General features: G+C 38.7%; 1 protein-coding gene across 4 annotated transcripts; it reads left to right on the top strand.

Moving 5' to 3' along the window:
• Nucleotides 1-28902: 28902 nt before the first annotated feature.
• On the top strand, nt 28903-58742 carry pax2b (paired box 2b). Of its 4 annotated transcripts, none has more exons than XM_026178479.1 (10): nt 28903-29480; nt 31038-31215; nt 31694-31891; nt 34724-34803; nt 34895-35014; nt 43501-43676; nt 46425-46539; nt 53476-53577; nt 55497-55583; nt 56889-58742. In XM_026178479.1, the coding sequence occupies exons 1-10, from the start codon at nt 29438-29440 to the stop codon at nt 57008-57010; spliced, it is 1221 nt and encodes a 406-aa protein (XP_026034264.1). In that variant the 5' UTR covers nt 28903-29437; the 3' UTR covers nt 57011-58742. The 4 variants fall into 4 exon arrangements, with proteins under 4 accessions (XP_026034264.1, XP_026034265.1, XP_026034267.1 ...); XM_026178480.1 differs by having other exon boundaries at nt 31050-31215; XM_026178482.1 differs by having other exon boundaries at nt 56870-57015.
• Nucleotides 58743-72089: the final 13347 nt, after the last annotated feature.

The following is a 72089-nucleotide window of genomic DNA, read 5'->3' on the forward strand; positions in this document are numbered from 1 at the left end:
AATACTCGCATTTCCTGACATAATGACTACTATCATAATTGTCATTATTTAAATTGAGATGCAGATTTAATGATAATTAAATGTTTCTTATTATAGTATTACAGATGTGTAGTTGTAGTGGATAGATTTACTCTATGAGTGTTTTCATGAATTTTTTTTTTATATATATATCCATCGTACTGTACCTTTCTATCTTACAGTCTTATGCTCAGCGGGTCAGCTCAGGACCATAACAGAGTACCGTTCAATACCAGCTGGTCACACGAGAACACCTTCTTTATTTCCTATTGGAGCAGAAATATCTTTATCACATTATCTGGTGTGTCTGGCCAAGCAGAGTCCTCGGAGAGTAGAGGAGAGGGTGAAAGAGGTCATGTAGAACCAGACAGAGACACTTGCATGACACTGTGACATGTTAAGATCCCCTCCACTGAACTGTGCCTTGCACAACAACATGAAACAAGGAAATGAGCCACAAACATTTTCCTGACCACCCCCTCCTCCCCACAACTACTTAAAGGTTTACAGTCATATGCAGAAGCAACCCACAGATCTGAACAGACGGGTAACAGTAATTTCAAAACTATAAATATGAAGTTATTATCATACAAGTATCAGCTAGACTGTGTTTTCATTTTGAGGGATTTTAAATATTGTGACAAGTTAGTTGGAAATATGATTTCATGTTTTCAGCTGGCTTGATTGTTCGACTAGATAACAGCATGGTGGCCATGTGTTCATCTTGTTTAGTGCACTGAGGTGACAAGACTCCACTGGAAGGGAATTATATGTCCTCCACTGGGTCGTCTCTCCAAATGAGAGCCATTGCCCCTATTAGACAAAGGTTAATAGTCATTTGCGGAAGAAAACAGCTGATTTTATGTTTGATCCAGAACACAAACACAGCTAAAGACGGCTATACATTTATTGTCCTCCTCATGAGACCCTTTCTGTTCATGAAACCCCTAAATATTTTAATTCTGACCATGTGAAAAGAGTTTATGTTCATTTTCTCTGTGCCCTGCAGGCAGGAATCAATGACATTTGAAATAATTGTTGTTACAGGGGTAATCTCTGGAGGGAGAATGGGGCAAAACTGTAGAGAAGATTTGAGTAAATTACTGTGTCAGCTTCTATTTATTTGCAACTGGATTGCCAGAGGCAGCACTTCAAGATAGCCATTAGGAGTCAGGGCAATAAAGACAGAGCGTGTAGCCATTGTCGAAAAGTTAGCGTGTAATGCAGCAAGTTATCATCAAAGTGCTCCCTGTGGAGAGAGCAGGGCACACACTGAGGAGAATACATGTGAGGAGAACCAATTATAGCTCCTCAAATCTCTCTTTCTCAGAGGGAGAGGTCATAAATAGATTGATATAGCTGTGTACACTTGCTGTATATCTCTCCATATGGAGACTGTAGCCTATCTGTATCATTAAAGGTAACAGCCACCCTTAAACTGAGAACATGTGCTATACTTTTGGTGAGTACAGTAAAAAGCTAAAAGGGTGAACAAATTGCTAACAAAGTTCTAAATAGAAGAGCAAACACTTATGCGCGAAGGAAACGTTTTGTCACTGCAAGTATAAAAGAATAAAATACAAATTTTGCTCAGTGTACTTGTTTGCTAAAGAGAATTGAAGTACTGGAACATTTGATTTAAGTAAAACAAGCAACACTGTCGAATTATGGTGTTACTGCACTGCCATTTAAATTTTTATTAGTATCAAAATATAGTCCAAGTTACCAAATGTTATTGAGCATATTAGCCCGATTCAGAATAAACTTTACAGTGCAAAGGTAATTGTCTTAAATACCTTAAATGCTACAGAAATATATAACATGATCAGTTATTGTCATACATAAAACTTACAAAGAGTGACCACAAATAGCATAATTTATCCTCAGTACACTTTCACAGAGCTCTTTGATGTACACTGTTAAGGAGGCTGGTTCATGCATCTTCGAGATTGCGCCATAGTCCTGGAATTTCGTCTCAGTGTAAATGATCAGTACTCGCTCAGGTCTTTGTCTGGTTTTTCAGAACTTGTTCTTATGGTTGCAGCTGGTTATTATGAAGCTCTATAGGTGTGTGTTTGGCATTCCTGGAAAATTAAACAAATCTAAAACCTAGCCCATCAGTCTGTCTATTTCGTTTACACTGAGAGCAAACAAAGAAAAAACAATACGATTCCTTGTTTTTGTGTTCATACTTGGCCAATAAAGCTGATCCTAATTCTAGTAGAAACTTCCTTGAGAACATTAAGTTAAAAGTTAATTCGAAGTCATAAGGTCCAAATTTCAATTCTCCCTTTGGCTCTGACCTTTTGTGTGCAGTTTTCCTTTAACATTCCCATTTAAGTCGCTTGTTGTCTTTGTAATCACTCTGAATTTATCTTATGTAACAGCTATCTACTCTATTTCAAGCATATATTCCCAGAATATAACTATGCCTCGTGGGACATCCTAATTAAAATGCTAATTTTATGAACAATGTGAAAGCACACAATTAGCTGCAAATTAAATCACACGAAGCAGATTCAAATAACAGGCGAGCATGAACTGGTTAATCCTTTTACTCTGTCAAAATGAAACCTTCTTGACCTGTTTAACTGCATTTCTGGGGATATTAGCTGAAGTAATGGTAAAACAATGAATATTTAAGAAAGTCTTAATCCACAGAAGAGACACCTTTTTAATCCCCAGCCACTCAAATATGGTATGATAACCAGCACAGGCGGTGACTTTTAAATCTGGGACTTAAGAGAGGAGGGGGGAAGGAACAAACAATGAACAGGAAGTGCAGATGAAAAGGGAGGCTGCATTAATTAGATGACAGCGATGGGCTACGGCGGTGAAGACAAGGCAGGGAGAAAGGGGATTGAAACTGTTTGTAGGGTCTGCAAAACAAATGGCGCAGGTCCCTGCGGGAAAGAGATTATTATGGGGTCTGTGTCTGTCAAACATGTGAACACAATACAAAAAAGGAAAGGAGGTGGGAAGAGGAGGGGGCCCGAGGCAGTCCAGTAGCCTCTGAAGGCCTACGAGGACCCAGGCTCTCCCCAGCAACACTGGTCCTGCCAAAGAATGTCTGTAATCCTCAGACTGACTGAGGTGATCCCGTGGCTCTCTCTGGCAATGCAGCAGGCTTCCCTATTGTCAGTAACGCTCAAAGAGGAGAGGGAGGAAGCCAGAGAGGAGGGGGAGGCAGTGAGGCACTGGGGAGGTGGTGTCCTTTCTCAGCCTGGCCTTATGAAAGCTCCCTGCTATTGTCCAAAAGTTACAATTGCACTTTTCTGATCTTTTGTCCAGTCCTGTTGACAGTGGTTATTGACTAAACGGTTGGACATGGAAAGGATATGACCCCCACCCGTACCCTCCCTGCCTCCCTCTGTTTTTCGACTTTGGGGGGCCTCCATGAACAAGAGAAGAAGCAGGTTTGAGGTTTACATGTAGCATTAGACTTTAAAGGGGTTTGAGGCAGCTTATGTGAAAGAGGAATACAGAGATGGGCGGAGGCTTTGGCCCTTAGGAAGACAGCGGGAGACACAGTGAGCAAGAGAGAAACTTGGAAGAAAGAGAAGAAGAAGAGGAGGAGGAGGAAGAAGAAAGAACAGACTTTTCCCTCAATGTGAAGGTTTTTTTTCCCCGTTTCTCCCCTCAAACAGATGCTAAGGCAGATGGCGGTGAATTAGCAGAAAATGGGCGAAAAAAGAAATGAGACAGTATATTAGAAGTCCAGGGAGGACGGACATGATGAAATAAAGATTAAAACGCCTCTGCAGAGGGAAGGAAATCTCACCCAGGGGTTGTGGGAGGTCTGAGGTGTCATCTCGGAAACATAATGTCCAACGGCTTTGGTGATGAGCGATATGCTCTGGGCCTTGTGTTGCAAAAGACCCATCATACAGCAGCAGCGGTAGCAGCAGGACATTGTGTTTCTCACTGTGGGGCTATATAGGTGAGAAGCATCACATTAATAAAATAATGAGGATAACCGAACGATGGATCTCCAAATTCAATAAATGTAGTAGAATAGATGGATTTTTAAAAAAGCACCTATTTAACACTTTAATTGGAAAGAAACATATGCCCATCTTCATCATGTGCCTTGCAGGAACATTATTAGTTTTATTTCTATAACCTCTTTTTGGCCTTGTACTACATTCTATAAATCTATAAATAGAAAGCAGTTCACGGGTATTTCTCCAGAGTATCTATTACTTTGAGAGATTGACAGAAATAAAAATAGTGAAAGTGCAGACTAGGTTAAGACTACACAACATTACAGCCAGTAATTCTGGCTGCCTATTAGATTTATCTGTTGCAGGCTGAGGAAAAGCATGCACTTTGTCTTCAGACATGAAAACAGCATCTCAAGTGTTACAATTCCAGAGGGGGTAAAGTGGAATTGCTGTTTTTACATTTCTGTACCATTTTTTGCCCATAAGGAATATGGATAACAAATGAAATATTCAGCCACATTGTCTGATTTATCTCTTTTATTATCTGCAAATATCACCCCGGCAATTTAAAGGATAGCTCGCTTCATTCGGGCCTTTTCGCTTGGGGCCTGACAACCTATCAACTTTATACCGCATAAACAGGTCAGGATTGTATGAGCATTTCTATATGTTATAGTTTAAGGTTTTGAGCTCACAGAATTTCTAAATAGAAATTGAAAAAAGGAAAAGAAAAAAAAAGGCACGATCCTTAAGGGGATGCTACAGACCTTCTTGCCTGAGAAAGATAAATTTGCACTGTGTCCGTTTCTGAAACCAGGGAACAAAATGTTATTAATTTCAAACCAAGTGGAGACCTCCGTATCACAATTTCTCAGGCTGTAAGTAATATGACTCTCCTGGGGCGGATGATTGACTGACAGGCGCTCCAGTCCGGCTTTTTGTACAGGCTGAGTGTTTTGGAGCATCCCTACGATCCAGTTTGTCTTGGAGCTGTCAAGTGATATAATAAGCCTTAGTTCTTGCCCTCTAAATGGGCTCTGACTTCACAAAACTAATAGTGTTTGAAAACTGACCTGCATTCACACTTTAAGAAATAGGGATTAGGATAATTAGACAAAGTGGAAACATTTTATTCTGACACTTTCAGAAGAGGCTCTAGATTTCAGTAGTTTCTGTGTTCATTATAGTTATTTTATTCAGTTGGTGTTAAATGAATTGACCAGATAATTGGAAACAATCTTAGAGAATAGACCTTTAATTTCTACTGGGTCATTAATCATTTTTTCCTGCATTGTATCAATGATTGTAGACAGTTGGTATATTATTTAACCAAAATGATTTGTTTTAAGATCTGGAGACTATGAGCCCTGTTTAACAGCTCATAAAATGTGCAAATTATGAAATATACCGCAGGCCACTGTTTTTCTCCCTGCGGGCAATATTGGTGTATATATATATATATATATATATATATATATATATATATATATATATATATACCAGTATTGCCCGCAGGGAGAAAAACAGTGGCCTGAAATCTGAATATGATTAAAAAGCAGAAGAAGTGAAGCCAGTATCACATTGGATACTAGTCTTCTGGTTTTTGGTATAGACACAAGGTAGACTATTATCAGGCAAAGATACAGTACTCTGCCATTGAAAACAAAGTAAGCACAGTGCAGTCAGTAACTTATCATGAACTTGGCTGAGATCAAACGATCTGCCCCATGACCTTGACTGAAACACACTTTCTGTTCCTTCTAGGTACTCTGTCCCTCCTCTCTGCATTTCCAAACATACTGCATGGCTAAAGATAGTTATTCCACCTTGAACCGCTCTACATCACCTCCCCTGAGAATACAAGTCCCTCTTGTGAAACCTTACGCGCTACAGCATTTCTCACTTCCTGAAAGGGGAATAGAATGGCAGGGGGGGAGAATATTCAGCATGGCTCACTTTAAATCAAGATAAAAGACTGAAATAGAAAATAATGTGGGGAACAAACCCCCGGATAGCCCAAGGCTCTTAATAGAAACACATGGCTGAAGGCTGAGGTGTTGTCAGCAGCCAACACAGTGATATTCCTTTTTGATAATCTGGCCTGCCATAAAATTAGAATAGCAAATACCTCCTGACAAAGATGCATGCTCCTCCTCTATTGTGCCATCATAAAAAAAGAGGGAAAAAACTCCACTGGTGACTCTGAATGCCACAAACTTCAATTTAAATTTACAGCGCTGCAAAAAGAGAAGTGATATGCACTCAAAAATTTTAATAACCTATTAAGTTACGACTTCAATTTCATTTTATGAATATTTTCCTTGGGGAGCACAGCCATCACCAGAGAAAGATCGAAATTTAAAAAAGATAAATAGTGCCATTAATCTACAACATTTCTCTTCCATTATCCCTGAAAATGAGGAGTTATTTTTGCTCAGATCCTCACGTAATTAGCTTCTTACACTTGATTCACTAGCCAGAAAATGACCATGTTCAGAAAATTAAAAATTTGCCATTAAGTGGAATTTAACATAATACCATTTATCTTTATATATTCCTCCACTGACAGGCAGCAGCCTTGGATGTTGATCAGGCTTTTGTGTCAGAGGACTTAGCACTGTAAGAGACGCAGAGCTGTTAATGCGTGCTCAGTTAGCAGGTGAATATTGGTGATTTCAGCTGCTTTCACTCAGAATATTTATCCTACTAATGGTGCTGTCATTTGAAATTGGGAGTTGCCATTTGTGCTAAAATGAGAATAGGACTGAAACACGGTGTTATACTGTTTCACTCTATTATGAAGACAGATGTTAACATCCAGTAATGTGTCCACTTCAGTCTCAAAAGGCAAGTTGTTTCTTTTTGCTCATTTGTTTTCAGATGTTCATATTTAGATTTATATAAGGAAGTAAGTACATTTTTATTTATGAAGCACATTTAAAATCAAAGTACTCTACAATAAAATAAAAGAAATTAGATCCTAGAGCTTGATGCTACCATGTTTATAAAATAAGAACAACTTAAATGTACAACGTAATTTTTTACCTGAAGAATTAAATTGTAAAAAAGAAAGCCTTCATTAAGCTGGACATCGTTATTAAAAACAACTATATTGTGTCTGATAATGTCATTACTGGACTTTGCTTGGTTCAGCATACATATCTGAGGAGAAGTTAGCTAACACTAAGCCTCTGTGACTCTGTTGCTGTTATTTCAATTAGCCCCATAAAAGAGAAACAGTTATTGGTAAGAATCTGCTACTTGCATGAGTAATGTTTGCAGAGGAGTTCTCCTAGAAAACACATTTATGTAAGCTTACAGCTAACATGACAGTAAAAGCAATTTTAAAAGAAAAATATGAGGAATTGTTGAACACAACTGGAAAATGTTCAAATGTGTATCCAAGGTCTTGATACTTTCTTGTTTGCAAGTCTACTTTTTGGTGTCCATATAAACTCGTCTGTGGAGACTTTGCCTTTCCAGCTGCACATCCACCGCAAGCACTGGACTTCAAAGAACCAGAATGACTACTCTGCCATCATGTCTCCAACTGTGTCCAACAAAGTATAATCAAGGCTCAACTCTCTTAAGGACAAGCATGATCTAGTTAATATTATAAATATCAGTCATAGTGACTTAAGACGAGCCTGTTAGCATTTGTTATACATAAGCCTAACCACAGAAGGGAGTCAAAACACTGCCAAAAAAATATTTTTCTTTTACAGATGTTTCCATAAATGGTAAAATTAAAAAAGAAAAAAAAATACAGAAAAAAATAAATATAAAATGTATACAAAAAAGGATGCCTTCCTTCTTTTTAAAAGTACAATGTACGGTATATGTGACAGCAGTTCCAATGTCAATTGAAATCATTTATTCTAACCATTGCAGCCCCTGGATATTGTTCTAGCCCACTAGCCTTAGCTAGCCAAGCAGTGTTTACTTAGCTAATATTATCTGTTTCACCAAAGCACATAGCTCTATTCTGGTCACTCTGAGATTGACTGCTGGTGTCTTTTCTGTTAACATTTTGAATCCACAGCAATCAAAGATAACAATCCTTTGCGTAGTGAAGATTTGTGTATCACATAACTGTTTTTGACATTTGATATTTACCAAAGACAAAGTGTGCTACTACTGTTAGCTCCAAAAGCTATGCCCCCAAAAGGCGAGATCCTCAAAGGTCTGAAACAGACATTCAGAAATTCCTTCATAAATAGTGACGTAGTTGCTTTACGATGGTGATTCAACTGCAAAATGAAACACACTTAACAATCTTACTTTTAAATTGCAATATAACTAGAATACAACCAAACGGCAATCAGATTGCGGCAAGTCTACGTCACAAAGAGTCTGCTTTTATAAATTAGACAGCAATTATTTGCAATCCTTCACCAGTCAAAGCGATTGGAGTCAGTCCAAGTTTAACCATGATTTTTTGGAGGCAGGTTGCCTCCCATCCAAGCAATCTGTCCAGTTACTTTGCAAGCAATTGCTCAACACAACCTCAATGCAATTATTGGGCAACCATCAATTTTTCCTATAGTTGCAATGAGGTTGCCATCAGATTTTTACTCTAGTGTGAATAAGACATTAGTCAGCGTACAGTATACCGAGATTCAGAAAAAAATTATTTTGGAAAACTAAAAATATCATGTGGTTTGGACAAAGAGAATAATTCACTTTTCTCCTTTGAACAAATACAAAAACCCTTAAAGCCATAGAGGATTAACTAGTATAGAAATGTTCATTAAGGCTCTAAAAGTTAATGTTCATTTTAAACACCAGCAACAGATATAAATTATTTGAAAATACCAAAGCAAATCCAGTGACAATGCATTTAAAATGATGTAATCAATGACTGAAACGTGCACAGACTGATTTGAATTGGAGGTTCTGTTCTGTGCTTCTGTGTGCAGTTCTGTCATTTACTTAGTTCAACACAAAAACATGTTGGTCATCATCTCACAGCACAGCAGGCTATCCATTAAGATCTAATTGATCATCAGAAGGAATGGAAGAAAGAAATGGAGTTGATAATGGTGAGAGAAACCATTTTGTCTCACTCCCATTACAGAGCAACAGCATTCTTGTTTAGTTATTATTCTCCTGTGACTATGAAAACAAGAAGTGAGGGGCCACATGCTGCACTTCTCTATTGAAAAACTTTCCCTTCTTATGATAGACCCGCACAAATCTTGTAAACCTTTAAAAGACATTAAAAAAAATATTGTTTCAAAAATACATGAAAACAGTTGAAATCATCGCAGGAAACGACGTGAGATTCATAATAATTAAATACATGAAACTTATACCACAGCTGAATTGTGTTGCGATGTGCATGATCTCACGGTACTGAAGCAAATTAGGGATACATGTTGTACAATGAAGTCCTCACATCAAGTGGTTAATGCAGGCTCTCGTCACCCATGCCTGCTCCCCTAAAGCAAAAGCACATTACCGGTAGCTTTAAAACTAATAAACTCATTTCATAATAAAATGTGCAGCTGGGCTGGTAATAAATCATTATGGGACTTCTTGTTCCCTTGATACAGTATTGAGGCATTGACCCCAATCAAGTGCTTGCAACAAATATTTGGAATTACAGGCTGGAGTTGATTAATTTCACAAGATTCAGGGATTCTTTAAGAAGATTAACTATAAATGCCTATGAGAACAGAAAGTGGAAAAAAGATAGTGGATAAGTGGTAAAGCCATGCAATTTGATTCCCTGATGCTTTGATATACATTTTCTTTGAATTTTCTGGAATTTCTCTAAAGAATATAATTAAATATTTGAGTAAAAAAAATATTCATTTAAAATTGTGCTTCATTAGTTTTGTTTATGTGTTTTGGATTCTGGGGACTGTCATCCTGGGCAGGTTTCCACAATTTCTGTAAAGTCAAACAAGGCATGAAGTCACTGGTTTGTGATCTGATTTGGACTCTTACCTTTTGAAAATTATAGATTTTCTAGCAACAGAGACATACAGAGATATTTTAAATATCTAATGTTTAAATTATGAAGCAAAATCTTACATGTTTTCAGTGCAGATTAAGACAGATACTTAATAATAGGGAATAAAAACAGTGATTACAAGCAGACAATGACCTTTTTAAAAAGAAATTATACAAAATTATACACAAGTTTCTTATTTTTAACCTGGGTTTTCTGAACTGTCAAAATTTAATGCCTCAATTTAATGCCTTAATTTGTAAGATTGGGGAGCTCAGGCCTTAAATCAGTCTTTAATTGGTTTATTAAAACCCTTAATATTTAAAAAAAAAAAAATAGATTGAGAGACGTATTTTGTTCTTGTGAGGTACAAGCTCATATCTATCCCCGGCAAGTCAGCCATATTCATGTGAAAACTTTTTAGCGTTTATAGAGTTCTAACATCATAAATGACCCCAGACTTCATAAAGGCACTGCAAAAATATTATTAAAGCTGACATCTTTAGTATAAGAGCAGGGAAGCTGCTTATCACACAATAGGGAAGTGTGGTATTCATTCACTTGTAACAGCAAAGGAACAGAAGCGCATTCTGAGGTTGCATCAAACTCCACTACACGCATTTTTCACCAGCCCCTCCCTCTAAAACAAAACCAAGTATCCTCACATGCGAGTCACACATCTTTTCAGCTCCCTGGGGTTCTGAACAGTCTCTCTTGTCTTCAGCCAGTTTCTCTGCTCTAACCTGCAGCAGCCATCAAACCCATTAATCCATCCACCGAACACGACTATGACTGATCTGGTCGCCAAACAATAAATTTGTATCTCATTGTCGTTTGGTGTGGCTGTACACACTATCATGAAAGTATCAATGGCAGTTCCACCACCAGAGTGAAATAATAGAGTAATAAGGCAACCAGCATTTGACCTTGGAAGACAGCTAATTCATCTGCCCATCCATCTTAATTATTTCCTCTGAAATGGATACAAAAGGCAACCTGAACATTTCATCAGTTCTCACATGACAATTTCATTTTTTATGTGTTCGTAATGCCTCCATTTTTCTTATATGATGTAGCATTTCTTTGTCATGAATTCAAAGGAGTGGCCGATAAAGGCTACACCAGTGGAGATTAAATGGTTTATTGAAACTTCATGCTAGAACCAAGAAGCACAATGAACGTTGGTACATTTACCCTTAAGTAAATTTCTTTGCTTGGAAAAATCTACAGACGTCTTTCTGTCATGTCTATCATGTTTTCAAAGGCAGTATTAGACTTTAGGCAATTAGTCTAACCGGTTATAACGCTGGCAAATCAACAGAGATTTACTTTTTCATTCCTGCAGAAACATAACACTGAGCCACATTATTAAAACTTCTGATAACAGAAGGAAAAACACTGACCAGCTTGTTATGACTCAAGGTTCTCCTGGGAAAAAACTTGGGTCATGTGGACGCTACTTTGAAACATATCAATAGCAACAGCAGTTACTGATGACAGCGGCCTCACAGCAGCCTAGTCTCCCAACTGCCCTGATTCTAATTGTTGAGCATCCATGAGAAAACTTTCCATTCACTGAGGCCACATCTCACATGACCCAAAACACAAGCTACCCCAAGAGGTCCCATGTCCATGTTTTGATTGGTCTGAGCATGAGCATGCTGCCTTTTCAACATCCCCTTAATTTAACAATCAGGCTGAATATTTTCCAAGTAATTTTAAAGTTTTTGTTGTTACTAACTCAGTACAAGAAATCTGGATATATTTTCTCAGTCTACTTTATTGTTACTTTATTGTTCCATCGTCTCTATCAACACCTTGCTAGACTGATCATTTTTACTTTATTTTTAGACTTTTACGATGGATGAATGTGATGTCCTGCGTTTAACTTTACTGGGGCAATACCAACTGTCCTTCAACGCTAAACCACTCAGGAGTGAAACTGTCTGCTGTCAGCTACACAGTGCTGGTGAGCAGCATTTGGAAGCACTTGTAGCTTGTCAGTCTCATTTGATTTTTCATCAGTGGAAGTTTTTAAGCATCTGACAGATGATTCAACATGTAGGTTCAGCGATAGCTGTCAATCAGTCGAGGGCAGCATGAAATGTTGCTGTTAAAATAAAGGGAACAAAGCTTTTCTTTGGCAAGTATAAATGATTTGTGCAATATGTTCCCTCATTTGTCCATCTTATTGGACATACAGCAGGTGATTATCTGTTAGTTTTTGGGATACCAGTAACAACATATTGTACCTCTTGGTTTGACATTTGATCTGTCAGCTTGTTTGTTTTCCTCACAGTTGTAATCCTATTATTTAGGTCCATGTGATCAAGCTGCTCTTGATACTCTGATTTTCTCCCCAAGAACTGTGTTTGTAACAATGTTTTTGACACTTTCAATTAGATTTTCTGGAAGCTGCCAATTTGCGCTCAGCGGATAGAAAAATATTTGTTTGTTATCATTATTTCAGTAGGACCCATCTATTTTGCTCAACAGTTTGCTTATTTATATTCATCACACATTAATTTAAGTGTGCTTTAGCAGAGTAAAACTATAAGCAAACAGGAGTATTTCATGAGTTGGATTAGATGCATTTTTTTCAGGGGAATCTTGTATGAGTTAGACTTCATTAGTACTCAGCTAATTTTCTTGTTTGGGCTTCTTGTCCTTTGCATTTTTTCTTCCTAGGCCTTGGTAGTACTAGGTTGGAGCAAATCTCCAGATCCACCACATTCAGAATTATTTAAATCGCCTTTTTTTCCTCCTAATTTTTGGTTTGAACTTCTACAGGACATCATGAACATATCTATATGCCTAAATCTAATGTACAAACTTGCTACCAGTGTATCTCAAAGGCGCTCTTTCAATTAAGATCTGGTGACTGTGGAGGCCATATGAGTACAGTGAACTTATTGTGATAGTCAGGATGATTCTTGAGATGATTTGAGCTTTGTGAAATCGGTCAGCAACAATACTCAGGTAAGCACATTTAAATGACCCTCAACTGGTGCTAAAGATCCAAAAATATACTACCAGATTTCCCTCACATCTTTACACCACCTCTTGGACTGTTGATACATGCCTAGATGGATCCATGCTTTCATGATCCTCGCATCTGAATGTTGCAGCAGAAATTAACACTCATCAGACCAGGTGATTTTTAATTTTTTTAAACTTCTTTTGAAATACCAAACCAGCCACCCCATATACCATGTCGCTAAATCACCTTTCTTCTCCATTCTTGGTTTGAATGTCACTAGGTCATCTTTATCAGGACTGCATAATAATATCAGGACTAATAAAATGGTATTAACTGTGTGCCATAATATCAAAAGGAATCCAGAATTAGTAATTTATTTAATTTAAAGTTAATCCCATTTTTAGACTTTACAATAACAGTAAATAATAAATAAAATAAATCAACAAAAAAACATTTAAATAATAAAACTTGTGTTGTGACAGTCCTAATAGGGACACTAAAGTACAAACAAGCCTTCTGAACTGATGACATGCTTCCTGGATAGGCCTTCAAATTATGAAAATTAAATTAAATGACTAAGTTATTGTTATTAGATCAGATTTTTTTCAGGTTTCTTTTGGAAGCAGATCAAACACTAAACCAATCTGAAGTTTTCAGCTCTTTTACATTGATATTTTTAGAATATAAATTCATCTAAATTCTGAAAATCAGAAATTGCAATTCTAAGTACAAAACAAATAGAAGATACCATAAAGACCATGAAAGGGTGGATGAATCGGGTGGGCTTTGCCTGTGCACAGAAGGCTCAGATAAAACTATATTTGCTCAACAGCATGTTGATGTAAAAACAAAAAATGATGTGCATGCCACCCATACATACTGTAATAGATATTCAACTGAGAAAAAAAAGTCAGAAGTGTTGGAATGATATTGCAAAAGATAGAAAAAGCATTCCGCATTTTAGGCGCACATTATAACAGTGTTTGATATAACCCTGTCTGATGCCGGGCTTTTGGCTGCCGTGCAGATAAAGCTGCTAATAGTGAGGCAAACGAGAATGCAAAGCAGGCCATCTGATAGCACAGAGCAGAAGGTACGAAGGAGGCATGTGTCTGGGAGAGGCAGCCGAGGAGCATTTGTCAGGAGACAGTGACAAAAGGGGGTTGAAGGGGCCTTGCTCAACGCTATTCAGAGACAATTTGTAAGCCCGGCTGTTGAAGCCAGGCCAAAGACTTGTGAACAGCTGGAGCCCTGCCGTGATTGATAAATGCGGGCCTCCAAGAACTTCATTTTGATATGAATGAAGACAAAAGCGTGACAACATTCTGTGAGTGTTTAATATTACCATCATTAAGTGACGACAGTGGACAAACGTTCCGTCCTCAGCTGGGGATACACAATGCCAAAAGGGAGGTCAGTACCCTCTGCTAATTAACATTTTTATGACAAAATTCCTTTCTCTTTTCTTTTTTTTTTTTGTAGCAGATTTGTAATTAATTCAGGTTTCAAGCTGAGTGATTAAAAGGACATTTAATCTGGATTTAAAGGGGCTGATTACACCAAGGAATACTTACCAAGAAAGCCCCCCATGTTAGCCTTTTGATGGTCACTTTCGTGGCCATTTTTAAGGGTTAAACATGAATGATATAGTGTTTTCCAAAAAAAAAAGGTTTTCTTTCATATTTTCTTAAAATAAAATATTTTTGAATAGTTACAACCCTACAGATACGGAAACAATCATGTGAACATTAATCCAATTACAGTGTGTGCTGTGCTAATCATGCAATTAACAAATTTCAACATGTATTGACAACTGTAAAAGAGTTTTGCTGGTTCTCTGTCACAGGCTTTTGCAGATGTTGTGACCCATGTTCACATGGGTCACTGAGAGTGAGGGTGGCCAGCTATGATCTTTTCACTTACTGGGTTCACTGATTTTTAAACCTCTTTATCAACCGCTGATTTATATTTTACTAGATCTATAAAAGGGTATTTGATTTGGAGAGGAGTTTCCAAAAAAAATAAACTACTAAACAGGAAATTCAATGAGGTAATCCTTTTTTTCTTATTGATTATGTTTTTCTTCAAATAAGCTTTTTTCTTTTTTTATCAACATAACGCAGGATTTCTCTCAGTCTCTTCTATAGAATTGAAAGTAAACTATGCACATTCATCCCTGACCTATTTAATGGCTGAATAGTGCCAAAGACCTACACAAGAAAATTGAAAAGTTTTCCATCATTAGGTGATATATATAGCTGTGACCGAAGTCCATAAAAATTGGGAATTGTTCTATTCTAATTTAAAATTCCATTTCAGACACTCCTCACAGTGACAAAGGAGAACATCCATCCAGTAATACAGTCGAGAATTTGCTGCCAGGATTCACGATGAATGAGTGAATATTGATGAAGTTGAAAAACTCCACCGGGTCTCTGTTCCTACATCACTCCAGTGGAGGATGGGATGGGGGGAAGGGCAGGTTTCACTGGGTTTCCATGGAGTGAGACACCTTTCTCAATATTCAGAATCTCAGTGCTCAGTGCCGAGTCTCAAAAGGAGATCAATCTCACTTTGAAGCACTGGGGGCTTCATTTGTTTGTGAAGGATGTGAGGTGCTGCCTAAATGACTATGCCAATTCTTCAAAACCCACTTGCAGTTGACACCAGGTGCCTATGCATTCATTGTTTTTGGGGGGCTCAAGTTCAGAGACACATGACTGAATCCAGCCCACTTTGGAAAGACTTGCTCACAGTAAAGACTTTGACACTTGGCAGTCACATTTGTTACTTAACTGAACTCTGACATTGCAAAAGATCAGAAAAAGGAACCATAAAAACAATGAATGGGGACTAAAAAGAAATTTGGAAAAGTGCAAGAAATATACGAGCAATGAACAAGTTCAGACACCATTACTGCTGTGAGATTAGGGAGGATTTTTTTAATTCAATAAGACAATATGACAGAATCTAATTTACAGCTTGTAGGATATATTTTGAAATGAAATGAAAATATCAGAATTACTGGTAATAATACAAAAACAGATACTAAAATAATCTTGCTAAACTATATAAACTTTTAAAAATAGTGGACTATGAAAAAGACATTGTTACAACACTGAAAACCATTATATTTGTTCATGAGGTTGTGTTTTTATTTATAGCTAATTTAAATGTTTCTATGCTCTTACATGGAAAAGTAGATAATTTGTTTTCTTAATTGCATTTTTCCCCTTGCTTTCTTTTTCTTCTTCTTCTTCTTTATTTTGCAAAGACTTTTTTATTAAATAATTATGTCTTTAAGATTCAAAGCTGCATGCAGAGAAGTCAGATTTTTACAGATAATTGTTAAGTCTTTGGCTTTAAAACAGTCCTACCTTTTTCATTTGTATTTACATTGGGGCACCTGTCTATAATAACAACTCTGAGAGTAACTGAGTAGAAAGGACAAAAGGACTGTCTGTTTTTCTTTTACTGGGATAAGTAAAACTCCAGGAGCCCAGGGAGGTGTTACAAAAGTGTAAGTAGTGGGTCCAAACATAAATAAATACTCCCTCAGTCGCCTGAGCTTAACTAGCAGCGCGTCAAGCCATTCTTCTCCCAGTTTTAGCAGTTCAATGGCCCATGCGGTTTCCTCACAGTGTGTTTAGAAGAGGACCCTCCATGTCTGCTCAGTTGTGCCTGGTTTACCAACACTATTGATTGCAGGTGATGCTCTGGACAGAGTCCATCTGACCTCTGTAGGGGCTTAAATACATCATTGTCCAGAGAGGGGCCTCCTGAGACTCTGGTTATACTGTGTGTGCAGCCCTGAGCTTTACTCCCAGACACACTGATGAAGTGGCAGCAAAAAAAGTCAACAGGACAGATGGATAAGCACTTTTTTTTTACTACTTTTCCCCGCTGTGCAAAAACTATAAATATAGCTGGAGGTCAGAGAATAGCAAAGCAGTTAAGACATTGTTTAAGTTTGTCTGCTTTCAAAGCTGAAATGTGATAACTGCTACTGCCACACTGGTTTACACAAGACTGAGACGGTCTTCATTCTCTTCATCATGATCGTGCTGATCCGCTCTCTTGTTGCCTTGCTGTGAATTCTAATTGGCTTTATTAATCAGCAATCATGTTAACATTCTCCCTAATCTTTGTGGCAAGCTTTTGTTCCGTACACACCTCAGAGCCATTGATGGAAATGCAATGAGACATAGGTTTACCTGCCATGAAAGTACCTCAGCAGCAGTCATCAACACATTATGTTGAGTGAGGGGGGAAGTACACTTAGAATTAATTAGCATCAGACCTCTTGTAGCACTTCATTTCTGTAAACAAACGTTCTAATGTGGGGTAATTAATTAAATATGCCAAGCTTCCTCTCTGTTCGTGATTATCTTTCTTTCTGTTGTTCAGTTTTTAGGCATTAACTCTGGTTAGGAGTTGAAGTAGGTGGACATGTCAGTCCTCACAAAAGACTGTTTAGTCTTCTTATTGTGATTGGGAGCTTTGCTAATACAGTCAAAACATACTGCGATAACACAAGGGGCTCTAAAACATCTCCAGTATATTGATATCACACAAATTTTACTTGAAAGTGATTAAACAATGGATTTACAAATTCAAAATTTGGAAAGTGCCAGACGTTTAAGTTCAAACCAACATCATAATTGAATTAAAATTATTATTTCAACATAACTGACCTGATCCTAACCTTTAATAACACCAGAAAGCGTAAACACATGTTTTTATATTAAGTAATTCATCCATTAAGACCCTGTTTAATCATTTTAATGGTAATGGCAAATATTTTAACTTTTTTTTTTTTTGCTGAAGTTTGCTGAAACTTTGGTTGCATCACTGATTACCTCTTTAACACTGAAGAATCGTCTAATTTTTAAGCAATATACCTTATTTGCGAGCTTATTTCTCAGTGACACCTATTTCAAAACCAAGGGCCCAACTTTCTGTTTTCCTTATTTCCATTTCATATCTGTGACACACTCCCAGCTCTGCATGAGAGCTGCTCATGGATGATGATTTTTGAATCGATTTGCCATTCTCACAAACGAAAGGCACAAAAGGCTGAGCAATCAGTCCAAGGCTGGCTGCTTTTGGCCCAGAGAGAGGAGAGATACTCTGTGAGTGGAGGGCAAGCATGGCTGATCTGAATCATGAAGAATAATGTTTAGCCTGGCAGATGATTAGGGATGTTAATTTTTTTGGAGGGGGTGGGGGCAAACGGGGCTGGCACTTGGTGATGTCACTTTGGCTATCTGAACAATCTGGCAGGGCCAATCCTGGCGAAACGCTGCTCAATTTGCTGGGGCTCCTGCTCCATTTGCCTGTTAATGAGCACTGTTGTTGGAGGTACCCATGTGTACCATGTCATGAGGCTAGCAGGCAGCACCTTCACCTGACGCTCTGACCACAGAGGAAAATGGCAGGCGCTGTGACAGATGTTCTCACAGTCCTGGGGAGAGAGCCATGGGAGACCTGTACAGTCAGAGGGCCAGGATATATCGCTGGCAACAACTGCTACAACATGTGTCTGCATCAGTGTACATTCAGCATGCACTGAAAACAAGGAGTCAGCTTGATTAAAGCCATTTTTTATTTGAAACACTTGCTAATTTAGTATAGCTGTTTTTTTCTGTTTTTCCACCATGTTAGCCATGCTGTGACCACTCAGACTAATGTTGAGAACACAGACTGTGCATAAAGTGGGATGTAGCCACCATGATGTCACACACTGGTTTGTCGGAAAAGTTAGGTACCACCTTGGTCCTTTGGAATTGGACATGGCCATATTTGAGAAGATTATCAAGCTAATCACCTAAAACTAGCTAGTTATTGCTGCAGTCACACGAGCACAATGACCTTGCAGGCTAGATCCTTTGAATTTGTTCCTTCCACGACAGAAGCCAGGTTTGTGACCACTTGTAGTCAGTTGCTATCTTCAGTGTGGCTTTGATGCATCAAGATGAAATGGTTACTGTTTGCGAACAGGTTGGTTTCCATTAGGCAACATGAGCAATTGTCTTGTGATTGAAAGTGGTTTCTTAGAAATTGCTGGAGTTGCATCCTGAGTCTCAGGGCAATTAGTTGGTCACTGCAAAAACTAGCAGTCACTGAATGCAAAAAATTCAACCAATTAAGACCAATCTTTCCTAGTCCCAAGTGGGTTACCTTCTTATTATCACTTTAGTATGACTAAGCTGCAATTTGGTTGACAATGTGCTTTTACATGAAACAAGATAAACATGCTACAGATTTGAAAGGTTTACTGAAAACTAAACAGCTGACACTTTAGTGTGTCTTTGAGTACAACTGAATCCTAAAAAAGAGGAAGCTGGATCTGACTGAGAAACCAATGACCCTGCATGCCCATTGTGACATGACAAGCAAATCCTTCTTTATCAACTGGTTTAAAGGCTTAAAACAAGCAAGTTCATTAGGAAATTGGTCAAATTTGGTCAAATTAGGAACCAGGTTGTTTTCCATAAGAAAGGATGCATATTTGTGACTGATGAGATTAGAGACTACAGCCTCCTTTTATATACAGGCCGTGATTGTGGCCACTTTGAAGAGCCTGGCTCTATACTGGGACCCATTGCTGAAGGCAGCGATTGGTTTCCATTAATTTCTGTATGGCATAAAAATCAATTGGCAGACTACTGACGCTTGCATGAGTATTGTAATTCATCACTCTGAACTCTGTCAAATCAAATATAATACAGTGAGGGATTAAAAAGCAGGCTGATTGATCACAAGAGATTTGGAAATGATTTGAAATCAATCGCAAACTATATTGGACTTAAAAGGCATCCATTCTGCATGGTTTGGAAATCTCCATCTGGATCAGCAGTACTGTGAAGTGCAGTGGCAGCAAGTTGATTAAGCACTGTTCATAGGTTTCATTTTGAGGTATTCTATTGTATTGTGTCATTTTTACTATTAACCTCTACATTTACCATGTAAGTAGTCTGCTTTTTACTTTAATAAATGTACAAAACACAGAAGTGGGTTGCAAAGCTTGCATATAAAGTTTTACACTTTCAAAAGCACTAGGTGCCAGTGCTTTTCAGGCACTGGCACCTAGGCTGTGGAACTCTCTGCCGTTGTCTTTACGCTGTCTAGACTCTACTGACTCCTTTAAAAAGCAGCTGAAGACTTTTTTATACAAACGGGCTTTTAACTAATTTAATTAATTTTAACTTGTATGTCTGATCTTACTGTAAAGCACTTTGTGATTTTTATCTGTGAAATGTGCTATATAAATAAATTTTACTTACTTTCTTACTTACTTACTTACTTACAAACCAGCAACATAATGTAAATGTTCACATGTTTCAACAATTTTAAAATACAGCACTGTACACAAGTTTTGAGTCACTCCGACCACCTTTATTCTTCACTACCTGCCTTCTCTTTGTCAATTCTCTCTCAAGGTGATCCTTCAGCCAGTCTTTGAGGAAGCCAATCCATAACTGAGAGTTTTTCACTGTGTATGCTTTTCCTGCATTGGCAGTGTATTTGGGATCATTGTCGTGCTGAAAAACTAAGCCCTTGTCAGTCATGTGCTTTTATTATATGGTGGATCCAAATCTGACAATATCCTATCAATTTTGACAAGACCACCAGCACCACTGGCTGAAATGCAGCCCCAAACCATGACAATGCCTCCACCGTGTTTTACAGATGGATCACTGTTGTATCTCTACCATGTTTATTGACATGGATTTGAACCAAAAACTTCTAGCTCGGATTCATCACTCCATTAGATCTGTTGTCACTGATTCGTTATCTACTTCTTGTGTAATATGACACCCCTCAGCTTGTTCTCTCTCCCTCCTTAAGAATGGCTTCCTAACGTCTATCCTTCCACTGAGACAATTTCTGAGGAGGCTTCAGGGAACAACCGATGGATCAGCTGAAAGACCAGTTCTCTGAGATCCTGTAGAATTGCGTGTTATCTTTGGCAAGACAAATGAATGTGTTTACTGACAGGCCTTAAAAAATTAAAAAAAAAATTCTTTTGTAAGAACTGGACTGAAGATTGGTGGAAAAGCAGGCAGTGCCCCCAAAAAACGTTGAAAGACCTTCAGAAAGCCTTGAGAACTACTGCTCAAAACCACTTTAAAAAGTTGAAAAAGAGTCAGGTTGCTTGGAAGGAAAATATAAAGAAATGCAGGGTGATTCAAGACTTTTGCACAGTAATGTATACATAAAAGTATGGAATAATTCTGCATGATTGCAGAGATATGGTATGATTTACTGCATTTCAACCAATTTTCTGTAATGAATTAAATATAATGACCTTAACTTGCAAAATTGATAACTTTAAGTAAAGAATCTGAGTACTTCCTCTATACCCCAGATGACGTATAAGAGCACAGTGATGTAAACAGACTCCACAGCAACAACGAGGATTGTGGAAAAAGAGGAAGCCTCTGAAGCGAGATGAAACTTGAAGGTTGCTGTGGTTATTTATTGAAGCCTCTGAGTGAAATGTGCCAGTACATCATGCGGCTATACATTGTAACACTATTACACAGTGCATCATTAAACAGATCCATAAACCACACGGGCAACCAGACCAAATTTTAATGACAAAAGCGTTGATCTGAGATAAGTATAAATACGATGTAATTCAGCAAGGTTTCATGCCTGGTTAAGCATGTACATCTTTTGGCGGCCCACTAACTGATATTACTTCAGTGCAATATTTCAGAGCACATCAACATCCCAGTGAAATTAACTCTGATGTGTGAGCAGACCCGAGTCCAGCACTACAAACTGTCTCGTGATTATATCGAGATAGATAGAGCAAGTTGTGCACAAAACTCCCCACAGTCTGCAAGCTGTCCTGGCAAATTTAAATACACCTCTGAAAAAATGGTAGAATCATTCTCTAATGTTTACGCTGCTGGAAAATAGGTAATAGATGTGATGCCCCGAGAGTGTTTTTGGAGGCAGTTGGTTTTTCCTCTGTCTGATTACTAAATCTAGGGTTGATATACAGATGTAAATATGCTGCTTAGAAGCACCCTCCTCCCCTATCCCTCCCTCCCTCTTCTCTTCCATCTGGCAGACAATAGTTTAAAATTCTTAATCCATGAGCAACCATTGAACATTAGTGAATTGCAAATTACAGATGTTTTACTGTCTCTCCCCCTTCTTTTTTTCCTGTTTTGATCTGTGCATCCCACTGTCACTCAGTGTCGCATACGCATCCCTGGCTCCTCTGCATTCATTAGACACCCTGTGCCATCATGGCACCATATGACACTGTCATCATTTGGTAATTAAACCTTTGCTCGTTTAAATATGAAAAGCTGGCAAGGGTGTGATCATAAACAATGTTGCGCAAACCAGATTTTCCAGACTAAATGAGAATTCGAGCAGCATCACGCCAGAGGTTTTTCTTTTTCTTTTTCTGTCTTCACTTGGAGCAAAACAATAATGAAAAACAAACGCAGGAAAAGTTGTCCTCGTGCCTAACACATCCGACTGTCGCCCATTAAAATTCATGTAAACTCCTACTTTATTTAAACCACAGAAAATACATTTTAGAAATGTTTTTATAGTCATAGTCACAGATTGCAGCTCTCATCTTTCAGTCTACAAGTAAACAATAATAATAAGCCAAAAGACGACAGCAGCCAACAACATTTTGTGCATGATTACATTACAAAAAGATTTTAAAATCAGACCCCTAAATGATAACTACAGGACACAACATCATTGCTGCACTCTTTTGTCCCCTAAACACAGTTGTGTGCTTGATCATGTTGGACCAGCAGACAATAAAATCTCTTCGGTGCCTGAGGACAAGCGTCAACATCTCCCAGATTCTCATCTAAATTCACACAGGCCTCCATCACTGAAGATTTAGCCAAATGGCTGTGAAGAGGAGGAATGCCCGAACCATTACAAGCCAAACTACTGGCTTTTTATTACCGCTAAACAATCTTCCTCAGAGCCGTCCTTTAGCGTACCTCTGAGCTCAGAGCCGGTGAGAAAGTATGTGGGAGGAGGCCATTCAGTCACATTATGGCTTTCCATAGATCAAGGTCACAATTTTCATGATCATTACACCACTGAAGGTGACAGGAAGCATTTACAGAAGTGATCAGGAGCTTATGTGGGAGCTGCTCATCCGTAGATTTCTGGGGAGAGGAATATATGTGTATACACAGCTTCTCCTGCACCCACAGACACACAAACTAATCAGCAAGTCACATGGGCGCAGCTATCATTGCTCATATAATCATGATTATTACGCTGAAGATAACTAGCGAGGACAAAGACAGAGAAGGAACAGAAACAACAAGACAATGTGTGAAAAATTAAGAAAATCAAATTGTCTGAGCTGGACAAAAAATACAACCTTTTGAGTTTTAAGTCTGCCACCAGGAGGTGACTGCTATATTATGCATTCACATGCCATAGGCTAACACATGTCAGCGGCCCACTGGACAGAAGCTCTGTTTCCCATATTGCTGACATGTGATTGGAAGCTGTTGGCTGTCTGGATGGGACAGAGGCAGCTGGCGGGACACCTCCGAGCCGCCTCGGGCTGATCTCTGTTGTACACACACACACACACACACACACACACACACACACACACACACACACACACACGTAGAGGAAAAGAGAGAGGAAAAGATAGAGAGAGACGAGCTCCTGCTTCTCCCATAGTGATGAACCCTGGGCCTTATGGGAGGCTGGCTAATGTGTGCTGCCTTTATCCACTGAAAGACATGCTTGTGTGCAGCTCTGATAGTCACTGTTAGTGGTGGTTGATGATGATGAGGATACTTTTATTTTCATTCATGTAAAATGATAAAAGAGAATGCTTGGGAAATGATCATAGCTGGACATTAGTGGCAATTAACTTTTATTGAACAAACAGTAAAGATACATATGATTTCCTTTACAGTTATCCAGAACACTCCTGACTTTCATTCCTGATGCCCTTACCAGCTTTGCTGCAAAGCCTCGCCAGTCTTTGTCAAGTTAAAACCAGAGGGGCACACATTTAACTATTCATGTGGAAAGTTTGATGGGGAAGAGGAAGGATTTAGCCCTTGTTCCCAGTGCAATAAATGCAACATGGAGAATACTTTTGAAAATGACAAGATACAGTCCTATTTTTAATCCGACACTGCAGGGCATATTTAACAGTAACTTCCAAATCTGCATAATGAATGAAGAGCCAGTTCTTTATCTTTATTCCCCAATTTAGGGTCTCAAAGAATGATAGCTATAACATATAACCCTGCTAAACAATAATAATAATAATAATAATAATAATAATAATAATAATAATAATAATAATAATAATAATAATAATAATGCAATTTTTTTCTTTCATGTTTAAATGCAAATGAGATGTTAATTTTTCTTAATGATTTGCTCTACCTGAGGCATGGAAAAGCTCAGAAACTCGACTGTCTGACTGCCTTTGTGCTCAGGCTATGAAAAGTAATTTAACAAAGTATTTTCTAATCAAAGTAATGTAACCTGATCTCACTTGCATTTGGATCTTTAATACAATACAAAATGACTGGAACCACTCATTATGTGTGTGTGTGTGTGTGCGTTGAGGGGGTGGAGGGCTGCTGTTGAGGACTAATGACGGGACAGATCATCAGATGAACAGCCAACCTGAAAACACAGCAGACATGGAAAGGCTTTAATTGCAGTTAACAACAAAACGGATGAAGGTAACAGTTTTTTGTTTTTACGCTGTTTTGTTTTCTTTGTTTTGTTTTTTAAGGTCGCTGTAAGGACATTTACAGTTACAGTACGGATCCTCAGAGCAGATAAAGTTCTTCCTGTGTGGGTTTTATCTTCTGAAATATGACCCTGGCAGCTGTAAACTATGGCATTGACTTTTACGCCTATTCTTAATTTTTCATGATTTGCCATCAAAGACAGTAAGCGGTTAAATTGGCTGAAGTGAACTGACGCACTCACTCTAAGTGCGCACACAAAGCAACAACTAAAATCTGATGTGTGGGGCCTACAGAGTGGCGTCAAAATGTCGATCAAAGGCTGACAGATTATTCTTTAACAAATGTTAATGACAAAAATGTGCAATGGCTTAATTTACTTACCTGTAAATCTATTCAGAAGACGCTCAGATATCAAGTTCAACCTTATTCCTAAGTGGATAAACGATATTATTAAAGAGTAATTGATTCCAGTTAAGTGTGAATGGACTAAATTGCTGACATCCGTAAAAATCGAGGTAAAAGCCTCTTTAGATTGCTTAATTATTACTGTTTATTCTTATTGTTATGTGCAGTGTGGATTTAATATCTGCAAAGTTACATATTGCAAAAGGTTCGTTTTTTAACTTGCACTTACTATATTAACATGTTAAATATATTTTTAAAACTGATCGGTTGCATTAACAAGAGCTTAAGAACTGATTGTTTAGATTAGAATTATTTAATTATTGATATACTATAACATCACGTGAGCACCATGGGAGCTATTATAATGCCACTGTCATAAAATAAAACATTAAAAAAAATAAAACTATTTTTTTTTTCGATAAGAGACAGAGAGGACCGGACGTGTGTTTCCATGTCTGTGTTGTTATTCAATGAGGCCACACTCTGAGCTTATAATGACTTTATAACTCTGAAATATTAATCTGCTGCATCTTTGAGGGAACAGACTCTCAGCTGACAGCGCCAGAAACAATGTAGGATGCTCTTCAGCAGAGCAAATGCATAAATATATTGAAATAAAATCAGAGAAACGAAACAGAGATCGCGTTTTAATTTTACGTTTCAACTAGGGGATCAATGGAAAACAGTTGTAATGATCCAATTAATTATGGGCAAAATTAAAAGCAAGTGCAAAATCAATCTTTCACGGTGTAGAAGGTGGAATCAAATTGATGCGCCATCTGTTCACAGGATTTGTAGCCCAGAGTATGGTAGCCTGGTTGCAGGAGCACAGGGCAGAGTGACGAAATCTAATATACAGTACGGTGTGGAGAGCTATTTTGTAAGTTTTACTGTATTATATGTAAGTGGGAGACCGTGGAGAGGCTGACCTGAACTTCTCAGATCCCCTGCTTATAAAACAACGACATTACGTCTTTGTACATATTTAAGAGTGGGTTGTTTTTTTTTGTTTTTTTGTTTTTTTGGGGTTTTTTTTGTGAAACCTATATCAAAATAACAAGGCTGTTATTACTATTACTATTTTTATTCAATCGTACAGAGCATCTTTTCCAAATAAAAATGTGGACATTAATATTAGGTTTACACGATGTGCAAAAAGAGCCTAAATGAGCCTCCATTCTGCAGCAAATTCATCTAAATCAACTTAAATCTGATGACGAACCCCTCCCTTAAATCTAAAAGGATTAATATTCAACTTACAACGAGTGGTGTCAGCTCCCCTCTGCAGGGAAACTCAGATCGATTGGTGACGTTGGAATAACGCGAGGGAGCCAGCCAGCAGCCTGCACAGGAAGAAAAAAGGGGGGAAAACTGATATGACACCTCTACAGAAATAAAACTTCTTAACCACCACTCAGACGCCTCGATCATCCTCCCCACAGTTGCCTGAAAGTGTGAGTTGATGTTCGGCGGGTGGAGCTGCTGGACCGTCGGTGCTCCTTCTTCCCTCTCCACCTCCTTCTCCTCCTCCTCCTCCATGCCACCTTTCCTCTCTCCTCTGCACAGGCCATTAGGAAGCGGGGCAAAAGATAAATTGCTCTCTGTCAATACATTACACCTCTCCTAATGGGTGCACACAGGCTCCAAAAACATTTTCCAAACTCTTGACAAGCAGTCGCATCGTCTTAAATGCCGCTGCTGCATGTCAGAGCGGAGACGAGACAGTGATTTAATTTCTTGAAACTTTAATTTATTTTATTTTTTAAACAACTCGTTTCAGGTTTCTGGTTTTGGTGCTCACTTGATGAAAAGTACCAGGGATTAATTATAACAAGTAAAACTTTGGGGGGGGGGGGGGGGGGGGGGGGGGGGGGGGAGATATGTGTAAATATGTGTATTTATATATGTCAGTTCTCCTTTTTGATATATATATATATATATATATATATATATATATATATATATATATAAATTTTTTACCCTGAATGACTTTTTATGAGCTCTCTGATCCCAGGCTGTAACTGCTGAATGGAGCGGTCCCCTCCTCCAAAAAGTAGCACACCTGCGGTCCAAATAGGAGCCAAACAAAGTAAACAGACAAACACACTGATATCATTTGCTCTAAATTATTAATAATAATTTCACCTCCTGCCTAATTCTTGTATGGGGAGGATCAACTGTGGGGTGCAAAAGGCCACGAGAGAGAGTGAGAGAAGGTGAGTAGAAAACTGAGGGAGGGGGATGACGATGGTGATGGTGGCGGTGGTGTTAGTGATGGTGGGGGTCTTATAGGAGGGGGGAGAGAGAGAAAAAAAGAATGTAGCTTTAAGGGAAATGTGCAGCCGGGTGTGAAATTACAGCCTATAGTGCTACATATTGTACCAGAAGCTCTCTCCAAAAACAGTAACAAAAAGAGAAATCATCCTCTAACCTGACCAGGAGGCAGAGCGCGAGATGTGGCCGTCTGCCCCCCCAGTACGACCCCGCCCATCAGCGACCAGCGACCCTGGAGATACATATGTATATGTATAATATATATATGAATTGTGCTCAAAAATGCGTTATTATTATTATTATTATTATTATTATTATTATTATTATTATTATTATTATTGCTTTAGGTGCATAGAAATACTAGACTTTTATTTTGGTAATTATATTCTCTTTTATACGTGAAAAAAATCTAAGTGTTATTTTTTTGGTCTTTGTTAATAATTAATGTTCGTATTGTATTTAGAGCCTTATAAAATAATGTGTGTGTATATATATATATATATATATATATATATATATATATATATATATATATTGACATATTCTAACTGTGTAAAACAGGATGCTAGCAAGATTAAATAAAACGCACCTTCTTCACTTGTCTTCATCATCATTGTTGAAGTCCAAGATTCTCCAGTTTCGGATGGCGAAGTTATCAGTTAATAATTAATAACTTTGCAACCCTTTGCAGGAGTCTACAGGTCTACAACTGACAGATATTTTACTCGAATACTGTTTTTCACTCCTCAGGTTGCAAGCACTCAAGTGCACCCCAAGTTTAACTTTTTTTTTTTTTTTTTGGACCACTTTGACAGCCACCTTTAAATTTGAGAAACTATACAGCGCCATCTACAGAAGCTAGGCGGCACTGCTGCGTGCGTAGCAACTTTCACCTCCAACCATCACCCCGGTTCAGTTTGAACCACCGCAATCATCATCACAATCAGCAGAATGTAGTAAAGTGAATACATGTGCATTTACATAGCCAGTTTCAACATTTCCTACATCGGATTAAAGGGAGAAATAGGATAAAAGCAAAAACAAAATGGGCCTAAAGTGGGCCCAGGGCTGGCGGCAAGATCAATAATATTATAATATTAATATTTTTTTAAAGAAAAGAAAAAAAAAGCTTAATAAATAGGAGAGCTACTTCATAGCTTTGAAGAATGGATGGATGTCCGGTATATTCCCAGAAATACGCTTGTTAGTCCGTTTATTTTAGGGAGGAAAAAAATCAGACGAAAACACACATTTAAAATATATATATATATGTATAGCTCTAATTCATTGATTTAAAACTTCCAATATGCGATCATATACTTCACTGCCGTTATAATGTCTAATAAAGTCTGATATTTGTAACTCGGAACTCCTTATTTATCTCCCTCCCCTTCCTGCCGGTGTGACAGACCCAGAGACCTCCTCATTTGGACCCCCGGTTTTTTGCGTTGGCGAATCACAAAGTGTTGGCATCTATTGCCTTTGTCTGACAAGTCATCCATATAAGCAAAAGGGGGGTCTGCAGAGGAGAGGGGGAGGGAGGGAGGGGAGGGTTGCAGCTTTTAGAACCACAGACACAGAGAGAGGCTTCATTTCCAACCCAAAGATCCAGCCTAACGCATCCAGCGCGAAAGAGAAACCCCGACGTGTGTGTGCTTGTGTGTGTGTGCGTACGCGCAGGTTCCCTTCGCCGTTTTGACGTGTGAATCAAAGCCACCAGGACTAAAGGAGATACCGGGCCCTGCACACTGGAACCTGAACGTTTCGTTTCTGTAAAAGAGACCCAGTTTGCTCGCTGGCATGCTGTGAGAATTACCTCTGGTCACTCCAGGCTTTGAAAAAATACCGATAAACTGAGCACAGGTCGTGTTTCTGAAACAATCCTTCGGTCATGCTTTGCACCTGCCAGACCTCCGCTGCAGGACGGGACTGTTAAAGAAAAGAAGGGCAACTTTGAGGGGGAAGAAGTTGCCATTAGATCGGTTGCTGAAGCGGGGGTGGAGGGGCAAACTTAGTCCCTCCATCGAGTAGAATCACCTTTTTTTCTTCTTCACATTTTCATTCTTGATAGGAAGGCGAAACGGCGACTTCAGTTGATTATCTGTCTTTCCTTTGCTATCCAATGGATATTCACTGCAAAGCAGACCCCTTTACAGCGATGCACCGTAAGTAGCACAACCCGAGTTTCTTTGCCACTGCAGCTTTTGCATGCATGCGGATAAAATAATAACGGGAATATATAATATTTCTGCACAGCACAAAGGCGGCTCGCAGCAGCCTGTATAGCAATTTGGGACGTAACCGGCATCTTCGTGCATTTAAAAAGACAAAATTACCATCTGATAAACGGACGAACAGAGCCTCAAAAGGAATCATAAGACTGGCAGTGGAATAAATATTATATTTAATACGAATTTCAGACCTTATATCTTTCGTGTGCGCGAATTTGAACCTCGCGAAATGTTCTGAAATTGTCACAGCCAAGCTGCTCCGCTCACAGCAGCAATGTGCACAAATTCAACTTTTTAACCACTAGTAAACAAAGAACATGCGTTGGCAGGTACTTTGTAATTTACACGTGCATCCCCACGTAGCTTCCCGCGCAGCGCGCGCGTGTGTGTAGGCCTAATAAGTCAGGACACATTACACATCTATTACTCAAATTATCCAGCTAACAACAAGCTCTGTGTGCAGCACTTTGTAGTCAACGCACAGTGTGCTTTACTCGTAATTTGGCGAATGTGTGTGAATTATTGATAATCTCTCCGTTTACTAAAATAATATGTAATGTGAGTAATCAAGGCTTGTTCAATTATTTAAATTTGCATGAAGGGAATGAAGGAGCTCGTAACTTAATAGCCAACAGGAGCCGTGAGGTGCTAAGAAAATATCAAGTCTTTGTTTCGACTGTGTGAAACTTTCATGGAGTGTCAAAAATATATTTATATTATTTTTTAAATTCATTTCGGGACATGCATTTCCGTTGTGGAGGAGGCTTACAGGTCCAATTTAAGGAGGAAGATGTCACAATAAGAGAGATTATTTACAATAATATTTAAAATATTAGAAATAAACACATGCATATTCTAAATAATTTTGTGGTTGAGTAGGTGAGTGTCACATCGATATTTATTTATTTATTGAAAGTATTTTAATTCACGATGTTTGAGATTGATTTTTGTAACTTAATTTGAATAAAATATGTATACATATAAAAAAAATACATCAAGCAACATTCATCAAAATAATAATAAAAATTATTTTAGTCAGTTTTTATTTTGTGAAAATATGTGACCAAATTAAATAAATATTTAATATCTTACATATTGCTTTGCGCTGCTGTCACTATGTCCACTTTTAAATCTCCAGCAGCTGAAACAATCATACAATTTTTGCGATTATTCTGAAAACATATTATTATTTAGTCGCTTTGGTGAAGCTGTTTGAGAAACAAAGAGAAATATGGTATTGTAATTTCATAAAATTAAAATAGAAGCTACATACTTTTTTAATGAAAAAAATATATATTTTAAATTGCACCATTAGAGGGTTCTCGATAATAATAAATGCATGTAGGTCAGCCTACTCACTTATATTACACACGCCTTTGCTCCGTGATTTTTTTCTGCCTGATATAATTTTTTTAAAATACTTACCTGCCTGGACCTTCCTGTCTATTACGACCTTATGTAATGTTACGTCTGTTTGTGGTGTTGCTGTTGTATCCCACGTAGGGCACGGAGGTGTGAACCAGCTCGGCGGGGTGTTTGTGAACGGCAGACCCCTCCCGGACGTGGTGAGACAGCGGATAGTGGAGCTGGCCCACCAGGGCGTCCGGCCCTGCGACATCTCCAGGCAGCTGCGGGTCAGCCACGGCTGCGTCAGCAAGATCCTGGGCAGGTAGGTGAAAACTCTCAGCCCTGCATTCAGCCAGGCAGGTTTTCCTAGCAGGAGAGTAAGTAACGCAGATGTAAAATAATGTGGGAAGAGAGAATTGAACATAGCCTACTAAACTCAGCTCTGCTTTTAATAATCTTGAAATATAAATGAAAACTGCCTTTGAGTAACCGTTATAATTAGCAGTCTGTTAGTTTGGGAGGGGTCAGATGACTTGTTAGTTTAGTGTCCACTAAAAGGATTTGACAACAGAACTATATGTTTGCACAGCGTGCGGTTTCCTGCTAGTAATTATTATTTTATTTTTATTTAAAGGTAACGATTAAAACTGATTGGGGTTTTTTCTTTTTTCTTTTTTAAAGAAGTTAAATGTTTCACACTTTCGTGTTAAACAAAACATAACTGGATTTGCCCACTCTTAAGGTTAACAGTCCGTTTATTGCTCGTATTGATTTAATTATTGCAGGTTTTTGTTTTGCAGATACTACGAGACTGGCAGCATCAAACCAGGGGTAATTGGTGGGTCTAAACCCAAAGTAGCCACGCCAAAGGTTGTGGAAAAAATAGCAGACTACAAGAGACAAAACCCAACCATGTTTGCCTGGGAGATCAGAGACAGACTTCTGGCAGAGGGCGTCTGCGACAATGACACTGTTCCCAGCGTCTCATCCATTAACAGGTAGGGGGAAATGGAAATTATAGAGTGACTTCAAAATAAATACACAATTTGGATTTTTTTTTTTCCTTTGTGAATGTAGTTTAGGTAAACGACGGGCTGCCGGATGTAAACACTTTAATGAAGAGGGCCGGCAGGGCGCAAATTGAAAATCATTTATCACTGTATGTCTGGGCTAAACGCGCCACCCACTGCAGAATATTGTTTGACCAACTTCTTGCTGCCCGGCACGCCGAGGCTGCCTGCGGTCTCAGAGGTGCAATTCAATCTTTCAGGCCAAACTCCCTCAACAATCAGCAGTACATCCAGGACTGAGTGAATCTGTCGAGATGAAAACCGATCAATATTCGGTGACCAGATCCCGTGGCGCTATAAAGAAGGCCAATTTTCTTTAGCACATCTAATGTGCTGGAGCTACTGCACAGAGAAAGCAACGCGGGTTTTTCAGCAAGATAATATTTCGGAAATATATATATATATATATATATATATATATATATATATATATATATATATATATATATATATATATATACACATACATCTTTTTTTATCACATTTCTTATCACATTTTCAGTTCATTCACAATTGTCCCTATAATTGCTTTCATCTCTTCAAAGTATTTTTTAACAGCATATAGTTATAGCCTGTATTTTGAAAACGGCAGTCACAGCAAGACCCAGGACATCCCCACTATCACCTCACCCTTCCTTACCCTGTCCCCCTCCCACCACCACCACCACCACCAGAGATCCCTGGTGATGAACTTTGGTTAAGAGGCACTGTTCCATAGAGCCAGCATCAGCATTACATTTTAATGAGCTGATGGGAGAGCATGGACAGCTCCACACAAGACATCTTTTAAATAGAGAAAAGGCTGAAGAAAATTCATTTCATGCTTCGTGGCTGCTTAAAAAGCCCCATTTAAGGAGGCTCAGACACATGTATGTGATAAATTCAAAATGTACATTAATATCATTAAAAGAGCCCTATAAAGTTTTTCAATTCCAATTAAAGCTTTCTATTTTGGAAGGAAGCTGTGTGTGTGAGAGGGGGGAGACTTATGTGTCTTTGTTTATGTGGGAAATTAAAATGCGAACACAAAGCGGTGTAATTCTATCAGCCAAATATGAGAGCTACTTTGAATTTCTATTATGGCTTAATGCTGAATATATTTTTCAATAGAACTCATGTAAGAGTTCAGTGTCTTGCTCCAAAAACACATATAAATGAAACTCTATGAGCATTTGCTTTGATTTAGCTACGGCTAAATATTTTAACATAACAATGAAATTTTAACAATGAAAACATTCTCAGTGATTCGGTCAGTTGCAAACTTAGATGCAGCAGTTCTTAAAAGTCACTATAATAATAGCTTAATCCATTTCAAGAAATGTTTGTACTTGAAAAAGGGGTTTTCCCAGTTAAGTAGTTATGTAGAAAAAAGAAAAAACAAGGCCATAGCCAGAGTCTTTTCCAGCTGGATGGTTGTGAGTGAGTGGGGCCAGTTGTGGGTTTCTGTGGCAGACAGTTTGACCTCAGGACTTGTGACAAAGGGGATGCTTGATTTAAACACCTCTCCCCTGTGCATGCATTATTAAATGCTACAGAGATAGTGTTGTACTGTTCGTCAGGGCCACCACAACCAACAAGTAACGCTACCTTGGGTGCTAGACATAAAAAAAAGGGTCTTCAATGGCGTTCAATATTATTGATTCAGGAGTAAAGCAATTTTAATATCTCTTCAGGGGATTTTCAGCAACAGCCAGGTCATTAATTCATTCTCCCAAATTGCTTATTCAATATCAAGAACATGGATACCAAATAAAGTCTTTGAATTTATGTAGCACACACAAGTCAAGGGGTCGAATAACTGTTATGGGGAGAAGTGAAAAAAATTAAAACATCAATATGCGCTTTCTGCAAAGGCTTGTTGTTAGGTAGCTTTGCCTTCGAGGGGAGTTTTCTTGGTTTTTGTTTTTGTTTTTAATTCGTGACAGTGTGGGATTAATTTTTCTGAAGGCTTCTGGCACCTACATAACATTGATATCGGATGACCAAAATAAAAACCATACTATTTTTGATTCAGAGTTCCAATCTACATAGTCACAAATGAGTGATAAGAACACCATCCAAAAGGCTCTACGGTCCTCACACCGCCTTCTTTTTTTTAGTACTTTTAAATGGCTCTCGTGGCATACGTGATGAATAGTTTTAAAGTTTACAAATTATTGTGACAGCTCCCTCTCTCCCCAGTTGCCATTCAGATTAAAGGAATCTAATGCTGGCGTAAGCTTGTGCAAGGCAATAAGGAACTATTGCTTTCCTGTCACATATAATTTATAGCTTTCTATTTGCATCTGTTTGCCCGTGTGACTAATCCCCAACTTTTTCTCCCCAAGCCCCGATCAATACAACCTCATCCGCACTGGCACATGGGGGCTGGTGGTTCTGCGGAGATGTTTGATCTGGGAGGCAAAGCGGGCTGCTATAGGGCTGTGATCGGCCCAGTGAAACCCCCTTCACAGTGGGGGAGAGAGAGAGACAGACAGAGAGAGAGAGCGTGCTGATTAGTGTGGGCCAGGTAGAGTCAGTGAAGCTGATCATTGAGGTGAATTGATGTGATTTCATGCTTTGTTTGCAAGATCACTCAGACCAAAAGTGCAATGAAGACTTTTCTTCAGTCTCACCTTTAAGGTAGAACCACTGACCAGATCCCCTCTTGTGTATGAGTTACATTTGATAGCTTATTCACAGTAACTGCTATGACTGATTTCTATGCATAGATAAGTGTCATATATGTGAGGTGACATGTGCTTTTCTGGTGTTGCTCAGGATCATCCGAACAAAAGTCCAGCAGCCTTTCCATCCATCTCCTGATGGGACATCTCTGTCGACACCAGGCCACACAATTGGTAATATTACAGCTCCCATGTGTGCTATAAATATATATATACATGTATATCAAATAGGAGTTGCTGATTTTTTTTCCTGTCTTTTTCTCAGTACCAAGCACAGCCTCTCCACCTGTAACTAGCGCCTCCAACGACCCTGCGGGATCCTATTCCATCAATGGAATTCTGGGTATTCCACGATCCAATGGTGAAAAGAGGAAAAGAGATGAAGGTAAGTGAGATTTTTACTTTTAAGAAAAAATGAACACATAAGATCAGGAGGAAAAAAAAGTCTTTTTAAAAACGAGGTTACAGCTTTGTACTATAAAACCCTCTGTGCTGAACATGCAATTACAGCATTCAAACCTGCTTCAGTTCCAGTAGATGACCCTTATAAAACACCTAAGTCTGAACTCTGTTACACTGCTGTGTCAACCTGCCAAGGAGTCTTTTGATTTGAAGACACGACCTCCGCTGTTGTCTCCTGCAATTAATCTTTATGGAAGTGATTAAAGGGCTTTAGATAATTACATGTCAAGATGATGTAGCCAACCACCCAGGTCAGTCAAGAAAGCGGCTATAGCTCTGTGGAGGGCTTGTGGTTTTTGTTTTGTTTTTTTAGAGCAAAAGTGGCTCTAGTTTTGCAGCTGAAGTCGTAGGTTAGTGGATGTAAGGGGGCCTGAGGCGATACAGATTATTGGTTCTGTAAGCAATAGGCTTCCTTAATGTCACTACATAAGAAGCTGATGAGAATAGCTAAACAGATGCACTCGTGTTACAAGGCGTGTATGGGTATGGAGGGATGATGTCGCTGCTGAAAAGGGGCAGTTATCTCAAACAGGGTGGGGAATGAGTGCCTTATTTCTGCAGTGCTCTGGAATGAGAGCTAATCAGAGCGCGGCAGCAGTTTACATAGCGTCTTCTTTGTTCTGGCGTTTGTTGAGAAGCACAGGGGTTTGCGGGATATTGAGTGGAATTGATGTTTTATGTGCGTGCAGGGAGGGAGGGATGACTAATGACCTGTCAGAGGTAGATTTCCTGGCAAAGATATAAAAACCAGCATGACGTGGACATGGCAAATGACATAATCAAGTCTTTCCCTGTAAGAGATGCAATCGCAGTGGCATAATGCAAACGTCTGGTATTTTCAAGGGTTCATTTTCAGTCGTTCGAGGACCTCTCATATTAGCCAGGGTGTAATGTCTAGTCACTGAATGATAGAATGCACACATTTCTATGCAGATTGCTACTGAAGGGCAAAGAGGTATTAAAGGGCATGGAGAGGAATAAGGTGTGTGTGTGTGTGTGTGTGTGTGTGTGTGTGTGTGTGTGTGTGTGTGTGTGTGTGTGTGTGTGTGTGTGTGTGTGTATATGTGTGTGTCTGAGAGAGAGAGAGAGAGAGAGAGAGAGAGAGAGAGAGAGAAGGAGAACTGGCCTGTTTTGTGGAGGTCTTCCAGGTGACAGCACCATGTTTCTATGGCTATTCAGTCTCAAATGATTCCCCTGATGTGCTGCCATTTCTGTGATTTAGGTGCTCGTCCAGCATTACATAGAAAGAGACGAAAGCTGCATGTGTGTGCGTGGATGCGTGTGCCTGTGTGCGTGCGTGTTTAAGTCAGAGTAGGGCTCGTACTGACAGAGATGGTGGAGCTTTGGTTCTTATATACTCTCGCAAAAGCCAGCTGGTGCCTACCTGAAACTACAGGGTCATGGATACTTCATCTCTCCAAAACATAAAACCTTGGGCCTTTGGCCACACACAGCTGCAAAAGCAATGTCTTGCCTCAAGCCACAGTTTGTAAGAATAGTATATTACATACGATGCTACCCTGTAGACACAATTGTCCTGTTGCTGTCTTCCCTTAAAGTGCACTTTACCAAACAAAAAGATTTTGCTGCAGGTAGGTTAAACTGTCCATTGCACGAGGGCTCTCGCTACAGTTATGCCATGTTCTCTGCATGATGAGGAATGCAAAGATTTTTGCTTTAGTAATAAATTTGAGCCGCTGAGTAAATGTGATTCACTGTGTGAATAATGTTCTGACATTTGAGCTGCAACTCCAATCCGTCCTCTCTTGTGGTTTAGGAGACCGATATTGCCATGTAGCAATATTTTAGGGGTGTATTTTTGAAAGTAAAGCATTTATGCATGATGTGGACTCCGCTGACATCACATTTAAGCGGTGGTTGTAGCATTTGCATATTCATATTATATACCAATGAAAGCAAAGATGTTCGGAGATGTTAGAAAGATATTGCTGTTATCGGAGCGCTTCATTGTTGTTTTGGGTTCAAAGCAGATTTTCTCTCTGTGTTTCAGCAATGCCTTGTTTGCTGTTCAGACATATCTTCCTTCACTCAGTAGGCAGTAGTGTATACTGGGTTAATGCTGGGATTAAATTTCCTCACAGCACAGTAGCTTGCCTGAGCCCTATTTAACTTGGTAAGCCTCATGATTATTATGGCACAAGCAGTCATTATCAAGGGTTGAAAACATGAACAAAAATGAGAGAGAAGGAAAGGAGGGGAAGGGTTAGGGAGGGGAGGCGGTGTGCAACACAAGCCCCGGTGAAATGGATTGGCCGTGTAGCCCAGAGTATTTGTTTTAGGCAGTAGCCGTGGCTCTCTGCCAAGCCGGCAGACAGCTCCTAAGTTTCCAAGTCAGCAGTGCCCTTAAAAAAGGTTCCCCCATTACAGGCGGGATGTAGAGATAATGTAGTGTGACACACGTTATGTACACTGGGTCTCGGCAAGAGGAGCTTCAGGGACACAGGTGTCATAAGAGCCATTAATCTGCTATTGTCACGTGTTATTACAAATTAAAAGTAGCATGTTACACTTGGCAGCCATTGTTGCAGACGGACAGGGTGTGGGAGAGAGAGGGAGGGAGCACGAGCGAGACCCCAGGAGATGGTGTCTTTGGTGACCACGGCTGTCTGCACGTTTTACAAATTGACATATATTAGAATTCGCAATTCTGCAGAGAAAAGCTATTACCTCACAGATTAACATCCAAGTACCCCACCACCCGCCTCACCCCTGCATCCCTGCTCGAAAACCCCCCACTGCTTCTGACACTGTGGGCTTCAGAAAAGACAAAGGAGAAGCTGCTTCTCCCCGAGTGAAGTAAAAACAGTCGAAATATTTGAGCACAAATTTGCTTTCGGTGTTGTTTTTGAGTTTGTTCGTTTTTTTTTTTTCATGTTATTAGTGAATGTGTGTAAGAGCTGAATTGACTTAAGCAGACAACTCGGAGGTGTGTTGATAACAGGCCGTGTCCATGAAGTGTGTCCGGTCCTTTAAAGTGATATCATATGTCCTTTCAAAGCAACTCGCCAATTGCACAATCAGACCGGTAGATGATTCTTAATTTCAGCCATTGTGTGTGCTTTTCTTGCTTTTTGTCTGGCTTTCTTTTTTGATTTATGAAAGAAATACCAAGAGAGAAATTTCATGATAAGATGATCATCATATATTTCAAAACCCAACAACAATAGCCAGTGGCAGTCAGAATGGATGTGATTCTGTGCTTCAGTAGCTGTTGAATTAATTATTTCTCATCTCTGAGCGTCATGAGGACTGAACTGAGGCGTGTGGATGGAGATGAGTGATGGAGCGGGCCGCCGTCACACCCTGCTCTGTGTATCAGCATCTGTTTTGGGAGAGAGGAAGAATCAACACAGGAACTGGGAGTGCAGCAAAATGTCAGCACCGAAGTGTAACCTCCGAATTAGATTAATAAAGCCTTTAAAAGCTTGGCAACATCACAACAAATTAATGGCCACCACTAGGTGATATTCGACGTACCCAAATTCTCAGGAGTAATCACATTTTTTTGCAAGTAATCAATCAGGCTATGTTTGGCTAATAAAATGTGAAATAATGCAAAAAAAAATGGGTTTAAAGTTCTCAAATTCTTATTACCAAAATTTAATTTCTGCTGATCTACACAATTTGTTGTTCCTACAGTAACACAGAAAAAACATATTACATCCAGAAGACAGTATTTCATCTATGTTTACATAATCAGAATAATCAATTAGCAAGCCAAAATGAAGCTGAGTTCATCCAATTTGATGCAAACGAGTTTTAATTTGATTTCATTTAGCCAAGAATTGAATCAGGCGGGAAATTATACAGGTATATTATTGTGAAATACGTGAATGTGTTGAGGGAACAAACTCGTATGCATGTTGACATGTTATTTAAACACGAAGCAGACCGGGTGGGAGTACAGTTGGGAGGGGGCAAAGCTCATTCGTCTAAGGGAGTCTTTCCTGACCTCAAGGTGCCTCAAACACAAACTTCAAAACTCAATTTTCATTAAACGAAAGACCTTAAACTTCTATTCTGAAGCCCCTCTCTTCTTCTAAGAAAAGCTGCTATTCATACTCAGTCTACACTTCATTTGCGATAATTGTTATCAAAAATAACAACTGTGACGGAGAAGCCAGTCACTCAGACTGACTTCAGACTCGGAGTTGCATTGGCTTAAGTCTCCTGCTAGGGGTCATGACCTCTGGGTGCCAATCCTGCAGAGAGGAGGCTGCTTCATAAAGCTGGTTATCTGATCTGATGGAGGCTACTCCCTTGTTACCAGAGTGTTAATACAGACCGATGTCAAGATGAATATCTTCAGTGCCAGCGGTGATCAATAAGTGACCACAGAGCGAGACAAGCAACAACAAAGCCACTGTGGTCAGAGATTATTATCACTGCAGCGTAATGGGCAGATTTAGAAATGTCCAGATGATGGTTCGGACTTTCGGAAGAGATTTTGAAGCACTTATGCAAGCTGATGCATTTTTATTTAACAATATGTATGGCTATATAAGCAAAATGTTAAAGTTAACATTTCTAAATTTAAATATAGTAGATATATAGTGTAGATCAGGCTTGGTCAAATTTAATTGACAGCGGCTTCAGCTCGCTAACACATTAACTCTTTAAACCCCGAACCATGAAATAAGTAGCAGAAAATTCTTCTTTTTTAAAAAAAAAAATATATATATATGCATTTGTGAGTTTAGTTTGTGACAGTTTATTATTTCTTTATTGCTTAAAACTGTATTGTGCAATTTATTAAATTTTTTATGTTGAGGGTGGGATCACACTGATCATGTGGAAGTCTCAAAAACACAAAAAATCACATATTAAATGTGATAAACTGGGCATTAAGAGGTTAAACTAATGAGGCAGAAATCAGTCAAATGTAAATTATTATCAAATTACTAATTTAGATACTTTTTTTTTTTTTCAATCTTGAGTATGGAAAAAAAGTAAATCTAAATAAAAAACCTCACACTCCAGAGCTTTTCCAGTTAGGCCTTTCTAGGTTTGACTTAAAATAACTACCTTGCTGTGGTTAAGCAACTTTGTCATGGGTTTTAATGATAGCAACAGGGGTAATAAGGTGAGAGAACAATCATAGTCATGGTTTAAAAAACCAGTTTTCACCAGCAACGGGAATGTCTGGTGTTAAAGATGTTTTGTTGGCACTTATAATGACATAATTGTACTCTTTTTTTTTATCCTAATGCACAGGAGTCATAATTCACTTAAGAACAATATGTTCTTTTGGGACTTTGGTGTTTTTTTGGGGGAAACATTCTCCAAACTACTTAAACCTATGCTTGAAGAATCATAATTACATAGCTTCCTGAATGGTCTTAAGAGAGTCGTCTTCTTCACCAAAACACCACCTCTGCTGATTTGTCAGAAGAGAATCAGTAGCAGGGAGGGCAGATTGGACTGAGTGGGAGGAAAAGTGTGTAGCTTGACCCAGGATGGTTTGTCTTGTGTGTGGGAAGTGTATTCCACACTGGTGAATGACAAATATGGTTGGGGGTATTGATCAGGGTGTTGTGGATCAGGCTCGCTGATGGAAAGTAATTAATGACTCTATTTGCTTTGGTAGCAAAGAGGACAACTGGGTTTGATAAAGTGACTTGGTGCAGCTGTAGCAGGTGAGATTATCCACCTGAATGTACCAAAGTGCCACTACAGGGGCAAGAAAGCAGTTTTTTGGGGGGAGGTGTTTCCTTGTTTTTGTTGTGTATGAATTGCGTTATGCTCTTAAAGTAATAAATTTAACTTTTTACCAAGTAGTAGAGCTGTATCGTTGTATTTGCTGGGTATTGCACATGTTAAACCAGTGGGGATAGGCCCCTCTAGGGGGGTATAGAGTAGCGGTCCCCAACCTTTTTTGCACCACGGACCGGTTTATGCCCCACAATATTTTCACAGACCGGCCTTTAAGGTGTCGCGGATAAATACAACAAAATAAAACTTGTACTGGTACCGAATAAAACGAAGATATATTCATAACACACGTGAAAAGACCCAGGAAAACCGAGTTAACGATAAAAACAAGAACAAAATAACACTAAAAACCGATAAAAACCCTGAAAACCATACATTTCACACCCAAGCCTCAACTCTCGCAGCCCGGTACCAAACGACTCACGGACCGGTACCAGTCCGTGGCCCAGGGGTTGGGGACCGCTGGTATAGAGTGACACTATGAGGGGCAATAAGGGGGGATTTTCATATGCTATTGTGCTGAGCATGACATCACATATTTGTTTGTTGACTCCTGGTTTGGCCATCGCATCTTTTATTTTTAAAATGAAACATGGGTACCAAGGAGTGGATCTGACTAAGAAACAAAGGACACTGTAAGCTCATACATCCTGTTTTATGGGACCATACTTTACAAAATGAATGTCACGTTGTATTAAATAGGACTTTGCACTAATAATTGAAAGTACAAACTCATTAGGAAAGTATTTAATGAGGTCATTGCTCAAGGGAGCCAAAGGGTCATTTTTTTAAATGCACTTAATCTTTTTTCAGCTGTATTAGACTTCACTTTTCAGAGCTGCATCCATCTTTTATATACAGCCTTTCTACTGCTAACCTATGTCCTGTAAGATAAAACCTCAAATTAGGGCTGAAATGGATTATCTCATCTAACTTGATGTAAATCGAGTGGTCATGTCAACATTCACAGTTTCAAACCTGGAAACAAAGAGCAAATTCAATCACCTCAAACTTCTTCCTTTGCACACTATGTAATACATTACCCAGTTTCCTCCTTTGTCACAGCACCATTATAATTACTGGGCTGCTTTGTCACTTAATTAATTACACAAATAAATTCATTTTAGGGCAGTTGCTGAAATGAATGATGCTGCTGTCCTTCCTTTGCAGACACCCTCTACACATTACCTCATATTACCTCTTTGAAAGGTAAATGATGCATCAGTGAAACCGTTTATCTCCCAAATCAGATCTTCCGCATAGCAAAAATATAAGAGTTCCTCACAATGCAGCTCTATAAAAGCCTTTTTATGCAAACGTGACACTGACTAAGAAACTCATGGCAATATTTCCGTCACAAAACAATACAGCCTGTCAGATCTCTGCAGCACTTTTAAATAAACCTTAATGCATTTATTTTGGAGACTGAAAGTTTTGCTAATAAGATATTGTTAGCAAAACGCTTTATTTCTTTACATTTTTGCAGCCAGCACAATTTTGGCTTATGCACACCTACCTATGGTCTTGTTTATAGCTCCATCAGCTCCTCTTTGGAGAGTCGGGTTCATCCTCTGGCCTCAGCCGGTGAAAAAAGGTCAAGCAGCAGAATAGAACGGCAATAACCCTCCCAAATGGTACTATCACACAGACATGATTGATCAATTGAATTCCATGGCAGAGAAAAATGTGGGATTAAGTAGAGTATTATACGCACAATGAGTTGAGGCATGATGTTCATTTCAAGTTCATTTCAGCTCCCTCTTGCCACCAGAACAGGCAATCAATAGCGGCCTTGCATATCATATATCACCACTCTCCCACTGAGGGGAGAACATAATCTGCCGCAAATTTAGAATGACAGATTTGTAAGGGAGCTGAAGCTTTCTGGGATCCGGGGAAGAAGACCTACAGACACTGTCACTGCAGCCTGGAGAGGTGGCTGAGGGTGTGTGCGGGGGGTGGTTAAGAAGGGCTGGAGAAGAGAAAAAGAGAGGGCGCTATGGAAGGATGGTCTGTGAAGGTTTGAAAGCGTTGCACACAAGTAACAACGGGAGAGGCATCCTTCTCCCAACAGACGAGTAATCAGGTCAGGAGTCGGGAGAAAATTCCCGTGTTTGGAGAGCAGGATGATTGAACAAGAATGTACAATTTTATTCAGCCCCTTGTCCTCTGCTGCTGCTTTCAAATGGAACCACCCGCTCACTGAGAATGGAAGCAGTATTGAATTGTGAAAGGGAAATTGTGCTTTAAAAAAAAAGGCTGCTCTTGATTTCAGTAACATCGGTAGGGTTTTGGGTGGGGGGGGTAGGAAAGAAGGAAGAAAAATGCACTGGCTGAAATGAAAAGGCACTATAATGGGCTTGCTGCTGCTTTCATTAGTACACATGCTTGCCACAACATGTATATATTTGCAAGTGACGGTAATCCATCAATTACCAGAGGGCTTTCAGATCATGATGGTGTTAATACTGTGGAGGGGTGCAGGGAAAAGCCTGTGTAATGTAGCCAGTGGCTCACCACAGCCATTAAGGTACAGAAAAACCTGCACTCCATTTCTCAGATCCCCCACAGAGAAGGTACAGGAAAAAAACATGAGAAGAATATAAAGTGCATAGCTTGAAGTAAAGGCCAGCTTCCCGGGGTCAGTGTCTCGAATGTTGCTCTTTCTTCTTGTAGATGGTTCAGATGGTTCTGGCCCAAACAGTGATTCTCAGGGTAGTGTGGAGAGTTTACGGAAACACCTGAGGGCAGATGCCTTCACACAGCAGCAGCTGGAAGCGTTGGACCGGGTCTTTGAACGCCCCTCGTACCCTGACGTCTTCTCTACGACGGAACATGTCAAACTAGAACAGGTTAGTGGCACCGAAACTCTCCATCTTTGCTTTTCCTTTCTTGCAGCACTGAAAACCGAGCATGCTAGTACTGAGTCAAACACAGAAAAAGCACCTCTGTCACATATATTCCCAAACCCTTTCCTGGAAATAAAAGCTAATTAAATAAATGTCTGAGATGGCAAAGCCTGGGATTACAGCCCCAGCATGTATAATGCTGGAGGTATCAGTAGGAAAACTCCCACATACTATTGATTTGGTGATGAAAAACACATTCTGTGTACTCCCTGTAATTGAGAATAACAGTAAAGCAACAGAAATTAATCAATACCTAGATTTTTTTTCTTCATTTTTGCCACACTATTCAACTGTTGTTTCTTGCCTTTGTTGTTTATTTTCCAATTCTATGACATATCTTAATGTGCAACGACTGACGCGGCCTCAAAAAGCTGCCTTTATTGTAACACATGCCCATGAAATAGTTGTATGAAGCCTCCACCTTTTTCCTGGTCCTGATATTAAAGCCACTCTGGCCATCCATCCTCATTTCGAAAAATTAAGAGGCATTTGGGAAACAGCCACCCCCCACGCCAAAATGACAGCCAGAACCCACCGCTTATTAAAAGCTCTGGGCTTATTACAATGGATAACCTTTATTTACTTTCATTATACTATTAAACAACAAGAGACTATTAATTTCTCCCACCGAACTACAAGTCGGACCCATAAAGCAAAAGCAGTCACCTAATTGAGTTCATTTTAATTTCTCTCCAATCGGGGCGAATTACGCAGGTGATAAATCAGTGGGACAGGCCTCACCTCCAGAAGAGGGCCTAATTTGCAGCTAATTACAAAACTGATTTCTACTGGAAGATCAATACCAAAACGAATTGGAAATGACTTGCAATCACAAAGAGCGTCAGGGAGAGTATTAAAAGGCAGAGGGAAAAGGGTTAGACTAGGAAAAGGGGGTGAGTAAGTAAGAAAAAAGAAAGGAGGCCAGGAACAGTCCAGAAAAATCAGCTTTAATTTAATGCAATATTAATCAGAGTATTTTCCCTTTCATGGGTGCCTCATGGTTTTTTTTCTTTTTTCCTCAGGAAAATGTGTCCCTATTAGCCAGTGTCTGGGTTCTGTAGCGAGGCATTAAAAATCCATTCTGGAGATGCAAAACTCAATGGATTCACCCCTCCCACACTTCTGCTAGCCATTTGGTCATCCTTTTCAGACCTATCTTTTCAGTTTTCCCCCTCCTGCCCTTTATCTGCATGATAAAACGTCTGTTTGGCGTCTGAAGCCTGCGAGAATAGAGGAAAACATCCGACATTGTGCCAGTGAACAGTTGTAGCAGACAATTAGAGTTTATCTGTGATAGTGGCAGACAAGAGCGGGGTCACAGGCGTCCTCCTGTGGGAGCGCGGCCCACTGAGCCTCGCACACTGCGCTTTGGACAAACATTGTCAACACTCAGACTCCGGAAGTCTCATCTCATTAAAAAAAATCTGCTAACATCTGCCATGGGGAACCTGGAAGAGTATTTTTTTACATTGAGAAAGTTTTTTATTTAATTAAAAAGTCAGGTCACCCAAATTACAAGTTAGAGTTCATTTTTTTTGTTCGTTTGTTTTTTGATTCCATCCCAGTGCAATGAAGGTGAATGGGAGGCTTTTGTGTAGCACAGTGCCTGTACAGGCTTTGGTGTCAGTCGCTGACAATAAAAATGCTTCTATAAAATATGTGAGTTCTGCAGATAATTCAGTGCTATAATAATACACAGTAAAGAAAAGACGTGTTGCCATGAGTTTTTGATCAAACGTCATGATTAATAAATATTTTCTACATCAAAAATCCTCACTTATTTATAATGATATTTTACTTTTACTTTACTTTTTTATTTAAATAATCTATTTTTTATCAATTTTAAACTTTATTTCATGTGGGGTTTTTTTGTTTGTCTTTTTAATTTTAATTTTTTCAAAATTAAAAGGAAAGTTTATTTTGAAAAAATATTATTTTTTAAAAGAAAAAAGAAATGAGGAAATCTATTTTTTTTTTTTTAAATATTTGATAGATTAGCAATAATAATGAAAATCTTTAATGGCAAACCGCAGTGTTTTAACAAAATTTTTCCTTTAAAAAAAAGTTACATCTCCATCAGTCTCTATTAAAAGGGTGGCTCCAGATGTGTTTACATTTCAAAATATCAGAAGGATTAAGGGTTTGTATGGTGCGTGATTTGGGTGAACTGGCCCTTTAAGCCAACATCTGAGCCCAAACAAAAAGAAAAGCCTCAACAGTTTTACGATAGCAAAACACACAAGCTGTACAAGTGATTGTATTCAGAGATAAGAGGTAATGAAATTTAAAGGTGGTTTAGACTCCAAATTAAAACAACAAAAACTCAAAAAAAAAAAAAACCTGAATAGTGTTCCTTAAACGAGGCCACATGGTGTGTCTGTAACAAAGCAGAACTGCTTTCTCCCTTGGCTGATCAGGAGTAGCACTGCAGTCAAGCACAAAGGGCCAGCTGACACCTTGGCTTTTCACTCATCTCAAAATCCCACTTCCTCTCAGACAATACCAAAATACATTCATGATATGCTTGAACTGCCACCCTGCAGCATGAACACACACACACACACACACAATGCTCTCATACAAATTTATACTCACACAGGCCTGTGTGGAACGCTTAATGGAGGAGGAGAAAGGAGGATTTCCATCTAGGTATTGTTTGGTTGTGTAATGATTCAACTGTCCTTTTCCCAGGCTAATGAGTACTCGCTTCCTGCCCTGAATTCCAGCCTGGACGAAGGCAAACCCAGTTTATCCTCTAGCGCCAACCCAGACCTGGGCCCCAGCGTGTCGCAAAGCTACCCTGTAGGTAAGATCAAGTGCCATACAGTACGCCTTTATGCTGCTGAGCCACAGCTTCAGCTGAGGGGTTTTGAACAATGTAAAAGGACAAGAAAGTCAGAGCTAAACATGCCTGTGCAACTGACAAAGAGCAAAATGAAATATGTGACAATAAAGGCAAAGCAAAAAGTTAAGTGTGAAGACTTTTTTACCGTTTCACTCTGAGCTGAAAATGCGATAAAAAGCTTAGCAGCAGTCTTCCGTCTTGGTTTTTTTTTTCCTTTTTTTTTTTTTTTGCTGAGCAAGCAGGGCGATAAGAGAGACTGGGAGGGGAGGGGAGCTGTTCAGTCACTACTGGACAAGGACCTTTGGGTGCCAGCACATCAGAACTATGACTGTGTATCAGAGCAAGGTCTCTGGGAGGAAAAAAAAAGGCCACCATGCAGGACTGACTGCTTGTTGGCTGCTGCTGTGTTGCTCCTGCAATTTGTTCTCCAGGAGATAGTTTGTGTGTCTCAAAGCACGAGTAATGTGCCTCGGTAAATACGCTCTGGCATTTCTGCCGCCTAACTCTAACACTACGATCATTTATTTCACCCTCCTCTCTCTCTTTCTCTCTCTCTGCTTCTCCCTCCTAGTTGTCTCCTCTCCTTGTCACAGTTAATGACTGTCTGGTTAATTGAAATATTGTTTTGTTGTTGCAGTGTTATTACCAAGAAGAAGGTTAAGTTTACTGAAAGTTTACGATGACTGTCGGGGGCCTGAGATTAATATACAGAGCTTTTATTAAAATTCATATAATTATGCAGCAGCCATCAAAGGCAACGAGTTCTGCGCGGGGGGGGGGGGGGGGGGGGGGGGAGACAGGGTGATTGAAAATTGCTGCAGCCCTCCTTCTCAAATGATAGCCAAGCAGTCTTATGAGAAAAGAAAGGGCCCTTCTCTCATTAATATGTGGGAGGTAGATTTCCCCCTGTAAGGCAGGCCTCCTGAGAAGAAAGGTGTGTGTTTGTCCTTTGTGCACTGATGGCCCCATAGAAACAGGCTTGTCTCTACAGGCGGCACCTGGGATATTTTAGATGGTCTCTGCAGAGAGGGTCTCCTTACTGCTTTACAGGTGCAAAGAGACATTAAGAGGAAGAAAGATGGGATTGTATGGATGGCTGTGTGTTCCAGTGTGTGTGTGTGTGTGTGTGTGTGTGTGTGTGTGTGTGTGGAAAGCACCTGACTCGACTTGATTTTGTATTAGTAAATAAGTTTTTTCTGCGCCCTTCCATGTTGGAAGATCTCAGGAATAAAGCGTACAGAGGTCAAACTAATGGAACAAACATGGCTCTGACTTCCACTTGGTAATTACTATTTGGTTAGTGGCTCTTCTGCTTGGTTTTCCCCCCAGTGCCTGCCTGTGTGGATAATAGGTGATATTCAGGTGTGTGGTCTCTCTAATGGCTGAGTATTACAGTTTACTTGCCAGCGATAAGCTCACCAGAGGAATTTTAAGCCTTGCAAAAAGTGGCAAATTATCTGCAGTATTTAGGCTGAGATCCAATTTCAAATTAATTGTGTCTTTACGCGGGAAAGAACTGCAGATTATGTTCGTGCTTAAAAATGTGTTTTTGAACACCAATTAAAATGCCTGCAGTTATTGATCTTGTTGATTTTATGTCCTGGAATTTGCATAATCTATTAAAAATGAATGATTCATGAAGTGCTCATTGCCAGAGATCAGGATTCTCAGTGAACTGAAAGACTTCAGAGATAGAAATCTTTTGTGTCCTCTGCTTATCCTATTAAGGCTCAAAAGTACCTGCAAAGCAGGCTCAAATAAGAAAGGGATTTAAGGGCATTGTGCACATCATCGAAATTCAGAGGCAAGAAGCCACTTCCATTAAAACACTTTTTTTCTCTCCCTTTCCTCCACATTAATGCTGTATTACCTGCTAAATAGTCCCTCTTACCCCATAAAAACACCAAAGGGTTCCATGAATATGTGGATAGGACAATTGCATATTGTGAGGTAATTTCTATTGTTGATATGGGAAGTAATTTCTTTGATGAATTCCCTTCGAGAGATGGATTTCATCTCAAGTGCTTCTTATTCTTTTTCAGTCGAACTGCTTAAAATTCAAATAGTGTGAGCCGTGGGTGAATTTGTGAATAGCGGAGGGAGGAGTTCGGAACTTTTTTTGTGTGTATTTTGAGAAATAAATGGAGAGATGGTCTTGATACGGCCAATTGTCCACTATTTCTATAGAGCGTTTCTGTATTTCCTGAAATTAGCCAGAGCCCACCTGTTTTCTTGATGCTGCTTCAGACTTAAGAGCCCTCTTAAAATTCCCATGAGCGTTCAGTGGGAGTTTTACACATCTCTGCTCATTGGCCGCATACTGAAGACTCTTTAAACATATTCCCTGCTGGGCCTGTTAATGGAGGCCTCCAATGGCTTAAAGCCCCTGTGTCAATGACACCTCTCCTACTCAAGCAGCTGCTTCTGTACACCCCTTTTATACCTTCCTGCTATTAAACAAAACCTCATCCAGCAAACACAACTAGCCACACTTTAGCTGAGCGAGTGCTCTCAGGGTGAACTACACAGAAAGCGTCAAGACCTGCCGTTGTCCAGTGAGCAGCGAGCAATGATCAGACAGTGAACCTGCCATCAGTGATGTGTGGCCTCGTGACAAATCGCTCCCGTGTCTTCCCACAGGGGAAAATGCGGGCTCCGAAATTAATGCTTATTTCATCTTCAGAAAAGCAAACTAACCTTTGAGCACACATTTGATAATGAATGACTTTCAGCCGGTGTTCGGGGAATTAAAGCAATTTGGCTCTCCAAACATTCTTTACTTAGTTGTAATTAATTAGGGTGCTGAGATTTTTTGGCTCGTGATAAATTGCCCCATTCTGCATATAGCCTAGAAAATGGAGGTCAAAGATTTTTGGTTGTTGTTGTAGCAAACATGAAGGTGTCCCTGTCATGGTAAATTTAATACTCTTGCAAGCAAAAGAGTAATTCACAAATGACTTTGTTCTTGTGCCAAATAACAAGAAGGTCACCCCGGTTTTCCCTTTGTGTTTTAAGAAATTGAGTAGTTGTTAGTGCATAATGTGTCTGGTTGTGGGTTCAGATAAAACCCACGGGTTTTATTGCTATAATAATATATGTTTTCAGTCACTCTGTGTACTTCAAAGTTTGCTTTTTTGGGGGGTTCAAATATGTTCACAAGAAATCCGCTATGTTTATGAAATATAACACAGTATTCCCAGCTCGAGCTGCTTCTCAAATGAAGACAGAAATCAACAGGCTTTTGTAACAGCGAACCAAAAAATCTTTGAATTGATTTTTGCAGCGAAAGAAAGGAAAAAAAAGAGGACAGGGGAAAATAAATAGCTCGATTTGCTGGCGTTCAATCTAAGGGGACTGTCAGAGGAAACAGACAATATAAAGAAAGCCATCTTTTAATGAGAATCTGGACACACATCTCTGTTGCAAAAACAACAAAGGCTAGGAAGCAGCTAATGAGGCTATCATTGCTGTACAGAGAGTTCTCCAAATCGGTGCCTCACTGAAAGAGGGTTTTAAAGGGGACATAAAGCAACAGTAACAGAGCTTCTGGCAGTCACTGCCAACTGCATCCTGGAATATACAAAAGCAGGATTCGGCACAGGCGGTTATCAGCGCAGAAGCTTGGCAAACATACCTTTAAAACACCTTTATTAACTGTTTTTTAATAGGTAAACCTTTCCTGTTTTGCATGTTAAAGTCCTTCTTTTATTCATTTATTCTAATCGCTTAGCAAAATTGACACTTTTTGGAGAGGAAATGAAGGCTGAAGTTTCCATGAGGGTTATGCTGAAAGTATTGTTTCACTGATCTGATTGACCTGATCAGTTTTAGGTCCAATATTGGTGAATTGACTAAACAAAATCAAATCCTTTTTTTAAATTTGTTTAGTGATTTTGTTTTGTTTATTTTTTTTGATGTAGTTACACTTACTTCATGCAAATTTACTACCCCAATAATGTTCATTTCCAGTTTCAGTTGGACACATTTTTTTAATTCAGAAATATACCAATAACATCCCAGATTGGAAGCAGCGTCACACGAGGAAAAATATAATGACTCCTTCATCCAAACTTTTAGTAAAATCAGCTTTCATAAAACTGAGTTATCTAGTCTTGCTTGGTTATTTAAAATATAAAGTGCCCGTCGATGACTACAGTACAGCCGTGACTTCATCCAGCATAAAAGAAGCCGAATTGAACTGCAGTATGCTATTATTTCTGAAGAAAATAAATTAAAACTGCAAGCAAAAACAGATCTTGTGGTGATTATATTTTTCAGAAGCTAATGGAGAGATTAGAGTATTTACTTTTATTAAACATATGAGGAAGCTGTAGCTGCTGCAATAATAATGAAGAAAAGATAGTGTCATTGTTTAGGGAGACAGCTAGACAATAGTTACCAGTGTCTACACACACACACGCACACACACACATACACAATGGCCTCAACCCTGCTGGACCCCCCACCTACAGTACTCCCACGGCTCCCTTTGACTTATGTGCACTGGCTTGTGGCTAACTAATTCTTATTATAAATGAAAGGTCCAGCATGACCTCACTCTTTTCTATAAAGCTCTTTAACTCTGCAGCCCTTGAGTTTCAGCGCTTTAAGCAGAAGATAAATCTCAGCAGACCCTCATACAATACAACGATCAGTGTGGAGATTTGCAAACAATAGGGAACAGTTGTTGGACATAAGATTTAATCGTTTCTTTATCAGACAATTTGTGATCACAAATGAAAAAGTTCTTTTTTGGGGGGGAAAGTGTTTTTAGAGCAAATTCGCTTCACAAGTAAGTTGATATTTGCCTTTCATGTACTATTTTACAGCGTTGTGGTTTACATTGTACCTTTGAACAAACCTGTGAATAAATCTTTTTTCTGCTGAACAACAGAGTGGCAAATTTGTGTCATCGAGTGACAATTTCAGACAAAAAAAAAATGTTTTTTTTAAATTAATATTCGCATTTTAAGGGTTCAATTGATGATGGAGCTGAAAACCTTGCTTAAGATTGGTATTTTTGTTTTGTTTTGGGGGTTTTGTTGTTTGTTTGTTTTTTGCAGTTAGAATTTCCACTGGTGTTCACAATAACAACACAAAAATGTATCATAACATTAATATTATACATAAGAGTCTTTTTCGGGAGTTAGCATGGATTATATGAGTTACAGTATATTTTAAGTAAAGCAGGCCAGCAGGTCAGCCTGGAGATGATTTTAATCACTGAATAAATACTGTTGTATACATCATATTCAAGTGCAGCACTGTAGTTGAGTGAGAAAACAATGAAAGCAGTGTCAGCTGCTGTTAATCCTTTGTATTGGTTCCTATTTTACCAAAAAACAAACAAAGAGAGCCTCAACTCTCCATGCACTCTTTGCGTTAAATAGAAGCCATTCAAAGCTTCCATGGCTTCTTTTACTCCTAACCCTCGTCCTCCTGGTCCTCTCTGGCAGATCTTGGCCTTGTGGGCCTGCCACCATGTTTCTGCCAGTTTTACCACCAACCTTTTCAGTCCCTGGCCCCCACATCCCTCGGCATAGCCAGTATTGCTGCCAGCTTGTAGTAGTGGTACATCATTAGCCAAAAGTATCATTCCCACATCCTCAAAATAAACAAATAATGTGTTTGTTCCATTATTCTTTTAATCCAGTATATATATGTTTTCTGTGTCTTATGCTTACTGGCAGTACTTTGTTGTTGTTGTTGTTGTTGTTTTATTCTATTATATAGTTATTGCTTTGCATATCCTCTTATTTTGTTAGAGGTACAGAGTCACAGACATTAAAAGTGAGACAAATCATGCATAGCGGCGCTGCAGAGTCAAAAACATTGTTTGAGGGAAAACAGCATTTACCAGTAAACACTTTTTGCCTCATAAGATGAAAAAGTAAACTTGGATTTGAATCTGGTGCCAGACTATAATTTTCTTTTCTTTTTTTTTTGTAACACCAACAACACGAACAACTGTTGTCCTCTGGTGTTACGGTGCATTTTATCCTGTACTTCCTCATTAAAGCTCCAGTGGGAAATGATTTTTCCCTTTGAGTCTAAGTGACCCTCACAGTTGACAATATAGCAGGGGCCTCTCTTACCCCAGCCACTGTGGTAAATGGAGTTACGTGCCGTAGTCCGAATGTCCCTGTGGCCAACGAGGACAGCCCAACCGTCACTCTCAATTACAGAGCTGAATATCTGCAGCCAGACGGGTGACGCTCTGCGGAGGGGCCTGCGTGCTCTGCCTTTACAGCCACTACAGAAAAGAGAGGAGACTTCTGGGGTTTACTAAAGGCTGCCATATTTAGACAAGTTTGAATTGTTTAATGAGGAGACATATATACGTGACTAGGATTCGGTTGATTGGAAGCAGCAGCTGTTAGTTTGTTTTTAGTTCACCTATTAGAGGCAGGCTGATGCTTTCTGGTAACTGAAATTTGGAGTTTTGTACTGACTGACTTGTGGTGATGGTGGTGAGTCATGACGTCCACAGAAACAGGGGGTAATGGTTGTTTTGTGTAATTGCACATTTGCATTTTTGAGGATGGGAGGCTGAAAGCAGAGGTGAAAGTGGCTAACCGCACTTGAGTTTGCTTTTACCAACCTTTATTTTGCAGGAACAGCTACTTATTTGCTCAGCAGATTCAGATTCTACATATTTTGTTTGATAATATCAGACTCTGAAAGCAGAAACTCAAGCAGAATATAAAAAAGTTCAGATTTTAAATTCTCCAAGCCTAAAAAAAGAATACTTTGCTTCTTGCTTTAAAGATAGAAATGTTTCTTTTCACTCAAGTGTTAAGGATTCATTTGTAAGTTACAGCGTCACCAATCTTAAACAGAAGATTTTCTAAATCACACCTGAGTTTTCTTTCTGTTTGTTTTGTTTTCTCTCTGCAGGTCGGGATATGGCCAACACAACCTTACCTGGGTATCCCCCTCACGTTCCCCCTACAGGCCAGGGCAGCTACCCAACCTCCACACTCGCTGGAATGGTTCCTGGTAAGAGATGAAGTGTTTTATATTTTCATTAGGGGTTATTTAACAGTTGGCGTTGCCCTCAAAACATTTGTAGAAGCTGTATAATATTTAAATGAATATTGACCTGTAGAATAAGGGATTCACATATTCTTATATTATGTGTGCATATGATTGGGTCAGACAAGCTGAGTAGGTGATCAAAGAAAGGGTAGAGCATGGTCAAACTCTCTTTCTTCTCATCTTCCCGGTTCTGTTGGCTCATCATCTCCTCTGGTGGCCGTTCTCAGCGGCCTCGATAAACAGCACCAGCAGCCCTCCCCAGCCTCTGAGCTCCAGAGCATATCCTTTACTCTCCTCTACTTAACCTGCAGTTCAGGTTCACAGCAAACAGTTAAGGGTCAAAAGGCAGAGGCATGAGAGCCCGGTAAATATTCAAATCATTGTCTCTCTGAGGAGGTCAGGTTTGTGTTTCACTGCCAGGAACAGGGCAAAGATGCAGTTTTGGTGCAGGGCTTTATACGCTTCTCCAGCTCCAGCATCGAGGCACACGTTTTCAGCAAAGCACAGCCAGCATTTTGCTTTGACGTGATTAAACCACATGGACAAGGAAATCAGTCAAGTGTGCATTGTGTTAGCATATCATTTACCAATCAGGCACCCCATCACAGACTCTGGCTGTTCCTTTTTCTTCCATTATAAAATGACATTTTTTAGTATATTCTCAGCCAAGGAGGTTGCATTTATTTTCCATTTGTTGTTGTTTTGTGATTTGAAGGTAGACTAAAAAGGAGCATTTCATAAAACCTAGTGGTAACTTAGTCCTCAAAGCACTAAACAAATGCTTTTGTAAAGGGTAAGGGTATTTCTTAAAGGGTAGGTACACCCAAATTACATCGCATCATCCATATCTAGCCCTGCTTTAATGTTTGTGGTATTCTTAGAACTGAATGGCTTACATGTAATGCTATGTTGCTAGATTATTTATTATTTATTTATAAATTATTTATTATATTATTTAGCACATTATTTTTAAAATAGTAGTTTATTTTTGAAAATATTGAAAATATAGAGACAATAAAAATACATATATTGTATACATTTTTCCATATTCTTCTTCAAAAGCTTGATGTCATAATAGCCAAAGCAGCAGTAAAAACAAAGGGTGATGTGGGAGCCCTGGGCGATAGCGCAGCCCAGATTTACTTTTTTGATTTCAGCTAATAAAACTGTTAAATCATGTGGGTGGAAAAGAGACAAGTCAAACATACTTTTACTTTCCATTTGTTCCTATGTGGCACCAAGCAAAAGATGAGGACCTTAATCCCATGGCTTGTGGTTTTGTGTTACAACTGATTCATCCTATACACAACCACTAAGATTTAGTGACAGGCACAAAACACTGTTAAAGCAAAGCCATTTCTCACCAGCTCCATATAAAATCTGGCCTTTATTATCTCGTAAAAGAAAGAAACGTGTTGAACCAGCAGCAGTGCTCACTGACATGCTCCAAGGTACTTCTGTTGCAAGAAACATCAGAGTTTAGACCAGAGGGCTTTGAGACTGGAGATGTTAAAACTCCTCCAAGAAAGGCTGCAGGATTTATTGCAGCATATCAAAAACGTATGCATGAAACTGTTTATTACCACTCTGTATTTATTAGACTGCTTTGGAATATACTGGAGGAAGAAGAATGGGTTGATATCCATAAATGGGACAGGGAAAAGCCGCCTTCAGTGTCACATCCTGTATTGTTCAGTGTTGCATAACTTAAGTGAAATGAAAAAGAAATAAATTACTTGCTTGACTGGTCTCACATCGATGACTATCATTTCCACCCACAAATTGCATCCTGTTTTGAATGACGAGAAATGACTGCATGTGAAGGGGGTAATGGTTTGATGCATTGAAATGCTAATTGATTTGTTGTTTTTGTTTTGCAGGGAGTGAGTTTTCGGGGAACCCCTACAGTCATCCACAGTACACAACCTACAATGAAGCCTGGCGATTCAGCAACCCAGCATTACTAAGTGAGCAGAGAGTGAGAAACTTGATGAGAATGATTAATTGACCATTTACTAGATCAGCGATAGTCCAGTTGTAGCCTTGCAGACATGGAAGTCTTAGGATATTTATACATCCCAAAGCATTACAGCTGGAGCGCTAACAAGAGCAATACTTTCTTTTTAGTGCTTTAGTGCATTTGAGGTGGTGATTTGTGTTATATTTAAGCACCACCTGTAATAAAATAGATATGTATTGCAAGTGTTATTTTGTATTATCTTGCCCAAGTAAAGCTTGAGCTAATCCTTAAAACTGACCTACTATTTTCTGTCATTTCTACATTATTCCAATGACGGATTCTTATATGTTTCCAATAACAAGGTTAGAGTATGTTTAATAGCTCAGACTACACTGCTCTAAATCCTGAGTTTAAGGCAGTTTTGGATATGTACAACCAGGATATTCCTAATATGATGATCCTGTCCCTGGTTGTCAACACACGAGCCCCACCCACCTGCTCTTCAAACCTTCTGTTTGCAAGTTGCAGCCAATCAGGAGACAGCTGTCTTATCGGGATGGTGGTCTTAAAGGGACAGGAGTTAAAAATCTTGTTTCAGACTGTAGATGAATTAAGGCCCAGTAGCAGAGAAATAAAGACTAATTTGAACAGAGAATCATGCAAAACTACTCTAGTAGAGTGCAATAATAGAAATTAAAGAGCTAGAAATGAGCACAATAGGTCCCCTTGAACATCCTTCTACGATCCTAAATGTTAAAGTGTTATATTTGAAAAATTATGTTAGGACAACAGTTGAGTAATCATTTTGCTGATATTGCTATACTAAAAACAAAAAAAATTCTTCCTGTCATGTCTTCTACATCCAATAGGTGACCTTTTGTCTGTGACATGTAGCTTTAGTGGGTCTCTTTTTTGATTACAGCATTTGCAGATTCAAATTTAAATCAAATTAAAAATTTAGAAAGCATAAAAAATGTGAAATGCATAAGATGCAACCTTTCTTAGTTGTTTATAGCTAGTTAAGTAAACAACATTTAAGTAAACTTTAAAGGAAAATCCTAATTTTGCTGGTCTAACATCAAGGATTGATGCAAAAGTTTCAGTATGGAAACATTGGCAGGTGGTAAAAACAATAAATGTGGGGGACAGGTCTTAGTAAATGGTTAGTGTGATGTGACTTGAATGATGAAACCTATTATTACACATTATAATATGAATATTAACATATTTGGTAAATGGCAGTGAAAACTGTATTTGTTGTTTCAAATGGTTCGTTCTTCTGTTAACTTTCAGGTTCCCCTTATTATTATAGTGCCGCATCGAGAGGCTCCGCCCCTCCCACTGCTGCCACTGCCTATGACCGTCACTAGTTACCATGGAAACCAAATCAACCTGCAGGACCATGGCCTCAGCCTCCATATTGCCCCGGTGTGAGCGGCATGGTCCACTGGACACTGAGCAACTGCGCATAAAATATTCCTGGCTCACACAAAAAGAAACTAAACGGTTTTTGGGATTTGTGACAACTTCAGTCCTCTCTCATCACAGCTTTGTTGGACCATCAAAGCCAAACTTAATCTCCAAGACATCATCACGGACAGGGAAAGTTGCTACACACATGATAAAACTTGTGGCTAAATGCAGTGATTTAACAAATAAAATAAAAGGAAAAAGACTCTAAAAAAGAAAAGAAAAGTCAAGAATTCTTTCCCCCTTTAGCAGTACCACAGTTTCATCCCATCATGGATCAATACTGTACATTCCTTTTTCTTGATGGCTCTCAGCAGGGACACTGTCCAGAGCTTAAAATGTAGCAGCAGCCTTTTTTCCCCACTTTTCCAATTTGTCTCCCTCTCGATTCAAACGGCAGTGCAGAGAGATCAGAGGAGATTAGCAGCAACACGTGCAGGCTGTGGCAGCCTAATGTTGATTTTATCCATTTGAACAGTCACCGACTGAACATCCAGCATGAGTAAATCGATCGCTTTTGATGCCATGAGAAGATTAGGACATGTTCTCTGTGATACACAATCAAGATGTAAAAATGAAAATGAAATAAATAAAGAAACATCCGTTTGAAAATAGATGGAGCCATGACTATATAGCACCATGGCCCGCTATTTGCAAGACTTCGAGAAACTAGTAAATATATTCTTAAAATGATTTTTTTATTTCATTTTTATAATTCGTAATGACTCAACTGCAGACTGCTTGGCTAGTGTTTCACTATGTCTTATTTGTCAGGATTCAAGAGGTCATCAGGCAAAACTTTTGTTGTGGTTTTTTTTTTGTTGTTAATTTTGCACTATTTTGGAGGTTTGCAACACTGGAGCGTTATTATGCAGAAAACTGACATGCATCTTTGCTTTATTTCACAAAACCGGCTGTAAGTCCAAAAGGCACTTACAGTTAATCTTGTATTTCAAGGCCCATCATGTCACTGCCTTGGCGTGCACTATACTATGTTCTCACAGCTTACATTTCTATTTAAGTTGATTAAGTCTTTGGCATTCAACCACAAAAAAAGGATATAACAGCCATCCCAAGTAAAAACACTATCATCATTTGTCTAGTCTGATAACTGAAGCGTTCAGATTCACGCTGATAAGATGATTCTGATGACTCCAATAAAATCAAAAAGCAGGGCGACGTTTTCAGCTAAATGCCTTAAACATGCTCCTTCCTAACTTTAGCCCCCTCCTCCCCCTCCAACATGTTTCAGGCCAAGTCATTTGTTTGAATCAAGCTGGAATGATGGTTTCTTCATCTGTCAAGTGAATGTATTTGCATTTGCCAAAGACTTAGTTCTCATTAATGTTTATTTACAGGCCGCCTATATGCATCACGAGAGCAGTATTATTGTTATTATTGTTATTATTATTAGAAAAAAACCCGCATTGTTCATGAGGAAAAGTATATGTATAAATTCTATGCAGTGCAGAGATGGTCATCATATGCATATTCAGCTGTAAACCTAAAGGTAGGTGGAGTTTATTTAATGTTATGTTATTTACAAATTGTTCATTTTGTAGAAGCATTCTTTGTGTGTGATGTGAAGACACTTCTCTGTAAATACAGTAAGAAAAAATGTCTTTCATGTTCATGGGTATTATCACTTTCATTATGCTGATATCACTTGTACAATAATAAAAGTGTCTGAAATCTTTTACGCAAAAGGACCTGCGGGTTGTCTCGTATAATCATTGCATTTACACATAAAGACAAAAGACAAAAAATTGACTGGTTAGATCTTCTTAAATGGGAGGATTTCATATTTTTCTATTTTTTATCACTTCACGCAAAAAAGAAAATCATGTTTGAAAGTTTTTCACTGTTTGTTTTTATATTTGTGCATTTACTAGAACAAAACAAAGTGATTAAAATCCTCATTTGTACAAGCTAAATTTAATGAAAAATGACAAGATCATTTTAAATTTATTTGATACATTTCAAAAGTAAGCAATTAAGTATAGCTTCTCTTTACTTAATTATTTTAGGGCTGCATTTCAGTCCATTCATATAAATTTTGTGAAATTATGGTCAACGTCTAAGTCAAAGTCAAAGTCAGCTTTATTGTCAATTCTGCATGTACATAAACAGGATCAAAATGACAATCAAAATTACCCCTGACCCCTGGTGTGCAACTACAATAAAGTATAACAAATAAAATAAAATAGAAAGCTATAAGAATAAGGCATACAGATGTGAAAATAAATATGAAGTATCAAATAGACTATACCTAATTACTATCTATCTACAAAAATATAAGTTGTACAAGAATCCTTAAAGCTCTATATACTATTGCAGTTCTTTGTTAAAATTATAACATATATATGTAAATATATATGTATATGATGAATTATTAAAAAGGTCTATGAGACTGAATGTATAGATAAATTTAATCTACCATTATATACAGGTGTCCCAAAACATATTAAGTAAGTAAAGTTGAATTCAAAGTTGGTAAACTCCAACGTTTTTTATAGAAATACTGAAAAAAGCCATGAAATAAGAAAAAGAAAACTGAATATATTTATGAGTGTTTAAACATTATGTATTGTCAGACTCACTGTCAAAGTGTGTTTATTTGCAGCTAATTTTACCCCTTTATTAAATTCAAAATCACAATATATCAAAAGTTGAAATTGAGAAATTTTATTACTTACGAAAAAATAATTCATTTTAAGTCTGTAGTTGACCACACAAAGAAGTAAACATATAGGAGCATGAGATCATTTAGGATGCAGGCAGAATGATATGGCAAATAAATATTTAAAAATCTAAATCATGAATGTTTGATTAAGTCAAAGTCAAAGTCAAAGTCAACTTTATTGTCAATTCTGCCACATGTACAGGACATACAGAGAATAGAAACTTCGTTACTCTCAATCCCTAGATAAAATAGAAAATGAACATTTAAATATAAGAGTGATTAAAAATGCAAGTAAAATATTTTAAAGTAAAAAAAATTAAATAATATAATACAATTTTACATATAACAAGAAAGCTATACAACATACAATATAAGGGTAAATGACATTGAGTGCAAACCAGGCAGAGTAGTGCAAATAGGCAAATAGTGCAAATGGAGATTTGGTAATGTACGGTATGAGATAGTGTAACACAAAGTCTTACAGGAAAGGAAAGGAACACAAACAATGTGCAGAATATATGAGAAATCCACAATAATACTGAATGATATATACAGGTTTAGGACCAACATGTGCTGCTCTATACACACAAGGACTTTCGTCAGAGAAAGCCTTTCTCAATTCAGGATAACAATTCCAAGCATGTTGCATGTGCAACAGCATGACTGCTCGGCAGAAAGGTGGATGACTGGTCTTCCTGCTATCCGAACGAGTCATCCATTAAAAACATTTGTCACATTATGAGACAAAATATAGAGCACGGACATCTAGAACCTTGAGATGCAAAATGAGGAAACATTTGGCTTTCAAAACTGCAGCAACTGGTCCCCTCAGTGGCTAAACAGAGGAGTTATGATAATACAGTAGGCACATTACCAAATATGTTTTTCCCACATTTAGAGGATGCAAAAACTTTTGCGCAGCTTGTTTTTATTCATTTTTGTATTCAACTTCACATTTTAGCAGGAAGGTTTGAGAATTTCACAACACTGATCCTGGCTTGATGTCTTCTGATGTAGTCTGATGGATTGTTTTTATCTGGAAGGTCACAGGGGTGCATTATTTTGCTGTATAATGCCAAAGCCATTACACAAACCACCATATTCTTAAGTCAGGGAGGAGCGGCCATCTGTGTGACCCTGAATGATTGTACTCACCTGTATCAAGTGAGAACTTTGAAGAAGGTGCCGCCCTTTCTGGCTGATCCTAGCCACACTCATTAAAGGAGTTTAAATTACATCCATTTGCCTGCAGATACTCTATGCCACATATATGCTTTAAACGGTGTTGTGAAAAAGTTTTTGCCCCTTCCTGTTTTGCATATTTGTCCCACATACATGTTTCAGATCGTCATAAAAATGCAATATTAGACAAAGATAACCCGAGTAAACACAAAATGACATTTTTAAATGATGATTTTATTGATTCGGGGAGTTATCTAAACTTACCTGGTCCTATGTGAAAAGTAATTGTCCCTCTTGTTAAATCATGAATTGACTGTGATTAACCACATTTTTTGGAAAGCTGAGTTCAGTTTCACTAAACACACTCGAGCCTGATTACTGGCAGACCTGTTGAATCAAGAAATCACTTACATAGAAGCTGCCTGACAAAAGAAGCGGGCTAAAAGATCTCAAAAAGCAACACATCATGCCATGATTTAAAGAAACACCTGAGAAATAAAGTCACTTACATCTATCTGTCTGGAAAGGGTTAAAAAAAACATTTTAAGGCTTGGGACTCCAGTTAACCACAGTCAGAGCCATCATACACAAAGGGAGAAAACATGGAACAGTGGTGAACCTTTCCAGGAGTGACCAGCCTACAAAAGGTGCTTTAAGAGCACATTAATGACACATCCAGGAGGTCACAGAAGAACCCAGAAAACAGTAAAGAACTGCAGGCATCACATGTCTCATTTAAGGTCAGAGTTCACGATTCAACAATAAGAAAGAGGCTGGGCAAAAATGGCATCCGTGGGAGGGCACAAGGAGAAAACCACCAAAATGAACATAAAGGTTCATCTCACATTTGCCTGATGATCCCCAAGACATCTGGAAAAATATTCTATAGACTCACAAGACAAAAACTTGAACTTTTTAGAAGGTTTGAGGAATCAGGAATAAAACTAACACAGCATTTCAGAAAAGAAACATCATACAAATAATAAAATATGGTGGCAGTAGTGTAATGGTCTGGGGCTATTTTGCTGCCTTGGGACCTGGAAGACTTGTGAAACCATGAATTCTGGTGTCTACTAAAACATCCTAAAGGAGAAAGTCTGGCCATAAAACTGAATTGCACTTAGGTTCTGCAACAGGACAATGATCCAAAACACACCAGCAAGTCCACTTCTGAATGGCTTAAGAAAAACAAAATGAAGACTTCAGAGTGGCCTAATCAATGTCCTAACCTGAATCCGATTGAGATGCTGTGACATGACTTTAAAAAGGCAGTTCATGCTCGAAACCCTCAAATGTGACTGAATTACAACAATTCTGCAAAGATGAGTAGGTTGAAATTCTTCCACAACACTGCAAAAGACTCATTGCCAGTAACTGCAAATGCCACCCTTAGCAGTTTTTGTTGCTAAGGGTGGCCCAACAAGTTTTTCAGTTTAGGGGGCAATCTCGTTTTTATATAGGACCCTTTTCCCCCTTTTCCACTTAGCAACAAATACATTAATTTACAAACTACATTTTGTGTTTACTTGTGCATATTTATTGTCTATTTATTTCATTTTTCTTAATGGTGTCCCTTGGGGATAATAAAGATATTTTTGCTTTGTTCATTTGTCTCTTTTAATTCTATTTTGTTGTACTTTTTCAACATGTTCAACATAAAGATTCAATCAACATCAACAATCTTTAATTATTGAGGATGTAACACTTTGGTAACACTTTCCCAAATTTTCTAAACAGGCTGATGGCATGAAATTCAGAATACCATTGTTATATATTGGATAATTTGCCTGGATAGCATATTTTCTTGTGACTGATTCTTTTTTATTAGATGTCCCGATCTTTACTTACATGAGATCTAATGTGTAAGGACATTTTATGTATTTATTACATATTTTTCAAGAAATTCTAGCCTAATGACCTGGCAGATAAACAATTAAAGAGTGGTTTGTGAGGACAGAAATAAAAGGACTTATATAAATATCTGACATTACACATATCTATACAAGAAAGCTTTACATTGCTATATAAAAAAAAAACCTGTTAGCTTCTTAGGGAATGTTTGGAAATTGAATGAATCCTTTGACCTTATAAAGACTAGACAAACAAAACACTACAGCTAATAGCTTAGCTGCCATACTGTGCTGATAAGTCACATTAATTTAGGTAAGAATTAAAATATTATACTGTCTGTCTGTCAACAGTCTATAAAGGGTTATCTTCTGTATTTCTTCTGAATCTAACAATTTGAGAGAGTTTTGAACGTGGCATATATTTCAATGTTTTAGATCTCAAGCTTAAATTATTAGTTGTTTTTGCCTCCAACTCAAAATACCAATTTATATTTATTTTGTGTTTTGGATCTCTCCTTTACATTAATAAAAGCAGTCAGAGAGATTGCTTGACAAACAATACCTCAAACAGCCCAGCCCAAGAATGGTTTCTCTAATGCTAATGCAAAATATAAAATGTGTAGAATTCCAGTTCATTTGACAGTTGACAATACATTTAATTCAGAATGTCCTCTTTTTTATGCCTATAACTACTTTGTGTGAGTAAAATGTTTAGTACGTTTGTACAGTGAATTTAAATCCTAGATAGAAGGTTAGAATACAGCATTACCATGTTAAGTATATATTTGATTTCTATTTTTTTGTGGAGATGACAAATAACATAGGTCTGCGTGCTGATGGGTAAAAAGAAAGCTGAACGCATCAGTGAATTCAAGCTCTTAATGAGGCTGTTTTCAGATAAATGTATTTACTTTTCAGGTATAAAGATCACATAGTACAAAGAGACTACAGTGAGAATGCCTCTGAATGTTTTCTCCATGATTTGGATCACTGAGCAGCACATAAAGTGTTTAACCTCTCCTCGCTTTGTAAAGCTGAATTAATTTTTCTAGCAGTGTGCCTGAATTCAATTTGTGCTAAGTTGCAGCGAGAGATTTATGCATGAAATCCCTCTTAGAGCTTATTTTCACTCTTTCTTCGCTCCGTAATCCCTCCACCGCTGCCGCTTCGTATGACTTACTTATATCATTATTGATTTACAACAAGTGGACACTGTCCTGATTAACGTTGTGCGATTTGCAAAGGATTTGGGCTCCAGAAGCACAGGAGCCAGAATGTGCAAGTGTAATACAATAATTCAAACATCCGTTTCTTAGTCAAAATGCTTTTTTCAAACTCCTTTTAATTGCACAAAGTGAGTTTAACCTTCTGGATAGGAGTGATATAATGACAATTTTACTATAGCTATCGACTCCGAAAAACACACTTCTCTAAAACATACTGAGCTGAGCTGTTCTCTGGTGCGCCCTGATACCTCTGGGTTCTGGAGCAGAGACTCTTTTTTTACTTTGTAATTCAATTTCTCTGGCTGTTGTTTATTTCATAGCTCCCCTGTGAAGCATCAGAAGCTGATGTTCTGTCAGCCCCTAACTGTCGTACATGTTTGTCATTCACAGCCCTTGTTAGAGGAAGAAGGGAAAAAGGAGAGCTTGACTCTTTTTCTCTTCCCAGCTGAGAATTCCCAGAAGCAGAATTGTTCTATTTAGATGGAAACTTTTTTGTCACTCTCCTGTCTAAATTGGCATATCTGGCTCTCTCTTCTGAAACCAATAAACTGTGAACATGGACGAATCTGTCAATCAAGCTCAAATTGACTGCAGCATGCCAGATGACAACACCATCCTCTTGAATATAAATATATATATTATTTACTGTATATATAAAAATGTTGGGGTGATCTGATTGGCTGTAATCAGCACCTGTCACGCTTTTTGCGCATCAAACATTCAGTTAATAGGTTTGAAAACACAAGTGCAGACATTTCCTCATATATTCTCAGCCAATGCAAGTTTGCGGGTATAAATAAAATTGAGTATTTGATCTTGGGGGGGAAAAAGTCCAGTAAGGCAAAGTTTGAACAAAAATGTTCTTACTTGTACTCAAAAAAGAAGAAGAAAACGAGGTCAGTAATCAATTTAGTGCACAAGTGCTGAAAGTTTGATTAATTATATACATGAAACTTCAATTTACTTGAGCGAGAGAGAGAAAAGCTTTTTATAATCTACTTTTTATTCCTTATCTAACAGCGACATTAATGCAATTACTCCTCACTTCAATAAGCTGTAATAACTTAAATGCATAGAACTCATTCTACAGATTGCTCCTTGATCAGCATGTCTAAATTGTACAAGTCAAGAGAAAAATATTTCTATTTGGAATGATCTCAGAAATGTACGATCTGTTTCAAGGAAACAAGCTGGACTTTTACACGTGGTAGACTATGTGTTAAAATGTAGCTTTGACAGTAACAAGATACCCTCCCAGGGTATCATAACAGTGAACCGTATTGCTCATATACCTCCAAACCACAGTGTCAAATCTAACTGTTGACCTTTTGAGCTGCTCCACGCTAATACTTGCTGACTGAACACCCTTTCTGTGTGATTTGTACAGCCGTACCATGAATATGCTGCAGCAACTGAATTATAATTTGGTTACTGGTGTGTCAAATGTACAATAAATCCTCAGGATGTTATCATTTGCAGTGACACATGAAGAAGAAGATGAGGGGAGGGGGAGCTGTAGAGAAAATATGAAAATGCTTTTCACGTCTTCATATCCGAGCAGTGGTTTGGACGTTATGAAAAGAGGGAATGGATCTGCTGCTTTATGTGCTGTATCTAATTGGATATGGCAATATATAATATGATTCTCCAGTATCCATCAATTCCTGTGTTAGACCTGTTTGTATGGCCGTGTCAGTGGGGCAGCCTAGCTTGTTATGATGCCTGAGCAGCAATTATGAGGTAATTTTTGACTCTTGCTGTGTGAGGCCATCTAGAGGATACTTGAGGGGAGGTTCCTAATGAGTGAGCATTGATTGATTGGACATAATAAGTGCCCTGCTTGACTGAAAGCGAGTGAGAAAAGGGGGGGAGGAAAGGAGACTGGGGGGTGAGTAGTGGGGTTTGGATGAAAGCATATTTCCAATTGACCAGTTATTAGATCGGTTAGCGTATAGGTGAGCCCCACACCACTGCCAAAACCAGGCTGTCTCAGCCCAGCGCCAAACCTCATTTACCCTTCACCAGTAAATAATTACCCTAATGGCTATTGTGTGATACATGATGCAATTAAAGCCTAATGCAATGCACCTCACTTAGCGAACGTGTCAGGTCCCACACAACAGGCAGCGGTGGTCCTGAGCTAACAGGGCTAGCTACCTGACTGCCCAGTAAAGGGGATGTCCTCCAAAGCAGACAGAAGAGCTCTCCTAATCAGCTGGATCTGTCACCCAGGTGTGTTTGTTTGCCTGCAACCAGGGAACTGGGAAATATTCAGAGAGAACCGAGGAGGGAAAGCAGAATTTGATGCAAGCTATTCCAGTTAGCAGAAGAGGATATAATGGAAGAGAGGGCAGAATCATCAACCCCCATCCTTTCTCCCCTATAACCCCAGCTTCTCTTGCAGCTCCCCTCCTCCTCCTCCTCCTTCACCACCACCACCACCACACTCCCAACACCCCAGTCACTGTCAGGCCAAACACATGATGAATTGCCCTGTCAACAGAATTCATTCAGGGACCAATTAATTCAGCAGAAATGAACTAGAGCCATCAGTCGCTGAAAAACTCAGAGCAAAGAGAGCAAAGTAGCTCTCTTTGGAAGAAAGAGAGACAGTGTGTGTGAGAGGGGAAGAGAGAGAGGGAGAATGAAGGAGAGGGTGCCAGGGGAGTGCAGTGGAAGTTAGCCTGACAGGAATTGGTCATTTAATGCTTTAGCGCACTGGAGACAGCCCCTGTCATAGAGGAAGCCATGACAGGACTCCCCTGGTACTTTATTTATTAATTATCCAGAGCAGCAAGGGGCATTTAACTGTCTCACTCCAGGCCTGTCAACTCGACTTCTTGTCATTTCCCTTCCACAAACAGGTCCTTTAGAAACAAACCCGAATCAAAGGAGGAGAAAATGTAATTACTCACAGAGCAGATAAATATTTTTATTGCAGCAGCTGTTACATTACAAAAAAAAATCTATTTTGGTGCTTGGACTTTTTCAGAAGTGTGATTCTAATCATGATGGAGGAAACTATATCTTGCCCTGAGTTTTGACAGCTGATCGTCTGTCAGTAGCGAAAGGACAAAGAGTCAGGTCCGTCTTACAGCCACTTGATACAAAAGCAACACAAGCAGCTATTTAAGAATTCACACGTATATTGCAGAAAAATAGATCATAATCATTATTGCGTAATGTACTATTATATTAAGCTTATTTCAGCTACATCTCCTTGCAACTTATTCTATATTTGCATCAAATTTGTCACTTAGTATAAAAGAAATTGCTCTAAGGAAGAAACCGTTTCCGAAAGGAAAGCAATCAATAACAAAAATTTTCTTGAAGACTAAAAAATAATAACATCCTATGTTGTCGTTTGCCAAGCAGATAGAATTCTGTTTTCCCTGCTGGAAACTCAATGAGCCTGTGGCTGACCTTTTCAGTCAAAGGTTTGATCTTTCCCTATTGTGTTGTGTTGATCAGCTGGTAAATATTTGATGGAACCTTTTCTTTAGCACATCAAGCATCTCGGTGTAACGGGAGCATGACGAGGCAGCTGGAAAGCTGTTTTTGCTATCAGGTATGCCCTACTGAGATCAAACAACAGCTGAAAGCATGAATAATGTCAATAATGTACCAAACAGCATTACAAAGCACTTTTATGAAATGGGAAATACAGAGAAATTACATCCAGTAAAACATTCAGTGGTACGTTGTGGGAGTTGCAAGTCCTACAAACTCCTTGCAGTGAGTTAATTTATGCATTCAAAGAAGGTGGTTTTAATCCACAATGGCATTAAAGTCACAAAACTAACTGAGCAGCGGCACCTGAGGACTGCTCTTTTCTGCAAGTTTGAAACAAAGCCGATGAAATTCTGAGGAAGCCAGGAATAAGGAGATGTGCTGCAGTATATAATTAATTAAATGAGACTAATTAGGAACATGAGAGCAGGTGCCAGGCTATGGGCTGACAGCAAAGACAGCTAGACAACAAGAAGGGGGGAAAAAAACCTATGGGTAAGGGGTGTAACGTGACAAGAGGAGGGACAAAGCAACTTTCTGTGTTTTGTCACATGAAACCTCCAAGGAATATATGTGACAGAAATTGTAGACCCAGACACCATGGGGGTCTCTCCCTTTGTTTAAGACAGATTTTCATTTCACCAATTTGGGGTTGATGCAAGCAAGAGATTTTCCTCCTCATTATTCCTGCATGTGGATTAAAATAATATATAAAAAAGAAAGACGGTGCAACTGAGACACTCACATATGAATGTGTGCAGTGGCTCACCAGAGATACCATAGAGATGTCACACATTTAGAATGTTATGCATGAAAAAAATGGGTTTGTATTACTCGGTGCACACCAGCTGGTGATTTAGAATTCAAGCAACAGAGTACCTGTACAGCTAAATGCAATTTTTGGTCATTCTTGGATTATAAAAGTAATGATTGCATATTAACCACAGTTTCAGACAGAACGAAAACATCACATTATTGATGGATCATTCTGTTACTTAAATAGTGCAATAGATGGAAGAAACAACAGTATTTTTGCCGCACAAAAAAACCCCACATCCTCTTTTTCTGCTCTACCATTTGGTTCTAAACATTATGGAAAGTCCAGCCTGTTCAGTCAGAGACACTCAGAAGGGGCATCAGCCTATTTTATCACAATTTGCTCACTAACCAGTTACAAATGTGGCATGTGATGACAATAATGAGGCTTGATGTCACTTAGCCTTTGGGCCGTGTGTGTGTGGAATAGTAAAGCAGGATGTCAGGGTGCTGCAGGTCCTCCTCTCTGGCACTGAGAGGCCTTCTACACACGAGGTGACAGACACCTCGGTTAGAGAGAGAGCCGCCTCTCTAACAGCATTATAAATTACTGTAGATCCTATTTGTGTCAGTGGAGGCAAGTGAGGGGAAAATTCAACATCAGCCTATTTATTCATTTACTTATTCCCTGGCTCGGTCAGGCTCAGTGCTGCTGGAGGAGAGGAGCTCTGCTCCTCTCTGTAGTGCCACTCTGCCTCAGAACAAATGCTGTGTGTTTAGAGACACATGGGTATTTCATTTTAGAAGCACTGGTGATATCAGAGTCAATCAGGCCAGAAAGGGAAAAGCATTACAGCTGAATTTTCTTCACCCAATCTGGATGGAGCCCGCATTTTTACATATCCATAAAGCGTAAATAAAACCTGCAAGTGCAGACAGCATGTCTGCCCAGGAGGGAAACTTCTGTACTGGAATGTGGCAGAAATGTTGAAGACTTGCTACAATATATACTCTAAAATTGTAACAGGTCAAATTAATTGGGAAAGGCCACTTAATATATTTAAATGTGTGTACGTTGTCTGAATAAATATGGGTCTTTTCAGATTAATCACCTTTCTGGTTAATATCTGAAAAGTGTTTGATTGGTTTAGACATGTAAAACTTGTCGATGAAAAGAAATAAGAACAATTAATTATTAAGACAATCTTTTAAAAAGAAATGTAACTCTTGATAAGTAAAGGATTTGGGAGATATTGCTGTGCAGTCAATAAACAGCCTCACCTGACTCAATTTTTGTGTTAACAGTTCTTACTTTGCGTAATCAATAACCGGTGACATGAAATGGATTTTGAAAAGAAAAGTAATTTCCCATCTAAAAATGCCACAAATTATATAAAAATACAAAGCAACCACAGCTCGATATGTTTTTGTGTAGACTGGCTAATTCACAAAAGACAAAAAAAAAAACAGCTGCTAAAAAAGATGCAGAGCTTTCGTTAAATTATCAAGGGATGGCTTGGAGTGTGCATCATCATTAGTTTGACTAAGTAGCATCGGTCAGTGACTCAAGTAGTGGTAAATGGCACAATTAGCAGGCTGAGCAGGGAGAGGTATATTCAATTTGAAAGCCTTCTTTCTTAATCCATCTCCTGTGATCATGAGAAATGCTGAGCTATGGGCTTTTATGCTCAATGACATTAATCAGGTTAATTCAAAGTAAAATGTCAACATTGTAATCAAGAACTAGCACACTCCAGCAAAATGTAAATGTCTACAGATGCTAAATGTTAATGTCCGACAGCGTTCTTCTTCTTAGATCTATCTTTTTTTTAAATATGTTTTTGTCTTAGCAAATTGGCACATTTCCTGTTCAGCTGGGCATATTTGATTAAGAGCTAAAAGAAAAAGAAGAAGCACAGATTAGTCTGAAACCTACATAGCAACCAACAACAATGAATAGCTTAAGTACGGACACCCACCAGAGAAGTGTTGACATGCTCCCTTACTATGAATATGTTGTTTCTTGTTCTACTTCTCCCAGTGCCCCAGTGCTTAATCCCTCAGTGCACTTGCTCTGTAACCCCAGCAGGTGCAGTGGGAATCTATAAACACAGCTGGTGCGTCTCAGCATCAAAACCCTTACATCTACCCTCACCTCGCACCTCACCCCAACACAAGAAATACCACACATAACCTAGATTCATGTTGCTAGTTTTTTCTTCTTCTTTTTTTTAACAAAGGTGCATGCAAGAAAAGTGTTGATGTCAACTAAGTACAAGAACTCTGGAGTAATATTTTGTTGAGGTTAGGTGGTCAATGTCATGGCATCAATATAAAACATCTGGTTTTTGTGCAAGAATGATCATGATCGTGCTTTTAAACTTTAAACCTGACACTTTTAACTTGCCTCACCTGATTTTCTTTTTTATTTCTATTAGAATTACACTTTAGTCACAACAATAAACACACTGCTTCAGTGTATTTTCTTAATTTCATACATACAAAATGTTAAATATCAGAGTTTAGAAAAGTAAACAACACCTGTAGTTCAGAACAAGAGTTTTATTTGTCATTGTTAGGCAGAAGCAGTGAATGTATAAGAACCAGACACATGGAGCACCAAATGCCTCAAAAAACATTACCTGTGTGCAGAAGCCCTTATGTTTTTTTCTTACACTGTTAATATTGTGAAGCAACTATTTTTCATGACCTTTCCAAACCATGAACTTTTTGAAAACATATGAAGCTTTAGTTCTTAAACTGAAGCAAATTGAAACTAAAAACCCAAAATATATTTAAAAAAAAAAATTAAAAGGCGATATATAAGATAAAAAGTCCGTGAAATCTATTGTAACTGCAGGTCCCACTGAAACCTGTGCCATACCTATGCCAATTACTGTGACGGTGTTAATGCCAGAGGAGGAGGAGCTGCTATTTCATAAATGTTTGCAAAGCCAGACTGCATGGCTGCATGCTTGATTTTAAAACCTGTGACCAGTGTTGGGTGTAAGATGTGCCAAAATAATGTGTTGCTGCAATCACATTATATTTTTAGTAACCTATTAATGCAATGTGTTACTGTGCTAAATTCACTAATTACAGTACAGTTTTTCAAGTGCTCCAATCATTAACAAGGGTTCTTCAGTTGCCTGCATGCTGGGAAAAAGCAAAAGAAGAAAATGAAAGAAGCATGTTTTTTTTCTTTCTGTGCATTTGCTGCTATCACCTGATTTTAGTTTATGTGCTGGGAGGAGGGAAACGGTGGAGTGGTCTACAGCTTTTGGGGAGTGGAGATAAGGACATTACTTTTGTTTTGTTGCATGAAAGAACAAGAGTGCCATGGTGAAATGTAGGTTGTGTCCAGTACACATCACAACATCCACTAACAGTATGCTAACACAAAACCAGCCACGAACTCAAATTGATGTTAAATCTGAGTGCATGCTGATCCCAGCCGAGCAGACAGGCCCTGAGCTTAAATTTTCAGCAAAGATAAGATGAGCAGTCAGGCTTATAACATTGTAGCCTCCACAAACTTGCATTACTGTAGCGTCTTTGTCTCTACCTTACAATATAAAGCTTTAAGGTGACTGCTGTTGTGATCATATAAATAAAATTTAATTTAATCACTTTAAAGTCTGTAGAAACACCGATTACAAACGCTGCTCTGTGTCAAAGTAGAGATTAAAAAAACAATGATCAAAGAAAAATAAAAAAAATAAAATATCAGTTTTAAAGATGAATGTAAAGATGTTTACGTGCTTTGAACAATCGTTCAAAGAAAATTCAGATCTAGGCTAAAAGAGCTTGATTTGAGCAGAAATGCTTCGAGGTTT

Source organism: Astatotilapia calliptera, chromosome 8, assembly GCF_900246225.1.
Source record: "Astatotilapia calliptera chromosome 8, fAstCal1.2, whole genome shotgun sequence".
In the NCBI taxonomy this organism is placed as follows: Eukaryota; Metazoa; Chordata; class Actinopteri; order Cichliformes; family Cichlidae; genus Astatotilapia; species Astatotilapia calliptera.

Coding starts and splice junctions, on each gene's coding strand:
- pax2b (XM_026178479.1), top strand. CDS start 29,438: ATGGATATTCACTGCAAAGCAGACCCCTTTACAGCGATGCACC. Junction 31,216..31,693: donor GTCAGCAAGATCCTGGGCAG/GTAGGTGAAAAC, acceptor TTTGTTTTGCAG/ATACTACGAGACTGGCAGCA. Junction 35,015..43,500: donor AAAGAGGAAAAGAGATGAAG/GTAAGTGAGATT, acceptor TTCTTCTTGTAG/ATGGTTCAGATGGTTCTGGC.